The 72089-nt window shown below is 40.1% G+C and overlaps 2 protein-coding genes across 3 annotated transcripts; one reads left to right on the plus strand and one right to left on the minus strand.

Moving 5' to 3' along the window:
* The first annotated feature begins 5561 nt into the window (after positions 1-5561).
* Positions 5562-15890, plus strand: atic (5-aminoimidazole-4-carboxamide ribonucleotide formyltransferase/IMP cyclohydrolase). Its single transcript, XM_057830916.1, has 13 exons — positions 5562-5758; positions 5935-6205; positions 6511-6599; positions 6684-6835; positions 6905-7061; positions 7137-7262; positions 7344-7451; positions 12181-12266; positions 12349-12438; positions 12547-12672; positions 13274-13549; positions 15386-15541; positions 15614-15890. The coding sequence occupies exons 1-13, from the start codon at positions 5740-5742 to the stop codon at positions 15731-15733; spliced, it is 1776 nt and encodes a 591-aa protein (XP_057686899.1). The 5' UTR covers positions 5562-5739; the 3' UTR covers positions 15734-15890.
* Positions 15880-58876, minus strand: fn1b (fibronectin 1b). 2 transcript variants are annotated; one of them, XM_057830896.1, is made up of 46 exons: positions 58621-58876; positions 55111-55236; positions 54873-55010; positions 54684-54815; positions 54373-54510; positions 49432-49578; positions 49170-49352; positions 48903-49085; positions 48648-48824; positions 48347-48502; positions 48139-48267; positions 46671-46814; positions 46055-46176; positions 45597-45765; positions 45320-45496; positions 45115-45243; positions 44953-45042; positions 42177-42371; positions 38814-39092; positions 38463-38726; positions 38291-38385; positions 33999-34167; positions 33835-33921; positions 33508-33699; positions 30171-30449; positions 25307-25498; positions 25137-25226; positions 24783-25049; positions 24591-24707; positions 24340-24501; positions 24112-24267; positions 23717-23833; positions 23348-23617; positions 23082-23269; positions 22830-22917; positions 22571-22750; positions 22404-22493; positions 22056-22244; positions 21884-21973; positions 21376-21803; positions 21163-21301; positions 20923-21081; positions 20713-20838; positions 20528-20634; positions 16564-16659; positions 15880-16489 (listed from the first exon to the last, which is right to left on the minus strand). In XM_057830896.1, exons 1-46 carry the CDS (start codon positions 58760-58762, stop codon positions 16412-16414), a joined length of 7371 nt encoding a protein of 2456 aa, XP_057686879.1. In that variant the 5' UTR covers positions 58763-58876; the 3' UTR covers positions 15880-16411. The 2 variants fall into 2 exon arrangements, with proteins under 2 accessions (XP_057686879.1, XP_057686887.1); XM_057830904.1 differs by lacking the exon at positions 30171-30449.
* Between the last annotated feature and the right edge of the window lie 13213 nt (positions 58877-72089).

Consider the following 72089-nt stretch of genomic DNA (forward strand, 5'->3'; position numbering starts at 1 on the left):
TCCACCATGATTTGCAAATAATTTTTTAAAAAAATCAAACAATGTGATTTTCTGGTTTTTTTTCCCACATTCTGTCTCTCATGGTTGAGGTTTACCCATGTTGACAATTACAGGCCTCTCTAATATTTTCAAGTGGGAGAACTTGCACAATTAGTGGTTGACTAAATACATATTTGCCCCACTGTATGTCCCTATTGGAAAAAGTTTTGGTTCAATATTTATAGTCATTTTCTATTACATTATTTTACTCACCGCTTATCCTGACAAGAGTCACGGGGACACTGGAGCCTATCCCAGCTAACTGCAGGCTGTAGGCAGGATACATCCTGAATTGGTTGCCAGCCAATCGCTGGGCACAATGGGACAAACAACGATTCACGCACACACTCATGCCTACGAACAATGTGGAGTGTTTCATCAGCCTATCGTGCATATTTTGGGAATGTTGGAGGAAACCGAAGTACCTGGAGAAAACCTATGCGGGCATGGGGAGAACATGCACACTCCACACAGGAAGGCCACAGCCTGGGCTTGACATTAAATGTTTTTGTTTTTTTTCTTACAGTCCTTATTTGTTTTAGCGAGAGACTGATTATATTTGGGTCATTTTTATAGGGTGCCATTTGTGTTCCCAGTAGAAGCTGTATTTTCACTAAAGTTGGACAAATACTCATTCAATTAATTTTTTTGTGTGTATTATCAATTGCCGTTTATTGTGAATTTAACGGTACAGGCTGCAAATTTTTTTTAAATTTCATTTCCTTCTGGTAAACATTTGTTATGGAATTTTGCAATGTGTCCCAATGTGTTTAATTCAAATTCATTTGATAAAATAACTAATATAAGTAGAAAAAAAAATACAAAATAATTGTTATGATTGTATTGTCCTGGTTAACTATCTTTAATCGTGTGTTGTTTTCAAATCAAAATATTATCATATAATATTAATTCATTTATTTTATTTTAAAAACCTCAATTTATTAATGACATCTCTCTTCTACGATAAAATCACACAGATGGTAGGAAATTCAATTGCGGTAACCAGTTTTCATTTTTGGGGGGTAATTTTAAACTGATTTCAAATCAGTTTTTGCAGTTTTATGAAGTACATTCATTGATCATTACTTGTCCACTCTGTTAAAGATATACATCAATGAAATCAATTGAATTAAATAATTTCAAACGCTTTATTTGTAAAATTATAGATTTCTGATCAAGTACCCAAAGTCATGTTTGCTATTATGCTAGCAAAATTACGCTGATAGCGAACTTTAGCACAAAATGTCTCCTCTGCTAGTATCCACTCTGTTACGTCCAAATAGCACTGACCCACTTAACGTCAACACAGTGTTGAAATTACCTGGAATTAGAACTGACTAACATTTTGACAACATTGTTTTATTGATATTGGAGTAATCAGAATTGACGTATGTTTCCATCTTTGGAATTGACGGATAAAGCCATCATTGGACTTGAAGGATAATTTTGTCTATGCAATTGAGGAATATAGCTGTTTTGGGAATTGATGGATATTTCTCTATTGGAATTCATTGATATTGGCGTCTTTGGAATTACCTTAAACCTAGGTCTAAACCTAACCCTGAGGGAAAGATGTAGGCATGCGCTGGTATGAGATTCTGACGGTATAATAACCGTAAGCAAAAATTTCACGGTTTCACGGTATTGCAATTAAAGGTCTAAAATGTGTTACATTGAGATATCTGGGTTTAAAAAAACTTTTTTCCCATTGAACAGGAAATATTCTTCAAAACATATTAGCAAATTGGAACAATAGGTTAAAATAAATTCCATAAAAATACCAAAAAAAAAAAATTTTTTTTTAAATAAATGCAGTCCTTTCGGTTAGCCTAAACCCACATTCACCGCTCAACATTATTACCATCAGAAGAAAAATAATTGAATTATTTTCCGTAAAAAGCACTTGTGTATGACTCGTATCATGTTTACAGTATACACACATTCTCTTTCTCAACACAAACAGTTGACAGAGAGAAAAAAAACGTTTTACCACAGCTAGACACACTAACCACGCTGGAGTTAACTCTCGTAGCTGGTGAGAAACGTTCATGACGGTTTTTACTAACCTTTAATTTTGTATAAATGCAAAATCATATTGGAAGTATTTCCTCCTCGGCAGCCACCCTCCGCAAACATGTTTTACATGTCGGTTGGCCCTCCTCTAAGCCACGGCCGTCTGTAACTCTTCTGTAGCCGATGTATTCCCATATCAGCGATTTCGTTTTCTTCAATGGGGGAAAAAGTTCAGGAGTTTCACCTCCTCCAGCCATAGTGTAACACTGCTGACTTACTGACAATGAGCAACAACCGGAGGGCAGGGTTGAGCCTTGCAGCTGCAAGCGAGGGATTTCTCCATGCATTTTTGGGACATAAAAATAACTAATGCCTTAGGGATGGAATACAAATTTTTTTTGCGATTTTGAAACCTTTACATTTTCATCCCACAATCAGTGCATGCCAAATGTGAAACATGTATTCGAATAACTCAGTGGGATTTAGTAGAAAGTTTTTAAACAAAAACAGTGACCACCAATGGCTATTGATTTTAGATCACTGTCAATGGGACCCAATGAGGATTTGTTTGTCGGTTGGAGTTCAATTTAAAAGGTGGCAAATGTGAGGTTTTTGTGGGTCGAAAAATTTTAGCTCATAATGATATTGACCGGACACCTTCCCCAGGCACTGCGCCACGCCTTCAAGTAGAGGGCTGTCACACACTCCGCTTCAGTCAGTCGCAGTTTTTCCTCAAACACATGCAGCGATCCAACGCCGGAGTTAGGTTGAAAAAGTAAGAAAGCTGTACCGCATTCAAACAGGAAGGATTGTCTCAGGAGTGATTTGTTTGAGGATTCAAGGTAATTATTATATTTTTCGTACCATGCGTGCATTTTGAAATGTAATGAAAAAAATCAATGGGAGGAAGTAAAGTAACCATTACGGCATTGGCGTCATAATTCCCAATTTTTACGTTAAATAAATGCTAACTGCCCGTTTTTTTTTTGTTTGTTTTTGTTTTTGTTTTTTTTTACCAAGAATCGAGACTGTTTTACGTCCATATCGATAAAGAATTCAGCGTTTTAAGCATTTATTCACAAGAATTTTCAACATAAAAAGCTCTTTGTGGTGATAAGGCTAGCAGCACATTCGACATATTTACGTAAAATAAATGCTAACAGCCCAGTTCTTTGCTCTTTTAACAAAGAATCGAGACTGTTTTACGTCCATATCTATAGAGAATTCAGGGATTTACGCATTTATTCACAAGAATTTTTAACGTAAAAAGCTCTTTGTGGTGATAAGGCGGCGCCACAGTGGCATAAAGACTAGCAGCACATTCGACATATTCAGGTAAAATAAATGCTAACTTCCCGTTTTTTTTTTTTTTTTTTTTTTGCTTTTAACCAAGAAATGAGGCAGTTTTACGTCCATATCTATATCGAATTCAGGGATTTAAGCATTTTCACAAGAATTTTCAATGTAAAAAGCTCTTTGTCTGTGTTTCCACTCGGTCAGCTTTGACCGAGATGGACCCCCGATTAATCTGCCCGGCGCCCCTTGTCCCGTCAATATATTATTAAGTCTATTCTCGCAGTCGGCGTGATGTCACGATGACATTATCTCGCATAGCAACGTGTCGCCATTTTGAGAGGGGGGAAACGCACAGGTAAACATCCGTAGACAAACGTCTGAAATTCATATATTTCAGCTGTGTTTTGCGTCTTTTTTTCATAAAAACGTCTTAAACATGACTTATTATTATCACGAGTCACTGCCGACAGACGCGAGGAGGCGATACAAATTAAAATTAGCGTGTATTGGCCTGCAAATCTGCCCATACAAAGTCGCAGCTGATAGCTGGATAAACAATCCAAAGGAATTGCCTGCAGTGGAGTTCGGAAACATCTACAACTACCGCATAAAGTCACCCAGTAAATTGACCTTTATCAATTACGTGGAATATGTACTGTGTAAAACTAAGAAAACTGGTAGCATATACGGAGTGATTATTTCTGCCGTAACCGGTAATTCACCTCTAAGCGTTATTTAGCCGTGAACACGTCAAGGCAAAATAACCAATTCCAACCAGGCCAATAATATACCGATTGACCGATCAGAGCAGTTCACGGCAAAAGAAAAATAACGCTTTGCGAGTTGTCGGTTCCGGTAATAATAACCACTGCCTTGTCTATTGAATCCTAGCAGCTAATTGGGGGGAAAAAAATCAATTCAAGTTTACTCACCAAGTTTACTCACCCACCACTCACGGTGCTGGGTGATGGCTGCCAGTCGGGAACCTGGCAGCCACAGTAATAGGGTGGTAGGTGGGTCCCACACTTTTTCTATATGGCGTGGCTCCCGGGGTGTGGCCTCCCCTCTGCCTCGGCTGCCGGCCGCGGGAGTGGGTTGGGGGGTCGCGTCTCCGATCTTGCATCGCCCCGTGGCAGTTCCTGGGCGTTCTCCTGCCTCCGCCTTCCCCTCTCTTCTCTGGCTGGGCATCCGCCCTGCGCTCCATCACGGGTCGCTGGCTGGGCGCCGGTGTATCAGCGGGGTGTCGCCTGCACCGGCGGGGGACCCTGCCTTGCCTGGGGCTTGGTGGACTTCTGGGGGTCCCATGGCGTGCCGTGCCGGTTGGGGGGCTGTGGCTGTGGCTCGTGGCCCGGGTGGGCGGGCGGGGGTGGGTGTAGGCGTGGGGTTGGTGATGCGTCCCCTCCTGCCATCCCTGAAGGCCGGTTGATGGGCACGCGGGTGGCCCGGGGGAACACCCTGGGTCCCGGGGGGGGGGGGGGGGGTGGCTCCTTTGCTGCGCGGCGGGAGGAGGGATGGGCTGCGCATGGCCCCCCCCCACCCCCGGGTCTCTGTGTCAAACAGCTGAACAGGACAGGTTTAAAAAAAAAAAAAAAAAAAAAGTTTACTCACCAGTAATAAAATGTCGGCTGCAAACGTAAATGTGCCTGCTCCACGGAACCGTCTTCTTTTACTGTTCCTCGATTTATTAATTTCAGCCAATTGCTTGTCATTTTCTACTCACGACGAAAAATGAAGAACTCCGAACTCTTCCTTGTGTTACAAACCGCAACAAGGCAACTTTTAGTCATTCCCACGTAAAAAAAGACCGCAGATAAGGCAAAAGTTCAATGCGTTTGTACTACAATGCACGACAGAGCAACTGCTTGTGACTCGTGTTTTGCCCCCATTTCAATATGGCGACGCTTTGTTGTGGCTGTTGACGCCATCAATGCCCGGATGTCCGACTGCGAGAATGGTTTAATTATGGAGTCAAATTACTCCAAAGGGGTCTAATTCAAACTTTTTGGTGGAACTTTCACCCATTTTTTTCATAAGGAGCGAGCAAAACATTTTGAAAACGGTTGAAAACTTTAGGTGTGGGTTCTCCTGGTGTTTCAGAAAATCCTTGATCAAAAAGATGTGATTTGTAGGTTCACCAACGCTTGGATGTAATAATGACACCAACCACATGAGGACGCTAGTGTGGAGAGCCAGTGCTGGCCTACGTCACAAGACGATGGGCGGGAATATTTGTGGAAGCATGTGATGAGTGTAAAGCATTTGAAAAGCACTTTAGAGAAATTGGAGGCTTGGAAGCAGCATTTCTGCACCGTCCCTTCAATATTGAAGTCTGGAGTGTCACTTTATTTCGCTAACATTCGTGCTAACCGCAAACTGATACCGTGACTAAAAATGGCGTCCTTGGAACTCGGTGAGGTTTCTTTCTCTTCCGAAATGCACATTTTTTTCAACTTTTTCGCTCTGTATTATGTGTGGTGAGATGCTAACTTTGCTAACATCAGCCCTCGTGGTGCGTTCAGGAATCGCTAGAAATTATGCCCCGCGAGAATGTAAAACTTTTTCTGTGGTTTTGTGTGTGTAACGCAGCACTTTTGAGCGTGTCCGATAAAAGTGGACTTTTGGAGTTTGCCAAAAGGCTGGTGAACGTCGGCTTGGGTCTGGTAGCATCAGGTGGGACGGCCAAAGCCTTGCGGGATGCTGGACTGACGGTCAGGGACGTGTCTGAGCTGACAGGACACCCAGAAATGCTGGGGGGGCGCGTCAAGACTCTCCATCCTGCAGTCCACGCTGGCATTCTAGCCAGAAAGACTGATGGCGACGCAGCAGACATGGACAAGCTTGGCTACAGTCTGGTTAGGTGAGAAGGAGCAAAGTCTTGGAAATTGTGTGAAGGCTTGAAACAGGAAGCGCGTGTGTTTAATTTGAGCAGCATGTTAATTGGAAATGTGTGCTGCCACAAGCTAGTCTTGTGACTAATGACATCGGACTTGTTTAAAGTTAACAATGTGATTAGTAACGCTGATAAGTTATTGATTGACCCCATGATTTGTTCACTTAACTGCCCTTTGACTTGTATTTAATTCGTTGACTGCCGACGTCTATCGCCGTCAATGGCAGCCAGTAAGTTAAGGTGGGACTAGATGATAAATTGCTCTTTTCCAGGGTGGTTGTGTGCAACCTGTACCCTTTTGTCAAAACAGTCTCCAAACCGGATGTCAAAGTGGAAGACGCTGTAGAGCAGATTGACATTGGTGAGTGTCTGACCCCCTGTAAGGTTAAACTTTTTAATTTTTTTTTTTTTTTAATAATGCTGTTTATTTTTTCGGTTTAACCAGGTGGTGTGACTTTACTAAGAGCGGCAGCGAAGAATCACGCTCGTGTCACAATTGTGTGCAACCCTGCTGATTACACACTGGTTGCCACGGAGATGGAGAACTCTGAAGACAGGGATACTACTCTGGAAACGCGAAGAACTCTTGCTCTTAAAGTAAAAAAAAAAAAAAAAGGATAAAATACAGTAGAAAATAGGAAAACAAGTAACGTTCTTGTTCTTCAGGCTTTCACGCACACGGCCCAATACGATGACGCCATCTCCGACTATTTTCGTGGGCAGTACGGCCGTGGGGTTTCCCAGCTGCCCCTGCGTTACGGCATGAACCCGCACCAAGCGCCCGCTCAGCTCTACACGTTACACTCTGCTCTTCCCCTTAAAGGTGATGCCCGTTTTACAACCACTTCAGCTCCCTCGAAACTGAAACATTCGTTCATTCAGTTCTTTGTTCTTTCAGTCGTCAACGGTTCACCCGGTTTCATCAACTTGTGTGACGCCCTAAATGCGTGGCAGCTGGTTCGGGAGATGAAGAACGCCCTGGGCTTGCCATCCGCCGCGTCATTTAAGCATGTCAGCCCTGCTGGTAAAATCAAAAGACTCTTAACAGTGTTAAACTCATTTTCCAATTCATTTGAACTGCCTTAATGCTTTCACTCTTCTGAAGGCGCTGCAGTCGGAGTTCCTCTGAGCGAAGAGGAAGCTAAGGTGTGCATGGTGCATGACATGTTGAAAGATCTCAGCCAGTTGGCCACCGCCTACGCCAGGGCAAGAGGTTTGAACTGTACTTCACAATATTCCTCATCCAGTGTTGTTGATTTTCAAGACGTTTATGAAACTCCCTAACTCTAAAAGCAAGCACACAAGACAAAATACTGTATACGTTATTGAACAACACTTTACGATATGATATATAGCGCTAAGGCTGCAACAACTAATCGATTAAATTGATTAATTAATTTGGTTGCCAATTAATTTAATAATCAATTTCTGTAGGTAGCTATGAGTTGTCCCGTTTGGGTCCTTGTTTGTGTAATGTGAGGCTCCACGCGCGCGCCAGTGATTAGAGCGGGAGAAAGAGTTCACTGCTACACTCGGATTGGGTTTCTGAATCAATATTACAAAGTGTCGAGAGTTAGTTTTGTGTTGTTGGATCTAGTGTGCCTCTGTCAGAAGTGAGTAAATGAAACCAATTGTATTGTTTGTATACTTTATTGATGAGACATTACTACTTAGCACCGAGTGCTAAACTAGTTAAAGATTATGCTAATCAGTGTCTTAAGTTTGTGTTTGTATTGGAGAATCATATTGGCCCTTGAGACATTTTAGATAGTAAAGTTGTTTAATTTTTATAAACCTATTCATATTACAGCTTTCTACACAAACTCCCATTCAAACTGTAAAATGTCATACAATCAGAGGCGTCTTGTCCCATTAAGCAAACTAGGCAATTGCCCAGGGCCTTTAGCCAGCAGGGGTCCCTAGAGGGCCAATAGATTTTTACTGCACTGCTACAGCAACAAGTGTAGGGAGTGATTCAAAACCATGGAATCATTTGGCTGATTATCTAATGGTTCTGTTATCAAACCCAATCAGCACTAACTATGTCATGTAGATTTTACATATATCAGAAAGTCCAATCATCTATTAATACCATATGATTGTTTATTGAGTGACTTACTAAGTACTCTCTGTTAAGTCCTTGCTGACCTGTTTTATGTTGATTTTCACGGGCCACCTCATTATTCATGTGACTACTTAAAGAAATGGTGATTTTTCCAAAAAAGTCTATTAATGGGTCTATCGTATTCCTCGTCGAATACTCTATAAGAAAATATAACATCTATGCATCTAAAATAATCCTAAACAATTTTATTAGCAAATTTAATACTCATTTCAGTTGGTAGTCCACCAATCAGTGGTTTCTACGGAATAATTTGAATTTGGTGGGTCGTAGGGCCAATCAGACTACTGATTTCACTCAAAGGTATATAGCTCCTCATCCGATGGTGGTATTTTTGTGTTGCTACTCTTTCTTCTATTGCTCCAAGTCCAACTGTCCCCCTTACTTGCACATGCTCGAAGGACCCCATGTTGCCTGGGGCCCCCAGGGATCCTTGCTACGCCTCTGTATACAATAATGTGCTTTGAAAGTGGTTTGGATTGTATTTATGAACAACTTTTTGATAAAGAAAACTGATTCATTACAGTCTACCTCCACCTTATTAGATTTTGTAGTTTTAGTTTGTTTAAAGAAAATAAATGACTCATTGACACAATTTATATCAGCACTTTGACATTTTTTTTTTTCTTGTGGGCAATCAGCAGCACTTTGTTCAAAATTTGAATGAACAGGTCTTTGGTCTGATTTGTGTACTGAGAAATTCTTTGTTTTATACTCGGAAGCTTTATTAAAAACGAAAAAAAGTTACGTTTTACGTACTTAAAGGGTATGACAACACCTGGGGAAATGCTAATATTCCATTTGTTATCCATAAACGCATGTCTTTTGTATTCAAATCATGCCACTTCGTGTAATTACACACATCGCAACACCTGAAAATGATAGAAATTTGGAGCGATTGTCAAGCTAAGAGGACCGCTCCCCCGAGATCCCGGAAATCTAGCATATTGTGTGCGTGACGTCAAAAGAAGGAAACAACCGGCTCAGTGCTTAGTACTGAATAGCGACGATGATGGCGGACAATTTTGTTTCTAGTTGCAGTGACGAATCCGACGTAACGAACGTTCTTCTAATGGTGACGAGGAGAGTTATGAACCTTTCTTTGGTGTTTTGGGTTATCAATTTGAGCCCAAACGAAAGCCAATGCAGCCTAATAAAAGGGTTATTGAGGGGAGCAATCACTGATGAAACCCCGGCAACAGTTCGTGTGGGAAACACCAAATGGTATGTTTTGCATTTCTTTTTGTGAAGCTGATACACCGTGACCGCAAAATAAAGTAATGTATAGAATAATTATCATTTATTGTGCTATCATAGGTTTTCGTTCTGCCAACAGACACAAATATGAATGGGATTAAAGGATTTGTTGTATATATTTTACGAGCGGTAATTTATGCATAGATGTGTCCAGTCCTATATCCAATGCGTGATATGTTTTTTATTATATAAGAGTACTCACTCTGGCCATTTCAAGCTTAGCAGCTAGCGTTCTTTGCTTTGCCTGGGGCGGTGGGGTGGTGTCATCAGTGCCAGGCGTCGTCCTCTTTCTTGATATCTCGGGACATTTATGTGGCTGCGCGTGTATGGTGCGCACCGCATCTGCTTTCGGCAGCAGTTTTTTAGCAAAACCTGATTTAATTTGTCCACAGTTCGAACAGCTTTCAGGTGTAAAATGCGCACCACACAAAACCGTGCCAGAGGCTGGGTCTGCAAAATTAGCCCTCTTAGCACGGACGAACTTTACTCATTGTCTGCGTAGTCCAGCTCTTTTTCTCGCGTTCGGGAACTCGTGAGTACTACATTGCGACAAATGGCTATTTGTACACCACATAGCATGACAGGTTTGAACGATTTTAGCGATTTTTTTTTTTTAATCAAACCCGAACGCAACTCTCTCGTCGATAAACAACGATGGAACCTGCCTCGACCTTTTGTTTCCTTGCTATGACGTCTCCGCCCCTTTTGGCTGTTTCCGGAATACTTTCGGAAATGTTCGTAATTTTCGATCTATTTTTGATAATTGCTCATTAATGTGATTAATTTTTTTGTTAACTTTATTCATATTTGTTATCTTGCCACATAACGGTTCTACTGAGACCTCACAGCCCCTTAGCATTATAATACCCTTTATAACAGTACAGCTGTAGACTACGATTAAGTCAAGAAGCTGTAATAAAATATTACTTTCGAAGGAAATACTCATCCATTTTGTCTTCATTGTTACTTACAACGTGCCTAAAACAACTTCAAGTTAAATTGTGAAGGTAATTAAAAAAAGTGATATATATCTGATTAAGCGAATACTCATTTAACTAATCGTCCCATTTATCGATTATAAAAATAATCGGTTGTTGCAACCCTCTATAGCGCTAACGCGTTCTTCACACATTTTACCAGTTTATCGGCATAAATAGGACTGAACCGGACTTACATTTCGGTGTACTGTTACACACCCACCATTTCATTGCCTCAATTCAATGCTTAATGAATGTTTGCACACTAAAGCCTCAGGAACATTCACAGACAAGAAATATCTTGTCTGTATTAGTACATACTCACAAGAATATAGTTTTTGCATGCTGACAAAAATAAGGAATAGAAGCCCAGATATATTGAACAAAATACTGTATTTGGACTTCCACAACTTTCTTCTGCTATTGTATGGTACGGTTATTGCTCCCCCAGTGACCAAGGTACGTATGCAATCAGGGCCATTGACTCATTAGCCACGTTTACATGCTGACTTTTATTCATACCGATTCAAATCATTCCGAATGGAAATTTCACATCAGCTGTTTACATGTCACTTCATCTATTCCGATCCAGCGTTTACATGTGTCTGCCTTTATTCCGAAAGGACGTTTGACAACTGCCGTCAGACATGCGCAGATTAATCAAAACAAAGCGTCACGTTGCAAAACATGGAGATCGATCGTCAGATCAGCTGCTGTTTTAACTTTTCGAGTGGAAACAAAACTTCAGAATGACACGCCGTTCATTTAAAAAGTTGTGTGGGTGCGCTGTGCGTGTGCTTGGAAGCCATGTTGCAAGTGACGTTACCTACGTCACAAAGTCACGTCACCACGTTAGTACGGAGCATGCGCAGAAAGAACGCAACCAGACACCATTCCGCTTCCCTGTTTACATGATATAATTTTACTTCTAATCGGTTTGGGAAAAGGAATATTCCACCCCTGTGAATCGGAATGAAATTCCATTCGGTTTGGGCCTGTTCATTCCGAATGAGGTGTTTATATGGAACACATTTATTCGGTTTGAACAAATATTCCGATTGTAATTGGAATATTTGGCTCCATGTAAACGTGGCAATTGTCTGCCATTGACAATGATAGTTGTCCAATTCAATTAATCTGGAAGGATTGTCTTTCAGTACTCATCTTTCAGAATCATTGACGGTGATCGGCGTCCAATCCCGTTTACTTGAAAGGAATACATTTCTACAATCCAGTGTGTCTTTAATATCCATGAAGCAGCAATTTTAATATATTTTTTTAAAATTTTGTATACGCCCAAAAAAGACATTTTTGGGCCTTTAATAGAGTTATTGTTTGTTATTTTGGGTCTGCTGTTTCAAATATTGACCATGTGAAGTGTTGTTTGCGAGAGGCAGGCTAATTCTATGTTAATATTTACTTCATATGTGGAGGAAAAAAAATATTGAACTACTTCCAGTTTATTTTTTCATTGCAGATTCTACCAGTTAAACAGGAACAATAGAAAAATCCAGAATCGACAATGGAGAGGGGAAAAAGGCCCTAGTTAAGAATATTTACAATGTATATATTTTTTTTCTTTTTAGGTTCTGACCGCATGTCGTCTTTTGGAGACTTTATCGCAGTGTCTGACATGTGTGACGTTCCCACTGCCAAGATTATATCAAGAGAGGTAAAAACCTCAAAGTCTCCCTCGGAGGGTTAAAACATATTTACTGATTTGCTCATTAGAATATTGTGTGAGCCTCTTTCAGGTGTCTGATGGGATAATTGCACCTGGTTATGATGACGAAGCACTCAAGATCCTGTCGAAAAAGAAAAATGGAAACTACTGCGTCCTTCAGGTGACTGATTTTTTTTTTTTTTTTTTTTTTTCAAGTGTTCAATTAAATGTCAACCATTGTACCTAAACATTTGACCTTTTTTTTAATTTTATTTTTTTGGGACTGAAGATGGACCCCGACTACGAGCCTGACGACAATGAAGTGCGAGTGTTGTTTGGCCTTCATTTGAAACAAAAAAGGAACAACGCGCTTATAAATAAGGACTTTTTCAGCAACGTTGTATCCAAGGGTTCGGTGCGTCCAGATACTTCTGTTTTTCAATCTTACTAACATACTTGAGAACCTTTCAGTCAAGTGCTGTGCCATCTACTATGTAGACCTTTAACCCTTTATAGGCCAAGTGACAATTTCAGGTCATTAAAAAAAAAAAAAACAACTTATATGGTACATAATTGCTACGATTTAAGTTTTTTTAAGTCATGACTTGAATTGAGCATAAACTTGTCCAGCAGTATTTACTCTCGGTATTTACTCCCACAGTATTGTTATGGGAAAGTGCCGCTTGACACACGACCATTTCGACCAACAAACCAGGCCCTGGAACGAATTCAATTCAGGCGGAAAAGCGCTATATAAGTATAACACCATAACCATAACCATACGTAGTTGCCACTGTAAATGGAATCCCATCAATGTACCATAGTCAGCGCAAATTGGGCGCCATCTGCTGGCCAAAATGTGCATTTTCAGCCTGCAATTTGCAGGAACAGGTCTATTTTGGCGATAATGACAATAGAGATGTAAAATGTCCATAAAAGGTTTTCTATTGTTTGGCAATGTATAGCATCCTATCATACAGCATTATTCAAGTCTATTCTTTTCAAAATGTTAACAGCTGTCCGAAGCGGCCGTGCGTGACCTGACCGTGGCCACCATCGCCGTCAAGTACACGCAATCCAACTCTGTGTGCTACGCCAAAGACGGACAGGTGATCGGGATCGGCGCTGGCCAGCAGTCTCGGATCCACTGCACCAGACTGGCTGGTGACAAAGCTGACAACTGGTGGCTGAGACATCATCCTCGTGTGCTGAACATGAAGTTCCGAGGCGGCGTCAAGCGGGCAGAGATGGCAAACGCCATTGATCAGTATGTTAGCAACACCATTGGAGAGGTATGGCACTATTGTGTTGCAAACTTTACCGTATTTTCTGGACTGTTGGTCGCTCCGGAATACAAGTTTAACTGAAGGGTTGAATATTTTGTTGAATAGTTACCAAAACCACAGCATTGACAGGCACAAATAACAGTGCTAGTGAAGCACAGATGGACATTTTATCTTGGCGAACAACAATGTTGCAACACTACAGCTCAACAACAGCTACTTCGTGAGCTTTCTTCCAACTTTCGTAGCATGCACATGTCCTTTTACTCACAATTATGCCTAATACTCTGCTCCTCCGGCAGTCCTGTTTGCTGAGTTTAGCTATAACAGCTTCCCATTCTCTGTATTAGCTCCCAGCATCGGTTACTAGCTTCCATTGACCAAGTTGCTGTCTAGGTAGCTTCCAAAATGTTCTGTGTATCTTCCGTTCTCCATTCAGGCCACATTTTGCCCTCCACGTAGCTTCAGAGACAAGACTGTCCAGATTTCTGTAGCGACTTTGTGTAGTTAAAAGTCACTCTGAACGCTTCTCAAAAACGGACAGGATGACTACAACTCCAGTTTGCTTATTTTTCCATTCGAAATATCGTTTGCTATTGTTAGAAATAAGTGTAAGAATGCATGAGAAATGCACTTATACAGTGCAGTAGGAAGAACTACTCAGGTATGTATAATCAACGAGTTAAAATGAAAAAGTACATAGAACTTCATGAATTAATTCTAACCGCTCCAAATGGATAATCTTTTGTAATTATTATTATACTGGTTTGGTTAGATATAAATTTAGTCAATACTGTAAGAGCACCAGAAGTGGGTAGTAATGAGTTAGATGTACTCCGTTACATTTAGTTGAGTAACGTTTTGTGAAAAGTGTACTTCTCAGAGTAGTATTACTAAGCTATTCTTTTTACTTGAGTGGATTTGTGGGAGAAAAAAAAACGCTACTCTTACTCCGCTACTTTGGGCTACACAAGAGTTGTTACATTTTTCCTTTTTATTCTACATATTAATTTATTTATTTTAATTAATTAATTTATTTGTTTTTACCAGCGATGCCAAGAGTAGAGACGTGCCTGGTGTATTACCGGGGTAGCTCTACAGATTTCACCAACGAGACGTCGCAACAATAATCACATGACTCCATTATCAGACTCAATCCAATCAGACGCTTCTATCTTCACACCAGCCTTTTCAATCATATGGTGTCTTTACAGCACCTTAAAAAATGAAGTATTTGATATATAGCACTGCCCTCAACATGACTCAAACGTGCGGATTTAAACCTCTTTCCCGGTTTTTATTTGGCACCGATTGACCACGGAAAACCGGAGATATGATTCTTTTTTTAAATTTCAATTATAAAGGAACTCTTCTCTATTCCAACTAGGAACTATTTTCTCCACCAGAGGGCAGTAATGCATTTGGTGTTATGACAGTCATATGATGCTGCTGTCAAATAGTGTTACTGGTTAATATCTTTTGGTGTAAATATCCCGTAATACAGTGAGGACAGCTGTGGCTCATAGTCCATTGCGGCTTATCGATATACAAATGCAGTTTTTGTGCCGAATTTGGTGGGTGGCGGCTTATAGTCATGTGCGCCTTATAGTGCGGAAATTATGGTTATATTATTTTGAAAGTAACGCTACTCTTGAGTAAAATTTTTGGGTACTCTACCCACGTCTGACGAGCACTAACATCTCCTCGCTTCTTAATCGCAAGCTAAGAGTGCCTTCTGGCGGCTTGTTTTGGTTGTTTACTTCATTTTTTTTTTAGAAGATGTCAGATTCTTTTAACATAGACTTAAACTAAACTGAACTGAACTGAACTGTCTTGTGTCGTCAGGGTCCAGATTTAGCCGTGTGGAAATCCATGTACGACGAGGTTCCTGAGTTTCTGTCTGAGACTGAAAGGAAAAACTGGATCAGCTCCCTGCAGGCGGTGGCAGTCAGCTCTGATGCTTTCTTCCCCTTCAGAGATAACATCGATCGAGCCAAACGGGTAAATACGCGCAACGTTAGCACGTAATCCGCCATCCTTGACGTGCGTCTTTATCGACGCGTTTCATTGCAGAGTGGCGTCGAGTACATCGCGGCTCCGTCGGGTTCCGCCGCTGACCAGGTCGTGATCGCCGCCTGCGACGAGCTGGGCATCACTATGGTGCATACCGATCGCCGATTGTTTCACCACTGAGAACGTCGATGCTTCAACTCGACTGCGTTCAAGAGGCACCTTTTGTCTATCACTGAAGATATTGGAAACATTCCATGGTTGTAACTGAAAGGTCAACGTCTTTGTACGTCAATGATAAATCAGTGTGAAATAAACTCTTGAGATCATTCTGTTATGTCAGTCTTTATTAACACATTGACGGCAATAGACACTCAATCCATTTGAAATCCACTTAAAATGGATTGGACATCTTGTGAAACCAAACACTAAAAGACTTAAAGCTGCTGTTATAAATGAAGGTATAATTCTGGCTTTTCCAACTTTATTACAATAAAAGACTTCCTGTCAAGTAGAAACAACTTTGGCACATACAAGATACAAAAACATCAGATAAATTCCACTCGTATTCACACCCAGAAATGAAAAGGATAAATTAGTAAAAGACAGCAGTAACAGAACAACTTGAAAAAGAAACAAACTCAACTGAGTGCGTTTCAAGAGTTACAAAAAAATACAGGAATGGCTTTTATCCAAAAAGCCAAGGTAGAGAAGGGATCGAGTCGATCAGGCAGAAGTGCAGTTTAACATCTTCGGATGAACGCGCGTCAGAAAACGACGCTGCGACATCTCTGGGTTCAGGCAGTGCAGTAATCGGACAGTGAGGGAGCGAAGCGGCTAGCCCGAAGGATGATCGGGTCCTCACTCCCGAGGATCCGCGACCGCCAACGCGTCTGCTAGAAGGCCGGGTCGCAGGCACTCGATGGGGCAGTGGATGTTCTGTAAGGAAAAAAACTGCTAAAACATTTGCTCACAAAGCAAAACCTGTTTTCATTGGTATCGCCTTCGCTTACAGGTTTACGAAGAGTATTGTCTCCATATCGAGTGGGCTGCATCACGGCGGCGTCTGTGTCCGATGCCGGTCGGCGGCAGTTCTCGCATCGCCAGCCCTGTCCCGACGAAATGCCAACAATCATACGTTTGTTTAATCCGCGTATTAGAACATTGTGCTCTGACAAAAGTTCTTTATTGTTTAAAGGTTCCGTGTTTGGAACACACCTCACGAATAAAATGTGTTCATTTTTTATAGATTAAATTTTTGTAATAAATTAATTGTGACACATGCATTCAAGTCCCACCCTACACACACACAACTGAATTGGACGTCTATCATTGTTAGTGGCAGGCAATGAATTGAATATATAAAATTCTTAAATTCAGACTTATTGGGGGGCATAACAAGAATGTTTTTGTTTTTATTCAATTAAAATGTATTTTGATTAACATTTTATTCATTCATAATTTCATCTTCATTTACAGTGAGGCAAATAAGTATTTAGTCAACCACTAATTGTGCAAGTTCTCCGACTTGAAAATATTAGAGAGGCCTGTAATTGTCAACATGGGTAAACCTCAACCATGAGAGACATAATGTGAAAAAAAAAAAAAAAAAAAAAAAACATTGTTTGATTTTTAAAGAATTTATTTGCAAATCATGGTGGAAAACAAGTATTTGGTCAATACCAAAAGTTGATCTCAATTCTTTGTTATGTACCCTTTGTTGGCAATAACGGAGGACAAACGTTTTCTGTAACTCTTCACAAGCTTTTCACACACTGTTATTTTGGCCCATTCTTCCATGCAGATCTCTAGAGCAGTGATGTTTTGGGGCTGTCGTTGGGCAACACGGACTTTCAACTCCCTCCACAGATTTTCTATGGGGTTGAGATTTGGAGACTGGCTAGGCCACTCCAGGACCTTGAAATGCTTCTTACGAAGCCACTCCTTTGTTGCCCTGGCTGTGTGTTTGGGATCATTGTCATGCTGAAAGACCCAGCCACGTCTCATCTTCTATGCCCTTGCTGATTGAAGGAGATTTACACTCAAAATATCTCGATACATGGCCCCATTCATTCTTTCCTTTACACAGATCAGTCGTCCTGGTCCCTCTGCAGAAAAACAGCCCCAAAGCATGAAGTTTCCACCCATATGCTTCACAGTGGGTATGGTGTTCTTCGGATGCAATTCAGTATTCTTTCTCCTCCAAACACGAGAACCTGTGTTTCAACCCAAAAGTTCTACTTTGGTTTCATCTGGCCAAAACACATTCTCCCAGTCCTCTTCTGGATCATCCAAATGCTCTCTAGCGAACCGCAGACGGGCCTGGACGTGTACTTTCTTCAGCAGGGGGACACGTCTGGCAGTGCAGGATTTGAGTCCCTGGCGGCGCATTGTATTACTGATAGTAGCCTTTGTTACTGTGGTTCCAGCTCTCTGTAGGTCATTCACTAGGTCCCCCGTGTGGTTCTGGGATTTTTGCTCACCGTTCTTACTATCATTTTGACACCACGGGGTGAGATCTTGCATGGAGCCCCAGATCGAGGGAGATTATCAGTGGTCTTGTATGTCTTCCATTTTCTAATAATTGCTCCCACAGTTGATTTCTTTCTTCTTCCCAGCCTGGTGCAGTTCTACAATTTTGTCTCTGGTGTCCTTCGACAGCTCTTTGGTCTTGGCCATAGTGGAGTTTGGAGTGTGACTGACTGAGGTTGTGGACAGGTGTCCTTTATACCGATAATAAGTTGAAACAGGTGCCATTAATACAGGTAAAAAGTGGAGCCTCGTTAGACCTCGTTAGAAGAAGTTAGACCTCTTTGACAGCCAGAAATCTTGCTTGTTTGTAGGTGACCAAATACTTATTTTCTTTGGTCTTGGCCATAGTGGAGTTTGGAGTGTGACTGACTGAGCTTGTGGACAGGTGTCATTTATACCGATAATGTTAAAACAAGTGCCATTAATACAGGTAACGAGTGGAGCCTCGTTAGAAGAAGTTAGACCTCTTTGACATCCAGAAATCTTGCTTGTTTGTAGGTGACCAAATAGTTATTTTCCACTTTAATTTGGAAATAAATTTGCCGCACTGTATTAGGATTCTTCTCTGGCATTCTCCCATCCGAGTACAAACGCCAGATTCTGATTAGGTGTTTTTCAGGGTAGGATGGCTGTAATATACGAGGTCCATCCATATCCATACGAGGATATATGAGGCACCCCTGTACACAAGCTACAGCCATCAACTGACTGACGGATGGACCCGCTAAACTCAGACCCACTGCAAACCAGGCTGTGCTCCAGTCTTTCTTGTTTTGTAACACATGGTAAGATTGGTTTCTTGGCACAATAGCACACTTGTTGGAATTTGTATTAATATTAACATGTTGATTTTATTTCTTGCAGGCACTGGATGCACAAAAATTCAATCCAATAGAGTGGCATTTTTCCCAGCCAGTGCCAATGGGTCGTGTCACTAATGTGAGATGTGCTGCGCCTCTCCCTCACTCTCCTCACCGGAATTTAGGATGTGTTTCAAGCTAGGCTGCGCTCCATCTTGCTTGTTTGGAAACACAGTAAGATTTGATTTCTTATCTTGGCAAGAGAGAATATTCAATGTTGCTTTAGCCTTTAAAGGTCTGTGCTGAGTGATCATCACACACTGTAACTTGTTGCGTTTGCATTAGCATCGACTTAAGCGTGGCGAGCATCCTCTTAAACGTTTTTTTTTCCTGTTTTTGTTTTTTACATACAGTTCAGTACAATGTACAGTTTTCCTGCTGAATGTGTATTATTGGCACAAAGCTAGCTTAACAATATGTGCTCGTCTGTCTATGTTCATTCGAAATTGTTGGAAAACATTATTTTTGGACTAAAACATTTGAATTTTACAGACAAATGAGTCACTGTCGACTAGTACTGCAATAATTAATCTCGAGTATTCAATTAGAAGGAAAAAAATTCAAATTAAATTTTGCTGCTTTAAGTATTCGTTGATTTAAAGTGGTGTTGTAATGGTTTGTTTTGAAAGGGTTTGCATTTCGTTTTACTGATTTGGGTGGATACACTGCCCTCTAGTCTGCCTCATTTCCCATGGCTGAATCCCGCTGCTCCCTGTTAAGACTAACATAAGCTAAGTTTTTGTTTGAGCTAATGTTTTTTTTTTAATGCATTTGTAATTTAGTTTAAAGGTATATTTAGCCGTTTTTTGTGGGAATACGCGTTTGAACTATTTGTTAAGAGCATTGTAAAAAAAAGACGTTGGCATTTTATAGCATTTAAACTGGCGGACTTTTGCTATATTAGTTAGCCAGTTGTTCTTTTGTTGTACAAAAATCCTTTATATATATATATATATATATATACTGTGTGAGGCTCAGGTCAGGTATTTTAATTTTTTATGTTCCTTATCCGATTACTCGATTATTCGAACTAACTAGTTCATCGATTAATCGACTACTAAAATAATCGTTAGCTGCAGGCCTACTGTTGACTAAAACTAGACGAAATTTGTATGAGATTTCGTCGACTAAAAGTAGATGAAAACGAACGCATTTTGAAATAACGAAAATATAACTAAGAATAATACTTATTTTCGTCCAAAAGACTAAGACAACAAATAAAAGGGCTACCCACAACAACACTGTTACTATAATTGGTTGTGTATGTGCTTACCTGGAATTCAATAAATAGTTGGAATTCTATGGGTGTGTAATTTCTAATCAAAATGCTTTGGGGAAAAAAACTATATCGGCTTACAAAACCGGCTGCAGTATCTACATCAGCCTTTGAAAAGCCAATATAAGAAATTATTATGATTGAGACCAGGCAAAATTAACATTTGGCATACAAGTGTGCGCTGCATGACCCAAAATATGACATCCATATATGCGAGTGCCATGTCTTTATGGATTTAAATTTTCTTTTAATTACCAAAATTAGTCATTTGGCCTTATAAGGGTTAAACAAAGGAGTTCCGCTTGGTACCTGCTGTCCGCCGTAGCAAGTGCAGGTGCAGATGGCGCCTAGGTAATCTTTCTGCCACTGGTTGCCCACCTGGAATGTTTTCCCTTCATCGTAGCACACAGATTCATCTGCCAACAAATGTAGTCACTTCAGTACAGTGTTCTTATGCATACTATTGGCAGAAAATTAATGTGTTAAATCCTTACGTGGTTCACACTTAAACTCTCCTTTGCCATTTCCCAAGCAGGTGCAGCTCATCAAGTGACCGTTCTCTGCTTGGCGGTCCCATTTGTCGCCCACGCGATAGTTTTTGCCGCTGTCGTGGCACCACTCTAATGGACCGCATCAGAAAAGAATCATGTGTAATATCCCCTCTTTTTTGGATTTGCTATTATCTTGTAAAGGATGGAGCTTACTGGACGAGTCGCATCTAAAGTGGCCCCTTCCCAGACCGAGACATGTGCACCACAGCTTGAAGCCCGTCTCGGACATGCGTTCCCACTGAGCACCAACGTCGTGGTACGTGGCGGTGAACGTGTCGTAGCAGCTGTCATCGGTTGAAGGAATCTCTTGGACTGACGGTAGACAAGATGTTATCATGAATATACATGCTTAAAGGCTTTCCTCGTGTGTGTCCGAAGGAGTTGGGGACTTACTTGTGTTGCCAGCGGTGACGAGCTGCTCCAGCACCTTGTGTTTAAGCGCTCCCTTCAGCGCCTCCACAATCACATTGTAGTCGGCCCCTGGAGTGAGGCCTATCAATGTGGCGGTGGTGGTTGTGCCTGGCAACCGCACCTAAATATACAATATAATAAAATGTTACACCAGTATCCAAAAGACCAGTACATGTGGGAAGTCAGTTTCATTACCTGGAACATCTGCTCATCCAATTGCGTTACTGGATTGCAGGTCACCAAGTACGCGTTGCTCTGACCATGCGGCTTCCAGGAAATGGCGGTCCTAGTTTGAGCCTCCTGTGGGAGATTTGTCTCATTGGCAAACACGGCGCCAAAGGGCACGTTGAGCTTGACGTAGGGCTTCCGTCGACCGTCAGAGTCAGGTAGGGGGACGAAGACCAAGGGCTCTTGAACGCGATCGTAAGGTGATTGTGGGGTGACCCCATTGTTGTTGTTGAACTCGGTATACTCCACGTGTTGACTTTGACCGCCGAGTCCATCCTGGCCATTGGTGCCCACCAGCTGGACTCGGTTGTCCAAGTCGGTATCAGGCACGTCCAGCCTATCGGTGACACCTCCGGGGTAGTGGGGGAGCGGGACAGGAAGCAAGGAGTCTGGTTCTAGGAACAAGATATGATGTTCCGTCATGAGCGATACCAGTCAATACTGTATTTGCATGGAATGTTAATGAAATACTTACGAGTCCTGATTCTGCCCACAAGAGGAGTGCTTCTCTGTGTGTTCTGGATGGCAACAATCTTGATGATATACTCAGTGGCTGGTTTCAAGCCTGATCATACACAATAAGTACAGTAACATCTTAACTGCCGTTCTGTTCATTAGCAACCATTCCAGTTTGTTTGCACACTGACCCGATATGGTTGCGTAGTTCTGTCCGGCATGGGGCCGAGGCTTGAGCTCCGTGGGAGTCGCTCTGGGCTCGGCGTAGGTGATGTAGTAGCCCGTGATTGGTGTGGCTGGTGGTTGCCAAGTGAATGAGATGTAGGTGGGTGTCAGAGACGTCACCTGGAGGTTGGTGGGTGCTTGGACTGCCGGTTTTGCTACAGAGAAAATGTCATGTTAAGCCTCAGGGATGCAGGGTGTTTAATCCATTTTAAATGGGAGGCTTTGAATTTTGCAACCCAGTTAAGATTGCGATTACACATACTGCTAGTCAACCAGACATGTTGGTGCATGCGTGTACAAACACTAACACTTACCTGTTTGAACAGTCAGAGATACGGGAGTACTCCTTGTGTTGCCGTTCAGGGTGTACATTTTGACAGAATAGGTGGTGCCAGGCTTTAGACCTTCCAAAACACATGAACGCACAGTGAGACAACAGTAACTTGTTTCAGAACATATTTCAGTTTTTTCCCAAGCGAACCTGTGACAGTGTAACTGTATACATCTGCTGGGATGGTTTTGGTGATCGTGGGACGCGAGCTGCCTTGGGGCGTGGCTTCGATAAGGAAACCAGTTATGGTTTCTACCTTGGCGCGCCAGTTGAGGGTGAAAGAGTCGTCCTTCACATCCATGATACGCACACGGCGGGGTGGACTTACATCTGTACGGCAGAGGATGGCCATTTTCGCAATAATATTTGACACGTACCCCAACAACAATTGGGAAAACCCCTCCAATACCTTCCAGTGTGGTTGCCTCGCCCTCCAGTGGTCTGCTGGTGACAGAGTTCTTAAGTGCATAGACATGGATCAGGTATCTGGTGGCCACCTGAGGTACAAGTTGAGACATTCATAAGTAGAATACTTTTTTAAGCTATTAATTTAAAAAAGACAAAATCAGTAAAGTCAACTGCAGTTGTGATCTATATTGTTTGAACTCTTTGGGTCTTGTCCTTTCCTGTCTATAGTTTAAAACAAGAAATTTATCATTACCATGAGTCCAGGAACGACCACACGTGTAGTGTCAGGAGCTACGTTGAGCTCCTTGGCGGGGCTGTTGACGTTCTCGGGATTAACGACCACACGGTACCCTGATAGTCGCGCGTTGGGTGCTTGCCACGACACAGCAAAGGAGGTGGGCGCCACCTCTGAGATGACCATATTTGTTGGAGCGGGTATGACTGAGAGGGATGGACATGTGGGTCAAATGTGTGAAATTGGAGCCTATCCTGACAGCATTTCTAGTAAGTGTTTTCTACCTGTGGCCTGCGTTCCCACTAATGGTGGGCTGGGTGTGCGGCCGTTAAGGGCAATGACCTTGACAGTGTACTCCGTCCCGGCTCGAAGGCCTTTTATGGCCACGCTGTCCTGATTGCCTCTGGGTGCAGGACGCAGCTCCCTCTCGCCATCTTCGGGGCTGGAGTAGAGAACGCGGTACGATGTCACGGTACCCTCGGGACTGTCCCAAGCGATGCGCATGGAGTTGGCGTCGATGTCGGAAAAGGTCAGGTCTTTAGGACGATCCATTGCTGTGAGAAAATGTAGAAGAGAATTGAGGATCAATCTGTAAACAAAGTTCAAGTTGTCTTTGAAATCTTTTAGTTGAAATAGATGTGAACGGTGCAGACCTGTGATGGCATTTTCCACCACTGGAGAGGAGGGCTGGCCATCGGTACCCAGGGCAGAGACGCTCACAACATACTCAACAGTGGGCATCAGGCCTGTGAGGGTCATCTCCGTTTGAGCTGGAAAGAAAAACAATACGACTTTTTAAAAAACTGTAAAATTGGTAGTGTTGTTCATAGGACTACAATGGAGACCTGACCAGGACTTGCCAAAAATCATGAATCACTGAGAATAAGTCAAGATCAAGATTTAAGGTACACAAGACTAAGACCGCTACAGAGAAGGATACTGAGACCAGGATGGAGTCTTTTAAAAATCCAGTCCAAGGCCAGACAAAGACCTTCAGAACTTGTCTAGGACCAACAAGATTTTACTGTAAGTACAGGGCATTCCTTACCAGGAGAGACATCCTTGGAGTAGGAGGGTCCCAGGCCATTTTTAGGGGCGCCTGTGACTCTATAGCCTGTGATGGGCCCCCGAGCAGGGGACCAGCGTACCGTGATGGCATTGTCGCTCACATCAGTTACATCCATGTTACTGGGTGGCTCAATATCTAAAGAAAAAAATAGATATCAATTCTTATCGTCCAGTTTAAAGAAGCTGTGCTCCTTTCAATTCACTTTACCAGTCTTATGTGTGATGTAGACCGGAGTGTTGGATGTGGGGTTATCGCCTCTTCCGGTAACGGCGTAAACCGTGATGGTATAGTCGCTACCTGGCTGCAGACCAGTGATGGTAGCTGTAGTCTGAGTGCCTGGGATGGTGAACTCTTGAGGAGCCACCCCACCTGGAAATTGAAATTGACAAAACAACCAAATCTTTGAAAAATGATAGAGGAAAAAAGACGTAATACAGTTGTTTCAGAAGAAAGCAGACCTGTGCCTTCATAAGTGATTCGGTATTGATTGACAGAAACAGAGGGGGCGTCCCAGCGAATAGTGATGCTTGTTGGAGAAGACGACACCACTTCCAGATCAGTGGGCGCATCCGAAACTGCAGATGTGGGGAAGATTCATCATGTTTCAAGAACTGAAGGACAGAAATACTCAACTTTCTCATTCCACTTACTCGTGGCTTGTGTGCCAGTCACTGGTTGACTCTCCTGGTTGCCCTTGACCGCGTACAAAGCGACCTGATATTCGGTCTCCGGAGTCAGTCCTGTCAAAATGTAGTGAGTCCTGCTAGGTGGAACTCTCTCATCCTTGGTGCGACCACCACTCGTCCTCTGATGGCGGATTCGGTAGCCCGTGATCTTTGAGGTGGGGGCCCGCCAATTGATGGTAAAGGAGTTGGTTTTTATGTCAGAAAATTCCAGAGCGGTCGGAGAATCCAGCGCTGGAAGAGCATTAAGGGTTATACCGTATGGTTAAGTCACTGATTGAATCTGTTTCAATGTCGTGATTTTTAACTGCTTGTACTTACTTGTTTTTTGTGTTCCTATGGCCGGATTGCTCTCTCGCTCTCCGTACATATACACCACGCTGATACGATATTCAGTGTCAGGAAGCAAATCTGAAGGTAATGGAAGGGTAACATGTTAGGAATCTACAGTTTCTCCTAAATGCAAAAATGTTTTTGAGTTGTGGCCTTACTTTCCAGCAAGAAGGTGTTGGAAGCACCGCCGACATTGACCTCCTTAAAATCACGGTCATCAGTCACAGGTGCGTAACGGATGACGAAGTTGGAGATGTCGCTCGGGGTGGCAACGTGGGGGACGGTCCATGTGACCCGGATGTGGTCGGGACCTACGCCTCCAAATTGCAAGTTGGTAGGAGCTGGAATCACTGAGGACGAGGGAATATCAGCTTGAGCTCATGTAGAAAATCACTTCTGCTTTGAAACGTCCGACAGTGGTACCCTGACTTACGAACAAAGCAACTTACAAGTTCTTCAAGTTACGAATAATCTGTCAGTGGAATTCGGGGGCAAAAATTTCACATAAGAGTGAGTTTCACTGGCACTCCACTGCTAAATGGCAGCAGCCAACTTTACAACATAGTGTGAAGGTACAGACAAATGTTGGGTAATGTATTTTTTTTTTTTTTTAAGATATTTTGCCAACTAATTTTTCCCTGAATCTTGCATTCTAAGCAAGTGAGTGCTGAAAAGTTTTTCACCAGCATGTGCACTGAACTTGCTTTAAGCTGTTTATTACCACTCAAACTTGAATTTTAATTAGAAAGCCATATAAAACATGTTTGTTTTGTGTTATTAGTGTATTTTGATTTGTAAAATATCGTACTATATTTTATCTTTTAGGTGTTTTTGGTGGGCTACAACACTTAATTGGCATTTTAATTTTTTTTTTGAAACTTGATTCGACATCTCTTTAGCCTATTACCATGATTATCATAAGTCATATTTTGACCAAATTGTGATATCTGCCTAACGCCACTCTCCTAATATTGCTGCATCATCCTGCCTTATTGCATTTGTAACCTGACTAGAAGAACATTATACATAGTATTATCATTATGATTAAAGGTGCACCAGGCGGGTGGGGCAAATTTGAACAAATTTTGGTTGATTGGTGATTAGTCAATCACAAAAAATATATAACCGATCTCGACCGTCGACTGCGTCTTGAGCCGGTTTGTAACATTAACCCCTTCCGACCCGCATTTTTTCTGCTGGGCAAAAAAAAACAAAAATCTGCGCTAATTTTTACTCTACTCAAACACCAGAACAAAGTGCAATTTTTTGGTCGGGGATATTTCATAATTTTATTGTTTAATTTAAATGTTAACGTTAGTGTGTATTTAATGAGAAATGAGCACTCTACGTTATTCTTTTTTAAGTTGCATTTGGTCAGCCATTTTCAAAGAGCCAAAAATAGCAAAGACGGCGTGCCAAACCTCATGGTTTGATTTCGATAGGTAAAGTTTCATCCAATAATCTCCCAGAAGTGGCAATAACAACTAAATTCAGTGTATTCATTGGTTGAGAGACGCGAACGCGTCATGTCCATCAGCAGTATGCTGAAGTCTGAATTATAATTATTATCAGCATACAAATGCAGTTGTTGGGTAGTTTCATACTTTCGTGACACTAACATGTTGTTTGCGATTGTAATGTCTGCTACTTTTTGCTACGTTCATGTCGGAAGGATTGAAATTTTTATCGACGTTCCAGATACTCACTGTGTGGTAAAATGCTCAGTTGGCTCACATTCAAACTATGCCAACATGTAAAGGCATTATGATGCCAAAAAGTAGTTAGTAGTTCTGTCCTCCAGGGAAATATTAATTTCCTTAAACCTTCACATTTTCTTTTTGTTAAGTAAAATACTACAGCATTTTATTTTTTGGCAAAGAATGCTAAAATTAAATTGATTATTTTAGTAGTTTGGAAATAAACATTTGCAGTTCAAGCTTTTAAAAACTCGGTGATCCACCACAAAATTGATCAGTACACCTATACTTTATTATGTTCTTGTTGTTTTTATTTGTTGTAAACTTGTTCACACACCTGAATGAACTTCCAGTTAGGATTCTAGTAAAATACTTATGAGCTAGCTGAAAAATGTGTTTTCCTCTCTTCTGATTCTTTTAATAAGACTCAGGCAATTTTGCTATTAGGCTAACGATATGAGTAATTTCAATTACGAGTGTGCTCGTAGAACAAATTCATCTTGTAAATCACGGTACCACTGTTCAATAAGTGAGTCATTCCAGAGCTGGGGTACATTCTCTGAAATTTCGAACAATCCACGCCCAAAACAGAGAAACAGGCACTTTGTTGTGTAAATTGTCGCTGTGGAGTAAAAAAAAAAAAAAAACATTTCCTAAATCTTATTTTAATGATCAAATAGCTCTTGAAAACCATTTAAAGGTACTGTACGAAATTTTAATGTTAATTTAAAATACTTTTCAACTTAATGCATGCTTCACCAATGCCCTGATGAGTACACAGAGTCCTGAGATTTTAATTGGGACTGCCCCCCAAAAAAGGCCTTTTTCCCCCCAATGGGGCGCCATTTGTAAAGCAGCACATGCTGAAAATTACGACATTTTCTCACATTTAGCGCCACAGAGTGTTGAAAACGTGGTGTGAAATTTTTAGAGTCACTTTTTTTTGCACATTTACAACATTATTTAGTAACCTAATTATTCATTTTTGAATAAGACGTTTTGGACCTGAATGTTTAAATCCAGAAATAAATATTTAATTTAAATCTTAAATTTATATCCTAAATGCTAAATCTTGAAACGGTTGGAACTAGATATTTAGCTTAATACGCAAATTCACATGACTGGAGACTGGAAGTAACAAAATAAAAGCTGAGGCACACAAAATATTCTTTAAATAGTTTCTCCTAAATATGTATTTTACCTATATATTGTTATTATCACAATGACTCATGTCCAAGAGCAGACTGCCACCGTTGAGTAGGTTTTATTCATTTTCAAGCAACGTAAACAGACAGTCTGAGCTGCTCCACCAGCTTTTATTTTGTTACTTCCGGTCTCCAGTCATGCGAATTTACATATTAAGCTAAATATATAGTTCCGACCGTTTCCTGATTTAACATTTGGGATATAAATTTAAGATTTAAATTAAATATTTAGTTCTGGATTTAAACAATCAGGTCCAAAACTTCTTATTCAAAAAATAAATATTTAAGTTGCTAAATAATGTTGTAAATGTGCAAAAAAAGTGGCTCTAAAAATTTCACACCATTTTAAACACTGTGTGGCGCTAAATGTGAGAAAATGTTGTCGTCATTTTAAGCATGTGCTGCTTTACAAACGGCGCCCCATATCCCCCACCTTCAGTAGAGGTTACAGTGCCTAACTGTGCCATGGAAAATCATCCACTTTCACATAATTGATGTGAAAAAGTTTTTTGAAAATGAATCCACAAACGTGCCGATGATAAGGTGTCAGTGCTGTCCGATGGTCTGTAAATCATGCAATACCCTTCCATATCAGTAGGTGTCAATAGGAAGCTAATTACAGGTAGTCCCCAGGTTACGACGTACCCGACTTACGTTTTTTTTTTTTTTTTTAAATTCATGTACTTTTATTTTGTGATGCATGCCTTTATTTTGGCACAGAGAGCATAGAGCAGGTTGTACTTCCATAAGCAAGAGCATTTAGACACTGCCCATCCCACAAATGGCATGAACATATGAAGAAGACCGCAGCCGAGTGAAGAGGTGACAGCCTGCGCGCACATTTGTTGCTCGTGAAGCATCCAGAGGCGACGATTGTATATAACCCCTTTTGTACTGTTTATTGTACGTTTTAATTGTGGTCAAATACTTGGGGCGAGTTTATGTGATTGTTTTAGGTGATGTGCGGATGCTAACTGATACACGCTAATCGTTTGTTATTGCTGTATCAGCAGCTACTTGTAGATACAAATTTGAATTGCTCTTATTGATGATGAGACTGATATAGGTTCATTTTATTTTAGTTTCAGTCTGCAAGTGTTGATGTCATGAGCATCTGAATAAAGTCAGCAAACCACAAGGACGTCTGACATCGTCATTTCGGAGCTTAGCTCACTGTCTAGCTAGGACCTATCTCCAACGTCTTGGCGATGAGAGTACAATGACGTATTATACATGTTTTTCGATATACTGTATATATTTTTTATATTTAGAAGGTGTTTAGAGGTGTTCAAAGGGTAAATTCCGACTTAAGCGGAAATCCGGGTTACATCGCCAGCGCAAGAACGGAACTCGTTCGTAAACCGGGGACTACCTGTACTTTGTTAAGTGTATGAGGTTTGAGTGGCGTTGTGGTTAGTGGTAACGGCATGGTGAACTAGCTAGCGAAACTATAACGGTGAAAAAGTTTCTTAATAGGAAAAATGCTAACTCAGAACTGGACACTAGACAAAAGTCATTGAATGGCGGTAAAAAGAAAGCAAAGACTGTTTCCTCTTTGAGTCTATGTTGTGAGGCAATAAGCAAAAACCTATCTTTCATTGGGATTTACACTACACTGTAAAGAACCAAACATAGTAGGCTAATAAAAGGTTGAAAAACATTGCAATAGAGAGTGTTCGTGTCAACATTTTGGGGAAACGTGCATGTTCACCTCCCCGCGAATGCAATGCTGTTTCACCGAGCCTCGCCTAGTCTCTGCTTGGCAAAAACACTTTCTTAACCCACTTAAGACTTGCTGCTAACAGTAAGCAATCACGTTTGCCGTTTTTACGTTGCTGATGCCGATTTGATGGGCCAAACGTTTGTTGCTTTAGGCTGGAGGTTGCAGTCGCGAGTAAAAAAGTGACAAATTCCATATAGCATTTTTTAAACCTAATTTTTAAATGTAACGGATAATTTGGAGTTTTAAATCTGCATATGTTGGTGCCAAAATGTACCACCAATTCTGGAATGAACTACGTAAAATACAAGAAAGATGTCATTGTCAAAAAGTGCTTTTAGAAAATCAATGTCATCGAAGCTCCGTCCTCTTCATACATAAAGTGAAATATTAAAATCACCCGCTTGCGTTTGCTTTGTGTGTGTGGTCGGCTCGCTTTCCCCCTCTTCCGTAACCGTGACGATACTGATGTCATAGTCCACGCCAGGCTCCAAACCGCGAAGCGTGTAATACCCGGCCGATGCGTCCACCATGTCTTGAAAAATTGGCAGGCTCTCGCCCGCCGTCGCGACCGTTATCCGGTAACCCGTTAGGGTGGAATAGTTCAGAGGGATCCAGCGCAGGCCAATGGTGGTGTCAGTAATGTCGACAAAGTGAATATGTCTCGGTGGGCGTATGTCTGCAAGGGTTAGGCCAGGGTGCAAAGCGCAAGCGACATTAGGAGGACACAAAGACTTCCATTAATTAAAACATTCAGTGCCAGGACAAATACATTCAACACATTTGACAGAAAATCAACAGATGCAGCCATGCTTCAATTATTTGACGATCACACACAAGATCTTCATGCAAAAAAGTGAGACAAAGACCCCAGTAAATGCAGGTTATCGTGGAAAAAGCTCGATTGAACAACACGTAAGCTGTGTTAAATTATATTAAACAATGGTATAATGTCACACACAATGATAAAACAGACAATTGCATTGTATTGATTCATGGGCAGCAGAAAGTGAAGCTTTATAGGGTTAATAATGTGATTTAAACAGCCGTATAATAGGTGTTATGTTTATGATATCATGAGGTCTAAACTGTATAGCGAGTTACATTTAACGCGTTATTGGGCATTTATTTTATTTTTGTATTTTATTGTTTATTGTCATCATCATCGGTATCTTTGACAGTTACAAGATAGCATTGTGATAAGATTAATTAACCCGAAGAAAAGACAAGGGCTAACGGGAGAATCCTGGACTTATTTAACTCACTGGCTACCATTGACGGTGCTAGATGTCCAATACATTTCGACCCCATTCTAAAATCGATTGGACGTCTAGCTATCAGTGGCTTTAAAAGATGAGCATTCGCAGCCAATCCTCCTAGTTTTAATGAATTGGGATGTTTACAATTGTCAATGGAAAGCTCTGAGTTAAAGGGCAGATGAAGAGTTTTTCGGATTTCAGTGTAATTTGACGAATTTAAACTTCGGACGTGTTCGACTACGGTAATTTTCGGACTATAGGACCTGACTATAAGCCGCACCCCACAAATTTAACACGAAAACATTTGTGCATGGATAAGCCGCACTGGACTGTCAGCCGCACCTACCAAATTTGACAAGAAAAGTATTTGTTCATGTACAGTGGGGCAAATTAGTATTTAGTCAATCACTAATTGTGCAAGTTCTCCCACTTGAAAATATTAGGCCTTTAATTGTCAACATGGGTAAACCTCAACCATGAGAGACAATGTGGAAAAAAAAAACTGAAAATCACATTGTTTGATTTTTAAAAAATTTATTTGCAAATCATGGTGGAAAATAAGTATTTGGTCAAAACCAAAAGTTCATCTAAATACTTTCTTATGTACCCTTTGTTGGCAATAACGGAGGCCAAACGTTTTCTGTAACTCTTCACAATTTTTTCACACACTGTTGCTGGTATTTTGGCCCATTCCTCCATGCAGATCTCCTCTAGAGCAGTGATGTTTTGGGGCTGTCGTTGGGCAACACGGACTTTCAACTCCTTCCACAGATTTTCTATGGGGTTGAGATCTGAAGACTGGCTAGGCCACTCCAGCACCTTGAAATGCTTCTTACGAAGCCACTCCTTTGTTGCCCTGGCTGTGTGTTTGGGATCATTGTCATGCTGAAAGACCCAGCCACGTCTCATCTTCAATGCCCTTGCTGATGGAAGGAGATTTTCACTCAAAATCTCTCGATACATGGCCCCATTCATTCTTTCCTTTACACAGATCAGTCGTCCTGGTCCCTTTGCAGAAAAACAGCCAGAAAGCATGATGTTTCCAACCCCATGCTTCACAGTGGGTATGGTGTTCGTTAGATGCAATTCAGTATTCTTCCTCCTCCAAACACGAGAACCTGTGTTTCTACCAAAAACTTCTATTTTGGTTTCATCTGACCATAACACATTTTCCCAGTCCTCTTCTGGATCATCCAAATGCTCTCTAGCGAACCGCAGACGGGCCTGGACGTGTACTGGCTTCAGCAGGGAGACACGTCTGGCAGTGCAGGATTTTAGTCCCTGGCGGCGCATTGTGTTACTTATAGTAGCCTTTGTTACTGTGGTCCCAGCTCTCTTTAGGTCATTCACTAGGTCCCCCCATGTGTTTCTGGTATTTTTGCTCACCGTTCTTGTTATCATTTTGACGCCACGGGGTGAGATCTTGCATGGAGCCCCAGATCGAGGGAGATTATCAGAGGTCTTGTATGTCTTCCATTTTCTAATAATTGCTCCCACAGTTGATTTCTTTACACCAAGCCTTTTACCTATTGCAGATTCAGTCTTCCCAGCCTGGTGCAGGTCTACAATTTTGTCTCTGGTGTCCTTCGACAGCTCTTTGGTCTTGGCCATAGTGGAGTTTGGAGTGTGACTGACTGAGCTTGTGGATAGGTGTCTTTTATACCGATAATGAGTTAAAACAGGTGCCATTAATACAGGTAACGAGTGGAACCTCGTTAGACCTCGTTAGAAGAAGTTAGATCTCTTTGACAGGCAGAAATCTTGCTTGTTTGTAGGTGACCAAATACTTATTTTTCACTCTAATTTGGAAATAAATTCTTTAAAAATCAAACAATGTGATTTTCTGTTTTTTTTTCCCCACATTCTGTCTCTCATGGTTAAGGTTTACCCATGTTGACAATTACAGGCCTCTCTAATCTTTTCAAGTAGGAGAACTTGCACAATTGGTGGTTGACTAAATACTTATTTGCCCCACTGTATAAGGATACATAAAAGTTTTTTTTTATTATACTTTGGAGAAAAAAGTTAAAAAAAAAAAAACATGTCCTATAAGTATCTCTTTTCAAGGATAAATCTAAATAAATACATTGAACACACACACACTATTACTTTTTATTTTTTTACTACTGCTACTTCGCGGTTTTTCACTTATCGCGGCGGGTTCTGATCCCCATTAATGGCGAAAAACAAGTGATCATTGTATATCTTCTCTCCATTTCTGACTACAGTTCTGTGTTGATGATGACTACTTGGGCCTTTAAAAAAAAGCATGGTATAACTACACAATTGGCACTGGCCGATACCACACAGAGGGTATCAAAATCTGTATCGGCAGCAAAAAATGGTATCGGTGCAACACTAGTTATAATCACACGGTAAATTTCCTCTGATCTCACCCAGCTGTTTTTTTCATCTCTCACTCAAGAAACACACTTTGTACGAAGCATGTCAAAAGACTTTTCTTGTAGTAGCACCTACCTGTGGTGATAATGGTCGACACAGGCAGACTTTCCAAATGGTCCTTGACGGCAAACACGCTGATGTTGTACTCTACCCCGAGATTCAGGTTCTCCAGCACGCATGAGGTTTGATCGGCCCTCACAAACTCCTCAATGCTGTTTCCTTTCTGCCCGCTGGTCGGCGTGCTGGACACTCGGTATCCTGTGATATCTGAAAAGCGAACGGTTGGAAAAAATGACGTCAAATTTTGCTTATTTGTGAGTTACTGTAAGAAGTTGAAAAGATGTACGGGAAGAGGTCAAAGTCTAGACTCGGTGGGCTCCGGGCAGCCCGGTCAATATTTACCTGGTGTTTTGGAGGCTGTCCAGAGGACGGCCAGATCTCCTGTGTCAGAGTTGGACTGGACTCTCAGGTCAGTTGGAGGAGACAAGGCTGCACGCAAACCACAACACAATCATTGAGCCGGTGGAAAAGATTGATCCCTAGAAGATTGCTGAAAATCGACTCACAAGTGACAATGTTTCGGGTAATGGGGTTTCCACGGGGGCGTCCGTTAAAAATGGGCTGGACGCTGTATGTGTACTGAGTTCCGGGAATCAGACCGGTTACAAGAAGGCGCCCGGTGTCGGAGGTTCTGTGTCTCGGAGACTCTCCCTGCTGGCTGGGGAGAACAGACAGCTGGAAAGAAGATCAGATCAGAAAATGAGAAAAGCACACATTACTGGAGACGGCAAAGACATGACATAATAATGTTAAGACACTCGAACATCCACGCGAGCACTTTTGAACTACAGTTGACCTTTTGAAACTTTTTAACCCTTTATAGGGCACTCGTTGCACTCATCTGACAGGCACTGACAAATGAGCAAGAACAGCACTCCCAGTTTAAAGCTTTCAGGGACAATGGTCAATACAGTGGACATCTATTCAAAAGTTATCATTCGCTTACCTTATTCAGTGACAGCCTAGGTTACAGAGTATGTGTTTTGGTAGTTGGTAAAAGAGAGAAATTTGCTATTGAAAACTCTTGATTATGTAGTTTTTTTTTTTAATTGTCTATTGCAAATGCTAAAATGTCAAATGGGTGCCACAAAATTTTGTCCCAAAGGCCGCAATTGGCCCAAGGACCACAAATTTGATACCCTTGCATTATCAAACGATTGCTGCAAGCCCTCCAAATCAAAATGGCTCTATCGCCGTCAAAGGCAGCCAATGAGCTAATACACGAAAGTAATAATAGTGTAATTTTTTCTACTATAAGTCGTTTTTCATAGTTTAGCTGCAATTTAAACAGACAGACAGCAGCGACATTTATATGTTGTATTGTTTAGGCTATAGTTATCTGAAAAACTTAAATGTTTTAACAGTTCACTATTTATCCTGTTGTTCTCCATTTCATTGTTATGCTTGTTCTTAAATTTCAGGTAAATCAAACAATTGCCATCCAAAAATGCGACTTACAATAGTTCAGTGCGACTTACCGTAATTTTCAGACTAGAAGCCGCTACTTTTTTCCCTCATTTTGAATCCTGCGCGTTACAGTCCAGTCCGGCTTATTTTTTGATTTATTTGAGTTAATAGGTAACACCTTATTTGACAGCGACGTCATATGACTGCCATAAGACCGTCATAATTATGAAATGACACTATAATGGGCATTAGTGAATACTTATGACTGATGTCATTAAGTGTCATCCGGCAAATTATGTCTCTAACTCCATTTATGTCGAGCTTGGATCTTTTACAAAAGTGAGACAATTAGCCGGATGACACAAAATGATATCTGTCATTTGCATTTACTGGCATGGCAGTCTCATGTCATAATTATGAGCGTCTTATGACAGTCTTATGGCGCCACTTGTTACCAAATATCACAATTAGCAATTAATGAAACAACTGGAACAGTAAATGAAGAAATAATTAGCACAGAACATAAATTTGATTGTTATTTACATTTGTAGCGCTGCCATGCATGCTAGGAGGCATGTTGGAAGACAACAGTCTCGACAGCAGGTGGCAGCAAAGGTTGACTGTCTCCCTCAAAGGAGAAGTGATGGCCAAATGAAGCTTTTCAGCCAATTGGTTCAATGCTTTATGGTGGTTCATTTGTTCTTATGACAGTCTTATGATGCCGATGTCAAAGTGTTACCGGTTAATATCTGTTAGTGTGAATATCCCACAATACAGTGAGGACAGCTGCGGCTTATAGTCCACTGTGGTCTATGATCTATGAAAAAATGCCGTTTTTCTGTCAAATTTGGTGGGTGGCGGCCAGTGTAGTTAATAACGGCGTTAGAATATAACGGCGTTACTAACGGCGTTATTTTTTTTCAGTAGTGAGTAATCTCATTAATTACTTTTCTCATCTTGGCAACACCGTTACCGTTACTGAGGATGGAAAGGCGTGCGTTAATATGCGTTGCTATATTGGTTGAATGACGCGATAAAAGTCTGAGGGAGACGGACTCACCGAGACGACGGAGCAGAGCAGGAGTGGGGAGGAGGCAAAAAAGTTGTGACGCCGAGTAAACGCGATGCTTGGTGGCTCCAATAATACCTGACTGTAGCCGATAGCCTACAAACTAGGCCCACATGATATGGTAGACATGGTAGATGTCACATATATATTGAACTAGATGCGAAATGACAGACATGGGGGCGTTAGCAACATGTACAGTGTAGGAACTAGATGCGTTAGTAAACAGCCGCCATCTTAAAGCTGTAGACTTCTTAGGAAGGCTCTGTTGTAGAGAACCTTCCTAGAACCTAACTTTTTATCTAAAATACTCCTAAATCGGCAAAATCTTGACTTGAATCTATCTTTAAATGGTGAAACGGTTTTAAAACTTCCACATGTCAAAAGTAGACAGAAGGGAACTAACTCAATAATGGGAGCAATTTTAACAACTTTTAACGGTTTAACAGTTTTTTTTTTTTTTTTTTTTTTTTTTTTTTTTGAGGGAAAAACAAAACAAAACATGAAAATTATCACGAGTTACTTAGCCAAGTAACTAATTGCTCTTACATTGAGGTAACTGAGTTACTAACGCAATTACTTTTGGGGAGAAGTAATTTATAACTATAATTAATTACTTTTTTAAAGTAAGATTAACAACACTGGTGGCGGTTTATAGTCAGGTGTACCTTATAGTCCGAAAATGACGATGTCTTTTTTTTTTTTTTTTTACTATTCATTAGAGGAGTTCCAAAAAATCGATTATTACATGCATCGCGATTCGACACGTGACGATTCGATTACGATTCATAAAGGTTAAAAAACGATTATTTTCACTCCTAACAACGCTCGTAGCGAAACGAAATTCAAGACACGTCTGCGGCCCGGACACCGTTAACGGACGCACACACAACGTTATGATGGATGCTCCCAGTTACTGGAAGATAGATTTACTCCTTTTTAAAAGACTGGAAAATAAATTTGTGTATATGGCAGGCAGGACCAGAAGCCGGTCGCGCTTTTGTGCGCATTTTTAGAGCGAGAGGGGAAGAGAGATAGTTCTTTGCTCGTTGCTCCTTGCCTTTCAGATGACCAGCTGTAGTTTTAAGGCATTTCAATTAAAAAAAATATCCTGAGTGTGTTGCTAAGACCCGTGTGCATCTATAAGAGGTGAGTACAAGAACCCTCTTGTACTGTTTAGCCTTTATTGTTGTTGTTTTTGAGATGTTAATAGTTAGCGCCGAGCGCTAAGCTAATGAGCTAATTCGCTAACGTGTATTTCATATGCAGAACTTGTAAAACCATGATAAAGTACAGTGGTAACACTACAAACATGCGAAATAGAAAGAGAAGAAAGTGCGCGCGCTGTAATGAGTGTGAGTGTAGCAGTGTCAAGACCAGTTGAGATTTCCACCTGTTACTCCAAGAGGTAACACTGTGAAAACAAAGTATATTGGTTAAAAGAAGTCTTATTTCTAAAGATACTTTGTTTGTGTACAGAAAATGTCGAATTCATTCCACCAGTGTAAATTTCATTGCATTGTTGAGAGAAATGAGTACTCCCTTTAAAATAGTTAAGCATTTTGCACTTTCTTGTAAAACGAAATAAATAAAAAAGCAGCTTAAGGGCAGCTTTTTGTTGTATGGGCATTATTCCATCTTTCCTGTTGAATCATAAGGATATTTTAAATAAATAATGGACATAAATTTGCTTGGCTGCTTTAGTAATCAGTGCTGCACGATGCATCGATAATCGTGATAACCGCGATAACCGCGATCATAGACGATATCGCGATAATCGATTGAATATCGAATCGTGGCGTCCTGAATCGCAATCGAATCGAATCGTGGGGTGCCTAAGATGGCACACCCCTACTATTCATTGTGCATTCTTTGGCTGGTGCGACTTATACTCAGGTGCAACTTTTAGACTGAAAAAGTAGATAAATCTTTTTTTAACAACGATCTTTTTTTTTTAATTTTTTATTTTTTTACTCGAGTCCGATACTCTATTCAACAAATGAAAGTGGAAGGGTTAATTTCAAGTTGGCTGTTGTAGCTAGTGATTTTTTTCTGAAAGCAGTCTGAGGAAGGAAATGTTAGTTCTGTCCTGTCCTACACAAAATGTAAATATTGTGGTTTACATAAAAACACAAATTTTCATGTCTACATATGTGAATACCAGGAGATTATTAGGTTATTTTTTTCTTAATTACCAAGAACAGACACTTGTCCTATACAGGGTTAGCATCCAATTGTTCAGCCGAATTCAGAATAAAACCAAAAGCTTAAAAAAAAAAAAAACATTGATGAACTGCAAAACTGGACGAAGCCAGCAAGGCTTACCTTGTAGCTAAATCTGCGGACAGGTATCCAGGTGATGATGATGGAGGTATCAGTAACCTCTGTGTTGAAAGCCGGTGCATTTCCCATCTGGGGTGCTAGAAAACCGAATGCGAGAAAAATGTAACAAACCAGCAGTTTATTCAATGAAAGCTATTTTGTTTCTCGCACTGACCTGTTGTGAAATACATGGTAACCGGCTCACTAAGTACGCTATCCAGCTCTGAGTGCAGAACAGCAGTATAATCGGTTTCGGGACGCAGATTCCTCAGAGCGTATTGGGTGACACCGCCGGGGATTCTCTTCTCGATGGGGCTGGAGCCCTGGATGCTCAGTAAGAGACGATAGCCAGACACCACGGCGCGAGGAGCTTCCCAAATCACCAGAGCGCTGTCTGGACCGATGTCAGTGAACTGTACGTTGGTGGGAGCGTCCGGTTCTGGAGAAGGTTAGAAAGTCATTTGGCTGATTTAGATGATGTGCGAGTCTTTAAATGTTTGTGTTTGTTCATCAGGACAACACTTACTGGTAACCATCTCCCCCATGAGCGGCTCGCTCTCCACACCCCCGTTAATGGCGTAGACGTAGAAGCGGTAAAGCGTGCCAGGCTGCAGGTGGGTGATGTCAGCGTATGCGTTGGGCGAGACCGGCAGCTGGAGAGGTCGGATCTCGCTGCCGTCGGGCCCAATGGGAGAGAAGGTGACCCTGTAACCCGTCACTTCACTGGGTGGCCCGTTCCACGTGATGGTGATCTTTACATCTGTGACCTCGTAGAACTGCAAGTCGGTGGGCGCTGCCACTTCCTCTGTCACACAAAATCAATGGAGAAAACTGATAAAAAAGACAGCAAAGTTAATGCCAAAAACTGAAGTGTACGTCATTTTCTGGAAACGTTTAAATTAAACAGCATTCATAAGGTAAAAAGTTGAGCTCAGCCTTGCAGATTAATCAATTCTTGCATGAATTATGTTTTTTTTTTTTTTTTAAACCCATACAGGCCACTTATTTAACTGACTGACTGCCATTGACGTCTAGAGCCATCAATGGCCCGGAAATACGACCAATCACGGCCAGTCTTCTCAGTTCCCGCCAAATTGGGCTATTTTCAAAGAGTCGGGGCGGTTTAGGAAAAAAATTAAGCTGGTTGATCAAATTTGGGCTTTTTATGACAAAATTCGGCATGAACTGGCATTTTAGTGCCTCATAGCGAGTGATGTGTGAAGTGCATGTAATTTTGATTTGTATGTACATAGTCATATTCAACAAAATACTTTAAATTACATAACATTAATACATTTGTTGGACTAAAGAAATGTTGATTTGTTGTGTATTTGCATTTGCTTTTGACACCAATATCAAAATAAATATTTTACCCAGAATGCACTTTGATTCCACTCTAGAAAAAAATTGACGAAGTTGGACTTTGACAGTGATTTCTATCGACAAACATGTATTTTTGACGTTTAATAATGAAAAAAATTATTAAACAGCGTTAATTACCGTTAATTATCAATTATTGCGTTTATTGAAATGAAAATATACAACAGGTTTAACCTTCTCTAAGAAGAACTACATCTCCCATAATGCTTATCAGTGAAACAGCAATGTGTCCAGTACAATTTATCGCCCAGTTTAGATTTTTTTTTTTCTGGTTATAATTTTAAAATATGGATTGAGTTGTATAAGTGAAACATGTTATCTTGAATAGGAGGTTGTAATTTGGGCTGGTGTTTATTGAACTAGGCGGGTTTTATGGTGTGACTGGGCTGGAGACAGCCTTTCCTACCTGGCAACCCTGTTTATAATCATAAAAGAAAAAAGTATGGGGGAAAACACTCGGCGACAGGCGACTTTCCGCTCTGAGACCCCCAATTTAGCCAAATTTCAAAATTGATCTATATGCATGCGTGATACATCATTGGAAAGTTTAAAATCTCAATTTTCTGGGGGAAGAAAATTTTTGAACAGGGGGCATTTAAAAAAAAAAAAAAAATTACACCCCTAACCCTAACTCGAGGTGAGAGCATGAGAGAGAAAAGACATCATGATTTTAACGAGATATTATGGCAAACTTACTGTACCTTATTTCGATCCAAAAACTCAGTGTAGCATGTATCAACGAGTGTCAAGACACAGCGGTGAATGGCCACAGCCGGACTTTTGGGGGATTTTATGGGTGAAACACGGTAATATAACAAAGGTCGCGATGCAGAAATCGAAGACATCAAGGAGTGGTCGAGATTTTCTTCAAATATTTACCCTTTTAAACTTTTTTTTTTTTCTTTCTTTCTTTGGATCGATTATTCATCATCTAAAATATCAAGGAAAATGCAACAGTAAAAAAAAAAAAAAAAATACAATTAAGCGATAGTTATGAGGTAGATATCTATGACCTATTTACAGACACTATTTTTTTCATTGTGACGTAATTTGTTTAAAAGTTTAAAATATGTGAGGGAATAATTTTTTTAAATCTTTTTTTTTTTGTTTTTTAAACTAAATATTAGACATCAATTAATGATTCTAAGCTAAAAATGATAGACATTTTGAATAATAAATATAATTACATACCTACTTTTTATGGCTGGTATGTTTGTGTCCATAAACGGGGGTCTCCAGGGTAAAACGGACAAATTAAAAATAGTTCGGGGGCTTAATGCGCCACGAAACTGCTATGGCAGCATATAGACATATTGTTCTATCAAACACAACAGTTCTTTTGGCTTAAAATACAGCAGCTTATTTTAAAGAGGGGTGCAAGAGCAGAAACTGCTTTTTCAGCCTTGTCTGTGTTTTCCGCCATATATAAAAATACTAGGGCTGTCAAACGATTGAAATTTTTAATTGAGTTAATCACAGCTTAAAAATTAATTAATCGCAATTCAAACCATCTATAAAATATGCCATATTTTTCTGTAAATTATTGTTGGAATGGAAAGATAAGACACAAGACGAATATATACATTCAACATACTGTACATAAGTACTGTATTTGTTTATTATAACAATAAATCAACAAGATGGCATCAACATGAACATTCTGTTAAACCGATCCATGGATAGAAAGACTTGTAGTTCTTAAAAGATAAATGTTAGTACAAGTTATAGAAATTTTATATTAAAACCTCTCCTAGTGTTTTCGTTTTAATAAAATTTGTAAAATTTTCAATCAAAAAATAAACTAGTAGGTCGCCATTGTTGATGTCAATAATTACACAATTCTCATGGTCATAAAATCAGTCGCACCCAAGCGCCAGCAGAGGGCGACAAAACTCCAAAAAACACACGTAACAAGTGCACATGACCCTTTGCTGTCATTTTAATCTGTTTGAGTGGGGCATGTGCGTTAATTGCGTCAAATATATTAACGTGATTAATTTAAAAAGTTAATTACCGCCCGTTAACGCAATAATTTTGACAGCCCTAAAAAATACAATAATGATTAATATTTTTTTTAAAAAATAGAATAATAATTGCTAATATTTAGGTTTTTATAAATGACCAGAAATAGTCACTTGCCCTTAAGTGATTTTATTCATAAAGGTAAAAGTGACTTGTGAATAGTTGTCCACTGTACTGGCCAATGTCCCGAAATGGTTAAATTGACGATAAAAGAGAAATTTTCTTCAACAAAACCATTCCCTTCAGCATCTGGTTTTACTTTTGAAAGACTGATAAACAGTGTTTTTTTTCGCCTGACAATTCAATAATCCAGCTGCTGATGTGATAAGAACTGAAAGAGTGTATTTCTTTGTGTTTGTTGATTGTGTGCACATTCTTTTCTGTTTCCAAGAACACCGCAAGAAAGAGAGAGGTCATTCCGGGGCCACGATGTTCTCAGGTCGTAAAAAACATCTCTACTGTTTGCGTATTTATTCTTCAAAAGTACCTGGTTTAGAGGATCCGGTGGTTTGGACCTGGACAAAAACAGGCTCGCTCTCCAGGTTCTCTTCCACAGCAAAGATGCTGATGTTGTACAGCACACCCGGGTGAAGGTCAACCAGGGTCACGGAGGTCTCCGAGTCTGGCAGGTTCAGCTCGGTGCTGCTGCCCTCTAATGAAGGCGTGTATACTACGCGGTAACCTGATGGAGCACATAGACAGACAGTCATCAAACTCCTCAACTGTGTTGTTTTCGTCAACGATGACGATAACGAAAATATTTCTGCAACAAACAATTTTTTCATGATGATGACGAAATGATAGTGAGCTAAAAAACGTATTTTGGGGGACTAAAACATAATGAGACAAATGACAGTTTTCGTCTGACGAGATGAAAATTCACAATAGTTTCCGTGACACGTTAACATTTTGTGACATTTTATGTGTCGTTAGCCTGCCTCGTAGCAGCGTCTGGTTGTGTCAGTCGTGACGTGCTGCAGCTTTCCAGGCTTCCACGCATGGTAAGATTTGTTTTCTATCTTTGACAGAGAGAATATGCAATGTTGCTCTGGCATTTAAAGGTCTGCGCTGATTGATCATCACACACTAAAGCCCTTTTCACACACATATCCAGGGAAATTCCCATGTAAATTGACAGGGGATTTACTCGCGTCGTTGCTTTCACACATGTAGAGATATCCCGAGAATGACGCGTGTTGCCCACTGGCGCTCTCTGTGAAGGGAGGGCTGCTGGCGCGATTTTATTAGCTGGACATTACATCATTTTTGGTCGGCATCGTCTGTCACAGTGTTGGTCAAATCATGTTTTGTTCCGGAGGAAGCATTCCCGAAGTCGTAACTGCAGCCAATTCAAGCTCATCAAGACTGTATTTAAGCCCAGGCGATCCAAGAGCAGGGTGGAAGGAAGAATCTCGCTGGCTTGGGAAGGAAGAATCCCGCTGGCTTTGTTTTGTTGTCTTATTGGCTCTCTGCCTACCGCTTAGGTTAGTATTTTATTGATCCCCGTCGACCTACTGTCACGGACCCATTGTGTTTTTCCCCCTTCTCCATAATCACGTGTATTTTTGTATTTAATAAACCCTTGAACGGATCCCTCTGTTGTTTTCTGCTTTGAAGTACAACCTTGTTTCGGCAATAGCGGACCCTAACATCGGCAACAAAATATACCACACATTTCCAAAGATGGACAATGGACTCTCTTCCTCGGTTCTACTTTCACGGACGCATTGTGTAATTCCCCCTTTTCAGCGATCGCGTTTATTTTTGTATTTAGAACATCTGGGACAAATCCCATCAAGCACCTTAACTTTGTCTTGACAAGTCTAACATTCAGTTGTCAAGGGTCACAGTTTATTATGGTGAAGCACACAATGACCAAAGAACTTTCCACAGCATCTCAAATAGCTGTTTTGCCACAGCAAACACAAGCTTCAGTATACAGTATTTACTGTAAAATGGTTGTCCGCCTGATTGCCTGCCTGACTGGTCCACTGTCCGACAAAGCCAAGGCAGGCCTGCCCTGCAAACACTCAAGATGCTAATTGGAGCAATCCAACCCTGTGGTTTTGCGAGTGTGAATATGAAAGACTAATGAGGACCTCAATGCTCACAAGAGATATGCTTATTAGAGTCAGATGACCCTTCTCTGGTAACAAAAGTGATTTGTATCAGCTGATCCACCCTTAGTAGTTCTAGTGTTAATAAACCCTTGAACGCATACCTCTGTTGTTTTGTGCTTTGAAGTACAACTTTTCTTTCCGCAGTAGCGGACCCTAACATCAGCAACAACAACAAAACCACACACTTCCAAAGACGGACGATACACTTTCTTCCTTGGCTCTACAATCACGTAGCAATTTAATTAGTTATTTTTTCAGTTTTAATTTCGCTATTTCCAGCTTGGTATGCTGATAATTGCGATGCTTGTTCACCGCTTTCCGTCTAACTGCAAAGAGGGAGGAAGTGACAATCAGCCCGCCATGATATTTACGAGATCAGCCTTCATGCTGTGACCCGAGAATTTAACTCCTGCTTTCACGCGCACCGCTTCACGGGAAAGTACCGGACATTATACTAAGACGGGACCCGTGAAATGTCCGCGTAATCTCCGTGTCAGTCGACCCGGGAAATTGTTTTCACATACAACTGCTGCACGGTTAAATTCCCCAATATTCCTGGCGTTTCGGAGCGTGTGAAAGGGGCTTAAATGTAACTCATAGCGTTAGCACAGTATTCGAGTTTGAGTTAGCATTCGGCTAAGGCTAATGGCAGGTTTCCTCTAAACTCTCCGACAACTTTTTTTTACATGCACCTCGTGGCGTCCACGTGGATATAATTAATTGAAAATAATGTACCCGTTTTATTGCCTATTGTGTATTATCAGGAAGTTGGCGTTGCTCTTGTAGACACTACAATATGTGCTCGTCTGTCAATGTTCATTCGAAATAGTTAGTAAACATATTTAGTTTTGGAATATTTTTTTTACTTAACTTTGCAGACGAAAACATTTTTAGTAAACGTCGACTAAAACAAGAGGAAATTAGTCTAGAGTGTTTATCAACAAAAACTATACGAAAACAAACACATTTTGCAATGACTAAAATATGACTGAGACTAATCAGTATTATTGTCCAAAAGACTTTGACTGAAGTGAAAATTAAAAGGGCTGGCAAAAACAACACTGCTTCTTCAGGAATTTACCAGAAACATTACAGGAATGTGCTTGCAAGCCTGCGAAAGATATAAAATGAGAAGTGGTTTACCAGTAATAGGAGCTTGAGGTCTGGACCATCTGATGCGGATTGATGTCTCGCCAACGTCATCGATAGTGTGACGAGCAGGAGTGTCAGGAGCTGTGAAGAAATGAAAAGGACTTTTCTATCACTTACTTTCACAATGCGCAGTCAGAAATGTTTTAACTCTACCTGTTGTCTGGGTTGTGGACAGGATGAGAGTGGCGTCTCCGTCATCTGGAAGCTCGTAAACATTCACGTTGTATCGGCGCCCTGGCAGAAGGTCGCCGATGGTGACAGAGGTGGTCGTTCGAGGAAGGTCTGAAACACGACGTGTAAAGTTGAACGCATCCGCAGTTGAGTGCCACGTTTGGACAACGTCGTTCTTTCTATTTACCCAAGACTTGGCGTTGTGCTCCCTGTTCACTAAGCTCGTACTCAACCCTGAAACCGGAAATGGTGGACGACGCTGACGTCCAAGACACCACGAAGCTGTTTGACGTGATTTCAGTCACGGATTCGGAGGTGTCCACCAGCGGGGGAGGTTTGTTCGTCTCTCCTTCAGATGTTTCCACTTGAGACAAAAATGGATATACCATATTGCTTACTTCAATTGCCTTACATTCAGCGGATATTCGTCTTTTATTCCTTGGAAACTTGTCAGGTTTACTCACAAGAACCGTGGGTGGTGGTGAAATCGAAACGCGTGACCTCGCGTTGTCCATAGCGTAACATGCTAATCAGTTGACCCTCGTAGGTGACCCCAGGACGCAGACCGGAGATGGTGTAGGAGTTGAGGTGGCCGGGAACGACGACCTCTTTCCAGGGGTTACGGGAATTTTTCTAGCAACGGAGAAGAGATCAATGATGACTACTTTTATTTGAAGCTATCACAACATCAGACTGTCCTGCAATAGTGACATTTGTAGGTAGTGTTTTACACCTAAGGTCTAGATTCTTAGCTAATTTTGACGGTCTTTTTCTGGTCTGAGACTTGATTCTAGAAAGACTCAGTCTTGGTCTTGATTTGGTCGTAGTCTTGACAATCAAAAGTTTTGATCTTGACTAAACCTTGTTTATTCCTGATATTAAAAAAAGAAATCATAATTCAAGGATAAAACGGTTAACTCACAATCTTCCATTTAAGGATGTACTGCGTGATCTGAACAGATGAGGGAGGGTTCCACTGTATCGGGTGCGAGTCAGGCTGCTTGCCCGCCTCTGTGATGATGACCTGAACTGGCCTGTGACCACCTGGAAAGTTGCGGTGAGACTGGATGAGAGGGAGAAGCTGGAAGCAACATTCAGTATGTTAACAAGGCAGTGTTAGTGTGGGTGAAAGATGGCTTTTGTGACACTTTGGCACAACCGAACAACCAACACACAAACTCTCTCACAGTGTGACATAACACTTGAGTCCTATGCTCGCCATTATTTACTGTGTCTGCCTAACTCTTTTGGCGTCATTTTTTGGGACTTCTACAAAGATTTTTTGGTATGTTGCAACTAGTAACATACGAAAGCACGACACTAAGTTGAATAGGCACAGAGATTGTTTTTTTTCTTCTGGTTGTTGGTCCCGTCCTACGGTTTTAAAAGTGTTTAAAAAAAACAACAACAAAAAAGCACAGTACCGACATCGGTATCGGGAGCCCAAAAATGTTGCTGCGGGTACAGTACAAAATTTGACATTATGTAAATGGGTAAGAAGAAGAAGGAAATGTTCTTGAGATTTAATTGGTTCCTACCTTGGTAATCCTGCTGGGGCTCACACCTCATTTCTCCAATGCCGTTGCCATAGCAATAACAGCGATAGTGGATGCCGTGGATGACTTTGTCCCATGACTCGCCGATTTGATAGAACGCCCTTGTCTGTGGCTCCTGACACTGATCTGTAGCAGATGAGAATGACATATGGTTATGCGTTTTTTTTTTTTCAACAACACATTGGCAGAAATTCTGTAGTAGGCATGTGCCGGTATGATATTCTGACAGTATGATAACGTTAAGCCAAAATATCACGGTATCACGGTATTGCAATTACAGCTCCAAAATGTGTTACTTTGAGATATCTGGGTTTAAAAATAAATATATATATACAGTGCCCTCCATAATTATTGGCACCCCTGGTTAAGATGTGTTTTTTAGCTTCTAATATATATATATTTTTTTTTAATTCAAATAATATGGGACCTTAATGGAAAAAAAGAGAAAAATCCAACCTTCAATACAAGTGCATTTATTCAGTGGGGAAAAAATCCCACATAAAGAAATAATTATTTGACATCAAATAATGTGTGTCACCATTATTAGCACCCCTGGTGTTAATACTTTGTACAACCCCCTTTTGCCAACAAAACAAGGTCTGGGGACTGAGATGGCCATGGGAGGAGCTTGATTTTGTGTCTGCTGAACCATTTCTGTGTAGATTTGGCCATATGTTTAGGGTCACTGACCCACCCCTATACTTCACAGTGGGTATGAGGTGCTTTTCAGCATGCGCATCTTTCGTGGCACGCCAGACCCACTTAGAGTGTTTGTTGCCAAAAAGCTCAATCTTGGTCTCATCTGACCGAAGCACACGGTCCCAGTTGAAGCCCCAATAGCGCTTGGTGAACTCCAGACGTTTGTGTTTATGATTGTTAGTGAGGAAAGGTTTTCTCCGTGCATGACTCCCAAACAGAGTGTTGGCGTGTAGACAGCACCTCATACCCACTGTGAAGTATGAGTGATGCTGTGGGGCTGTTTCGCTTCCAAAGGCCCTGGGAACCTTGTTAGGGTGCATGGCATGTCATCTGACCAAAGCACACGGTCCCAGGCTTCAACTGGGACCGTGTGCTTTGCTGAAAAGCACCTCATACCCACTGTGAAGTATGGGGGTGGGTCAGTGATGCTGTGGGGCTGTTTCGCTTCCAAAGGCCCTGGGAACCTTGTTAGGGTGCATGGCATCATGAATGCTTTGAAATACCAGGACATTTTAAATCAAAATCTGTTGCCCTCTGCCCGAAAGCTGAAGATGGGTCGTCACCTCCTCGGCAGCCACCCTTTTGCCATGCATTTTTGGGACATAAAAAAAGCTACTACCTTAGGGACGGTATGATGGAAAATCTTTGCGGTTTTTAAAACCTTCACGTTTTCATACCACGGTATACCTTGAAACCGGTAATCGGCACATGTCTAGTCTGTAGTACGAGTCATAAAAGTTTACTCTTTTACCAATAGCGTCACACTTCCAACGTCCCCGACCCTGTCCATAACAGGTACAGTTCATCATGTAGCCCTCATCGTGGCGCTTGGAGAACTCCTGGTTGACATCATAGGTCAAACCCTCCACAATACACTGATCTGCAGACGCAAAGGTAAGAGATGAACACACCCTGTTGACACATGAGCTGTTTCCTGACATCTAGCGGCCAGATTTCACCTCGCAGCTGTGAGTAAGCGATGCAATTCCACTCCCCACGACCGTTGCCGAGGCACGTGCACTCCATCATGTGACCCATGACGTCATGGCGTTTGTCCCATTTGTCTCCCACGCGGTACATGACTCCCTCGTTGGTTGTGCACACCTCTTCGTGGGCTGTGAACACAGGCAATAAGGACAAACACATGACTCATGTGTGTATTGATTTGTTTCTGTATGAGTTCAACTTTGTCCAGCAATGTGGATGCCAGTTACCCAGTAAAACACAAACATACTTCACGTCAGATACCAGAAAACTCACCAGCCATTGGGCAGAATCCAAAGTGTTGATCAGCATCGTAGTTATACGTAGTTCCGCACCACTTCATGTTATCGCGACGGCCGTCCGAGGTGCAATCGGTGTAGTTTCGGCCGCTGTAAAGGTAGGGGAAGTGGCAAAGGGCGCCGTTGGAGTTGCCTCCTCGTGTAGCCACGATGGCTGTTTGATCCAATAGTGCAAAATGAGAAATTATTTCGCAAAAACATGGTTGCAGTCACCATCATAAATTATTCTTACCGTTCTTCTCAGTACAATAAGAGTACTGTTCGTCCCGCTCATAGTCTGAAGTGGTCGAGCACCATAGTTGGCCATCCGAGCGACCGTCGGTAGTGCAGGAGTAGTAGGTCTTCCCCATGAAAACAAACGGGAAGACACATGGCTGGCCGTTGGAATTGCCGCTGTACACCTGATTTCGAGCCTCTGAACATTAGGAATTGCGAAATTTTGTGTTTACTGACAAGTCATTACAAATCCCAGGAAGAAAAGCAATATCGTTTCACTCACCCCACTCTTGACAGCTGACACCATTACCCAGACAAGTACAAAGCATCTGCTTGCTGCCCTGGTTCCTGATCCAACGCTGTCCATCGTAGTACGTGGCTCCGGAGTCAGTGCGACAGGTCCCTTCAATAGTGAGCTCCGGTTGCACCTGAGGGGTGAGAGGGCTCACCACTACCGTACCGGTTCCTGTTGAAGATCCAAGTAATAGAAGTTGTAACCAGCTGGTATGACGGATGACATAAGGGTCCTAGGTTTCTTTTCTCACCTTGTCCCGCATTGTGGCGCTCACACTTCCATTCCCCACGACCGTTTCCCAAACATAAGCATTGCAGCGTGTTCCCGTTGGCGTCATTCTTGGACCAGGTGTCTCCAATGCGGTAGGAAGTTCTGGTGTCCTGGTCATTGCAGCGGTCTGCTCAGAAAGCGAGGAAAGTCAGAATCAGCTACACTCAAAATGACTTGGCAGAACTTAAAGGAGAAGTTAAGAATTTTTAGACATTATGCTTAATAAAGTGCATGTGACACGAAAAAGCATGTTTATTTCATAATACACGCGGTATTTTATGCTCCTGAATGATATGGACCCCTTGGATGTGTGTGGAAGCGATCGCTATATTTATTTAGTTTTTTTAATCCCGCGCCATGAAAATGAGTGACTTCCGGCTTCGGTCTCGCATTGAGGAGGAGGGCGCTGTTACGTGTACGGGAGAAGGAGTCCTATCCACTATACAGCCGTACTGTTGTATGAAAATGACTAAGGATTCGTCTGATTTTGTGGATTAATACGTTTATTCTTCGCATCATGCCAGCCAAACGGCTGCAGAAAAATCTTGCTGTATGAGGGAGAGGCGTGTACTCCTTTTTGGAGTTTCAAAAGGTTTCCATTCACCATGGATATTGGCCAAAACAAGCCCTACTACTGTGGGAACATTGGACTTACGAGGAAGTGAGTAAACATCTTGTTTTGTGTTATGGCAAATACGAATACAGCGACGACAAAGTAAACACTACAAACTTTCTTTAAATAAAGGACTAGTTATGTTTGATCATTGATAGGCATGTAAAAAGCTCTCCTCACGCACATTAGCTGCACGTTAGCTGCACAACAGCTGCAGCCGCCCTCCTCCGGGGAACGAGCTGTAAATTGCTCTCCGGCGAAGACAATCGACAACCTAGTCGTCATGTCAAAACATCCGGGCTAGTTATGTGTGATTTTCCGCTTCGAAGACTTTGAAACATCATACGGTTCGGGTTAGCATGTCGGCTAGCTGTCACGCCTCTTGGTTTGTTTACATTCTCAGAAGCCGGGGAAGGGAAATGACATATGTCCGATTTAGGTGTCATAAAATATCATTCGGGAGGTGCGACAGTAATGGTGAAGTCGACAGTTTTGACAATTATGGAGTAATTTTGCCATGTCGTCCTGAATAACTGAATTTTTATTATTTCATATTCCATTTAGCACAAGACTGTTATTTGTCATGACTCATGACCATGCCATTTATTTAGCTATTGAGGAAAATACTTGGATAAAAAGAATATCCTGTAAAAATATTGAAGTAAAGAGACAGAAACAATGACATTTTGCAGCTCTCTTCACCGCGTTTTCCTCGTTGTGAATAGTTCCCCCGCAACGGGCTGACTGCTCCTTCTCAAGCCATTTATTTAGCTATTGGGGAAAAATACTTGGATGAAAAGAATATCCTGTAAAAATATTGGAGTAGAGAGACTGAAACAATGACATTGTACGGCTTTCTTCGTCGCGTTTTCCTCGTTCTGAATAATTCCCCCCCAATGGGTTGAATAGTAAATCTGATGAGCCCAGTCTCCCGCTGACGTCATCCACCTGTTGGGGACGCTAGAGCCCTATAATGGTAGGCGTGGCTAACCGGCAGATTAAAAGACTAATTTCTCGTCATCTGCGCTTTGCTAAATTGTTGTATATAGTCGAATCGTCTCAAAATATGATTCTAATTCACATAATAATGCTATTTAAGAATTTTTTTCTCTTGTCGTATGCTCTTTAATCTTCAAGTTAGCGGGGTTTAATTCATTGGTGAAGTAGATTTCAAAATTCCGTGCAGTTCGTCAGTTATTTGTTAGTTTCAGGTCTCCGGAGTGGCTAAGCTAGCGCGAGTCAATGGTGCCTGCCAAAATTCAGACATAAATCTTTTATAAAGCATGAAAATGCTTCAGAACATGTAGCAAATACACGCATAAGCGGAGTTTAAGGGGCCAGGCCCCCCGGTGGCCGAAAAGTGTAATTGCATGTAATTGACTTTCCTATATATAATATATATAAAAAAAGGTTGTAAAGCATTAAAGCAAACAACAAAATGAATGAAATGAACAAAAAAAGATATGTTTATAATGGGTCAAAATTATTTTTCGAACAGATCATGTGACAAGCACCTTAGACGGTCATTTGCTTTGCATATTATTTACACACACAAAAAATTAGGAGAGGGGAATTTTATTTTTCAAATGATTTTTTTCTTTATTTGAAAATATATTTTTTGATTGAAGCAATTTTTGGGGGGATTGAATGATTTAGGCACAAAAGTCCTACCCATAATATGACCCAAACACAAAAAGGATTTCTAAAATCAAACTTTTTTATTTAAAAATTAAGTGTTCAAATGCAAATATTTGAGTCTCAAATATTTTTTCGCATTCAAAAACTTTTTTTCTATGATATAGTTTTTTTTGTTTGTTTGTTTGTTTTTTTTTTTGATTGAAATGATTTTTCGTTTGAAAATATATATTTTTTGTTTGAAGCAACTTATTTTTTGATTGAATAATTAATGCACAAATGTCCTAGCCAAAATGTGGCCCGAATGCAAAAAAAAAAAAACATTACTTCAATCAAAAAAGTTGCTTCATTCAACAAAAAAATTGAGTGCAATCAAAAAAAAAAAAAGCTCTCAACAGTTTTTTAAAAAAATTTATTTTTGCATTCATACACATTTTTTTTAATCGAATAATGAAGACACAAATCTCCCTCCATATGGCTCCGCCCAGGGGATACAATTTTTGACTGGGGTAACTACATTGGCACGACACCGGCAGGCGTACCATATTCAATGGATGACGATCTTGGCGAGTATAGCTGTCCCAAGCAGCCTGATTTAGAATTCCCCTCAAGAATGATCGGAAACAAAAAAACGCTCATTTTCAACTTATTATTATAAATATTCTTGTCAGTTAACTTTATTGCTGACACTGCGTTATGGGGTCATCAACATGTTGTGCCCCCCCAGCCCAGAAGTCAAACGCCACCATTAATACATGTTACAATTAAATAATTGCACAGTAAACATAAAATGAGAGTTGTGCATTATGTAATTTCTTAATGATGCAAATCAAAAAGACAAATAAAGTCTGTCTAAGTCATGTAAAAAATAAAGAATAGAGTCAAGAATAAAAGTTAATACACTCACAAAAAGCTCATTGCCTGAGGGCCGAATAAAGAAGATGCTAGGATACATACATACACATACAGTAGAGGTCGCTCTTAGCCAAATGGAAGCCAGGAAGATGCTAAACAATAACCAAATGGCAGAGCAGCTATAAGTACTGTATGTTGCGTTCAGTAATCTCTGGAAGCTGCGAGTAGCAGCCCATACTATATTTTTGCCTTTCTTATCCTGAAATGTATTTAGTAACAAGAGGCGATATTTTCCCATTAGGGCATGTTGTAATCTGAAAATTCTGTATGTAGAGACGTTCGTAAGTAGAGGTACTACTGTACTCAGATATCTAAGCATGATCCAAAAACTTGATAATAAGTTACTTATGAGAACTAAAAAAATTTAGTTATGTACGTCTATTTAAATGCTTACCGTAATTATCGGACAATACGGCGCAACTGACTTTAAGCCGCCACCCACCAAATTTGACCAAGAGATATTAACCGGTTACACGCTATTTGACCGGCATAATAAGTTTACATGGCTACTCTGCGACACGAAGACGCAATGACTGTGTTGCAGAGTGGCCTCGCGTTCGTATAGTGTCGGCAAAGACCAAAGGCAAAGACGCAAACCTTGGAATCCTGTCTCCAATCTGGAAGAATTCGATTGCGGGGGCTTGAAGGTGGCTTGCATATCAAAAGCTCCCGCGGCGCATGACCCCGCCAATAACGTCAGCACTCGTACACGTCACATTGGGCGTGCGCAGCGGTGCTACTAAACATTAAAAACAGCAAATATGGCGGAACATCGGTTTTAATTTACTGTTTTTATAATATTTTTAATTTAAATATGTTGAATGTTTCCATTTTTGTGTCTTTGAGAACAAAAGAAAATGCCATTGCTTGAAGTTGGCGGGCATGTTGTCTTCCGGGCTGAAGAGGTCAAAGTGCATAATTCGCTGTCACCTTGTAAATCTGCATGAATACTACATTGTTTTCATGCGGAATTGCGACATTTTACGAATGGAGACGGAACCATATAAATGCAACATGAAATTTTTCGTCTTCTCGGACAGTCACCATGTAAACGGCCCCTAAGACTGTCATAATTTGCTGCAAAGCTTCATTGCTTCAAGAAGCTTCATTTGGCTATCACTGCCCCCTTGGAGGAGACAGTTAACCTCTGCTGCCTCGTCCTGTCAACACTGTTTTCGTCCAACATGCCTCCTAGCATGCACTGCAGCGCAACAGATGTATATAACAATCAAAATTCATGTTCTGTGCTAATTATTGCTTCAGTTATTGTTCCAGTTATTTTATTAATTGCTAGTTATGGTAATTAGTAACACTTTTTTTGACAGTAGCGCCATAAGACTGTCATAAGACCATCGTATTTATGACATAACACTGCCATGAGCATTCATGAATGCTTATGACAGATGTCATTTTGTGCCATCTGGCAAATTATATCACTTTTGAATAGATGTAAAAGATCCGACCTGGACATAAATGGAGTTAGTGACATAATATACCGAATGACACTTAATGATATCTTTCATAAGCATTCATTAATGCCCATGATCTTTTGACGCTGCTGTCAAAGTGTTACCTATTAACCCAAATAAATCAACAAATAAACCACACTGGACTATAAGCCGCAGGATTAAAAATTATGGAAAAAAGTAGGGGTTTATAGCCCGAAAATTACGGTAAACTAACATGACTATGGGAATTTTTTTTATTTTTAACTGTGTATGAGCAAACAAAAGTGTATCTGCACTTGTTTTTACTTACTCCTTGAAGTACACGTGATACGTCCGTTCCCCTCGCCTAGACATGTACAGTCCAGCATCATCCAACCTTGGTAGGGTTTCTCCCAGGTCTCGCCCACCACGTACGATGAGGCAGCATTGTTATCGTAACACCGCTCAGCTGAGGAAAACAGCTTTATTATCTCATTCATGCCATGGACTGGTAATAGACGTCAATCCATTTTGACTGGGAGAGGCGAATGAACATTCGTTCATTCGCCTCTCCCAGTCAAAATGGATTGGACGTCTATAGAAAATGAGTAAATCATATTAAGTTAATGTACTGTTACTTACCCACAGGCTTGCAAGTCCACTCTCCTTTGCCATTTCCAAGACAAACACATTCCAACATGTAGTCAGCTGTGTCATGAGGCCTCTGCCAGGTGTCTCCGATTTTGTAAGACCTTCCACCTTCATGGCAACGATCTACGCGGAGCAAATTTTAGCACCACATAGACATGCAATCCATTTCCGCTAACTCACTTCCGATGGTGCAGCTGATCTTGCCCCGACCAGATCCGATGCAAGTGCAGTCCCACAACAATCCGTCCTTTGGTCTCTCATACGTTTCACCAACCCGGTATGTCCGGTCGTTGTACTTATCATAACAAGATTCCTCCACTAATAAAAGTAGACAGGAAGCAACGTATAATAACAGTACGGGAGTTTGTAAGGGTGCAAAAAATGGAAATAATAATACAAAAAAATAACTCTAACTGACCTTCAGGTTTGGTTTTACATTTAATGCCTTGTGCTCCGTTGCAGGTACACAACAACGTGCTGCCACGGTAAGGTTTCTCCCATTGCTCGTTCACTCTGAACGAGCGCCCGTTCTCCTCGCAGCCAACTACAGTGCACATTATCATGGCGCATATTAGTAAATACACCTTTATAACCATGTTATTACAGTATATGACTCAGACTGTTGTACATGAGGTGCACATTATCATGGCGCATATTAGTAAATACACCTTTATAACCATGTTATTACAGTATATGACTCAGACTGTTCTACATGAGGAATCAAATCATAATCAATCACAATCAATTTCATAATTTTCATTTTAATTTTCTCAAAAAATCGAATATTAATACTCCAGGACATGCATAAGCACTTTTACTTATTCATTCATACATTCAATTTCCGAGCCGTTTATCCTCACAAGGGTCACGGGGGTGCTGGAGCCAATCCCAGCTAACAATGGGGAATAGACGGGGTACACCCTGAATTTTTATTTTTTTATTGTTTAATATCACAATATAAAAAATAAAAGAAGAAATACCTATTTTGACATTATTTTTGCCCAACACTCTATTGATATCAAGTGAGTATTTATTTGAGTTCTTGTGAGAATTATGCTACATTATTTGAACAAAGGTGTGTAGACTCCAATCCATTTTGACTGGGAGAAACTGGCAGTGAATAAATAAAATAAATACAAATTTTCAGTTTTTTTATTCAAACAATTAAAAAAATTTTTTTTAATATACGTAAAAAGAAAATAAATAAATGAAGCTACTGTTATTTTTCATTTTTGCGTCTTTTATCTAAATATTTTTAATTTAAAAAATACATTTTTAAAAAGAATATCTTGATTAAAACATGTTAAATATACATTGCGGAAAACACAGACAAGGCTGAAAATAAACTGCTGTATTTTAAGCCCAAAAAAATGTTTTTGATAGAACAATATGTCTATATGCTGCCATAGCAGTTTCATGGCGCATTAAGCCCCCAGACTATTTGTAATTTGTCCGTTTTACCCTGGAGACCTCTGTTTACAGACACCGCGCAAACACTTTTGTTTCAACCCAGCCATAAAAAGAAGATGGGTAATTATATTTATTATTTGAAATGTCTCATTTTTAGCTTAAAATCATTAATTGATTTCTAATATTTAGTTTACAAAAAATAAAAAAATAAAATAAAATTATTCACTCACATATTTTAAACTTTTAAACAAATTACATCACAATGAAAATAATAGTGTCTGTAAATAGGTCACGGATATCTACTTCATAACTATGGTTTAATTGTATGTTTTTTGTTACTTCCCAGATATTTTAGATGATAATAATAGATCCAAACATAGAAAAGGAAAAAAAAAACATTTAAAAGTATAAATATTTGAAAAAGAAAACCCCGACCACTCCTTGATGTCTGCGATTTCTGCATTGCGACCCTTGTTATATTACCGTGTTTCACCCATAAAATCCCGTAAAAAACGGCTGTGGCCATTCACAGCTGTGTCTTAACACTCGGTCAGATATGCTACATGGAGTTTTGGGATCGAAACAAGGTAAGTACGTGATAATATCTCGTTAAAATCATGGTGTCTTTAATTATGCTCTCTCATGCTCTCACCTTAGGGTTAGGGTTTGGGGTTTAATTTTTTTTTTTTTTTTTTTTAAATGCCCTGCTGTTTGATTTTTTTTTACCCAAGAAAATTGAGATTTTAAGCTTTCCAATGACGTATCACACATGCATATCGGACAATTTTGAAATTACTATTATTATTGAGATTTCTATTAACTCATTGGCTACCATTGATGGCACAAGTAGACATCCAATCCATTTTGACTGGGAGGGGGGAATGAGTCGTTCGTTCATTCGCCCCTCCCAGTCAAAATGGATTGGACATCTAGCACTGTCAATGGCGCTGAAAGATGAGTATTCACAGCCAGTCCCCCTAGTTTAGATGAATTGGACATCTATTGTTGTCAATAGCAGGCAAAGAATTTATGGTAAATGTACTCTTATTTACATGTTTTCATAATTTATTAAAAAAAAAAGAAAAAAGATTTAAACATTTTTAGATACAAAAGAAAACAGTCAATATTCTCTTATTTATTTTAATTTGTTTCATTTAAAAATAGCTTAAATTAAAAGATAATATAAAAATCTTGCCGGTAATATATTTTTTTAATTTATTGATCAACTTTAGTGTTGTTTCGGGTCATAAACAGAGTGAATCTCTCTCTTTATTCACTTTAATTTTGCTTTTATAACTATAATTGAGACCTGACATCCACCCAGAGGTTGCGCTAGACTTTTTCGTTGTCTGTCATTTTGACTGACAGTGTCATAAAAATCCGGTCATAATCTATTTTTACCCGTCACTTACATTTTTAAAATCATAATAATGACATATTCAATAGTATTTAGTTTTCATTCATTTTTAATTAATATTCTGTCCGAACAAGCTTAACAAGAGGCAAACAGACAGCGGAGTGCACCAATCAGCGACGGGCAGACGTACCGTTAGCAAAGCGACGAGGGCAGGACGAGGGACTTGCGCGCGGAAGTAAACATACGAGGAGAACGGAGTTTATTCAACATGGCGAGCGCGAGACAGACTGTTGTCAATGTCTCGTGTCGATGTGTTTTAGCTCATTTAAAACTGAATTTACCGCCGATTGCAACATATTCTCGGCTCTCCCGCCATCCGTGTTGTTGTAGAGACGACTTTCGGCGCGCAAGAGTGACGTTGCTCGTGAAGAACAAGTCACGCAAATAAACAAATCTGATTTGTCGATTGATTTTGTACCCACTCTGTGTCCCAGACTTTTCTCTCAGTGTTTGAAAAATACAGGGAGAACAGTCTGGCCGTGCCAGACAAACACTCAGTTGCCTTGACATTTTTCCGAGTAAGGCCAACGACGTCATGCATCAAGAGAGACAATAGCTAATTAATATGCTCACTTGCCACCCTGTGGTCTGGGGTGTGAATTGCAACCTGTCAAAATGACGGATGGACTTCAGTTTTTTCCGTCACCGTTTTAAAAAACCGGTCAACGACGGAAAATATTCGGTTAACGCGACCCCTGCATCCACCTATGTGGACTTGCACTATACCAAATATTAATATTGTTGCTTAGATGACCCAAAATATGATATATATGTTTATACTTAATCAACATATTGTTGTTGTGATGTGCAGAAATGTCATACAGTATTGAAAAATCTATTACTCGACCTTACCTGGAAATGAAAGATATGGAATAAAAGCTGGTTTGAGAATAATAACAATAATAAATATGTATTGTCAAACAAAGTTTCCCCATTTGACACTTTCACTTGAACGTGAGCGTTACTATAGTTGTAAAGGCAGGACATAGAAATGCTTAGCCCATATTGAATTAAAAGAATGCTCATCATCATTTTCAATATTAACAAAAAGAACCCAAAATCAAAACTGACAAATGAAAGTTGAAAAATGCATTCACCAACCTGGACTGAGAGCTTCCGTGTCATGGAAATCAGGGAACACCTGATACTGTCCACTCTGTCTTTTGTTCTTGGGGACCCCGAGGACCACTGCGCTGCACACGCACGCCGCCACCAGAAGCTTTGCGAGCGGGTTTCCGGACATCTTAAGTATAAAAACAAAACAAACAAAAAAGTAGGGGGGGAGAAAAAAAGTGGAATTCAAGCCGAGATTGTCTTCAGTGGGTGTTGTTGTACCCACAGTGCAAGGCTGAGCAGACTGAAGCGCAGAGCTTATAAAGGCTGTGCGCTGCATGGGTGGGATGCAACCTGCTGGTCAACAAGGGGAGGAGGGATTGGGGAAGGAGGCAGGGGAGGGGGCTTCAATTGGGGTAGCTGTCGACGCTCCCTTTTCTAGAAAACAAAGAGGATGAACTACACTTCTTGCACTTAAGTAATTATTGCCATTACCAACTCTAGAAATATAAATACAAATTTTTATTTTTACTATGAAAATTTAAAAAAACAAGCATTTGAGGGCTGGGAAAAGATTACTATATTTTTCGAACAATAAACTGCACTTGAGTATAGACCCTACCCACGTGACGTCACAACTCCGCTCTCCTGACTGGTGCCGCCCACTTGTCCGTCAACACATCGTGTTGACCTGTTACGACTACGTACATTCCTCCTATTTACGGCGTGTTTTTCTGCTCGTTAACATTAATAATCAAAATGGTGAAGGCGTGTGTGGCGGTCGGTTGCAATAACAGAGAAGATAGACGGAGAGACTTGAAGTTCTACCGGATTCCGAGAGACACGGAGAGGAGAGAGCGAGATGGGCTGCTGCAATTCGACGAGAAAACTGGGCTCCAAACGATTACCACAGATTATGTAGTAGTCATTTTATATCTGGTAAAATGCATTTAATATATATTTAGAGGGTTTTGGGCTGACAACCACAATTAAGATCATTGCTAGGCTAATCGCCGACAACATACACGTATATATGTAGTCAGAGTGCTATCGCTGAACCATATAAACATTAAAAGCCCTAGCTCCATTGACAAATGACATGAAATACATTAGACTTGACAGTGGATGTTAGCAAGAACAAAAGATTTTGAATTGAAAATTTCGTAACTCTCCTTCCGAGCACAAGATTCCTGCCGAATTTTCGTGTACGAGGACCTGTTTCACCCAACCAGCAACGTAGCATTTATAAGCCTCCAAGCTCTTAAAGTTTTTCAAACTTTCGTGAGAATAGGCTGATTTTGTGTGGACAAGATAGTTGTAAATATCAGGGTCAGGCAGAGACGGCGAAGGCAGCTGGTCAAAAATCATCGATTTAGGTATCAAATATGGATCTGGCGACTGTATAGAACGAAGCTTTTCCACATAACGCCTTTTATGCAACACATCCAGTGAGTTTACGGCATCAGAAAGCACCGGGTCTTCCATGAAATGCATTTTAAATTCCTCGATCAATTGAAACCAATGCTAATACAGAGACAAAATGACGGACAAGTGGGCGGAACCATACAGCGAGCACGTGGTTTTATGACGTCGGTGGGTAGGGTCTATAAGTCGCTCCAGCCAAATCTCCATAAATGGATTCTGCACGACGTAGAGGAGACGTAGATGAGATCGTGCGATTATTATTATCACTTTGTTGATCATTCATGGACAAGATTATAACTACCTGCCAGCCTGTGTTGACGTGAGGTATAGATTGATACGCCGGCCACTTGAGTGACCAAAATTAGGTGAAATTACAAATTATATTGCATTTGCCTGATGCAGAAGGGCTGACATGGATTTTGTTGTTACAAGAAAATCCTACAAGTTATATACATATAAACCAAAATATTGTAGTATGTCAATCATTTTTGTAATTGCAGATATTGATATTGGACAACTTGATTCAATTTCTCCTTTCTTCTTGTAGTTGCATTTTTGGGTTTCGATTTTTAATTTATCAGAAACCAAGAATAAACATTATTTGTTAAAGTGATTATAGTAAAATGGAGAACAACAGGCTAAATCAATGTAACATATTAACAGTTTTTCAGATAACTATATGCTCAAAAAACAGAACATAACAGGCTATTGGGTCAGAGTGTAAAGAAAAAAAACCATATACAGTGGTACCTCGACATACGATCACTTCGACATACTTTGGACATCCGGCGTAAAATTTGACTCCTCATTTGTCCTGACATATGACGACACGCTTGAAATACAGTCCATGACGAAAGTCTTGTCGCTTATCCATTTTGTAGAAACAATTGCTAATAACCTGACTTTTAATTATTCAATTGGTTTCAGAAATGGCTCATATGAAAGCGAAGACCCTCCCAAATGATAAAAATATATTTGCTTCACTGAAATTTAATGACATTTAATGAAGACATAAAGGACAAATTTTGGCAAGACACAAGGTTTGTCGCCTACAGAAAGTAGTGTGAAAATTGAACAAAATATGTACTTCAAATACAAAAATATGTTACATAACATAAGCGAATTAAGTAGTGGTGCTGTGAGATCCAAATTTAATATTTTGTATGACTTCCATGGGCTTGAAGGACTGCATCCATGCGGTTCGGCAAGGACTCATGCAATTTATTGATGAAGTCATCAGGAACATCAAAGAAAGCAACTTGCATGCCTCCCAGAGTTCATCAACATTCTTGGGTTTCGTCTTCCATGCCTCCTCTTTCATCCTGTTCATATCTGGTGACTGGGCTGGCCAGTCCTGGAGAATCTTGATCTTCTTTGCCTTGAGGAACTTTGAGGTAGAGATTGAAGTATGCGATGGAGCACCATCCAAATTTGTCCCTTTTTATGGTTAGGAATGTAAGAGGCAGCTAAGATTTGCTGATATTTCAGACTATTTATGTTGCCTTCCACCCTGCAGATATCTCAGGGTGCAGACAATTAAAAAACCGTGTGGCATTTGCCAAGGCTCACAGCCCGTCAGAAGGATGGACGCTGGAAAAGTGGCAAAAGGTGGATTTTTCAGATAAAACTTCCATTTAATTACACCACAGTCACCGCAAAAATTGCAGGAGACCTACTGGAGCCCGCATGGAGCCGAGATTCACTCAGAAAACAGTGAAGTTTGGTGGTGGCAAAATCATGGTCTGGAGTTATATCCAGTATGGGGGTGTGCGAGAGATCTGCAGGGTGGAAGGCAACATAAATAGTTTCTAGTATCTTTTATCTCCATTTTTCGTGCTTTTCTAAAAAAAAAAAAAATATATATATATATATATATATATATATATATATATATATATATATATATATATATATATATATATATATATATATATATATATATATATATATATATATGTTTTTTTTGTTTGTTTGTTTTTGGGGTTATGGGTGGATATTTTTTGCATTGATTTTAGGGAACTTCTGGATCACGTTCTGTTGATTTTGGGCCACTGGAAATAAATGGGGATGTTTTTTTCAAATTTTGGAAGAACCTTACATTTTTGGCCGATTTTTCTGCAGTTTTACTATTATTTTGCTCTGCAGGTTTGCAGTTTTGTGGTTTTTCAGTTTTTCGCTTTTTTGCAGGGTTTTTGTTTTATTTTATATCTCGGTTTTTCGTGTTTTCTAAAAAAAACTGTTTTACTTTTTTTTTTTTTTTTTGTCGGTTGATGTTTTTTTGCATTGATTTTAGGGAACTTCTGGGTCTCTTCCTGTTGATTTTGGGCAATTTTAGGTCACTTACAATTAATCTCGGGTCATATTTTTTCCAAAAGGATATGAATTGGGACATTGGAAATAAACGGGGAAGTTTTTGTCAAATTTTGGTGGAACCTTACATTTTTGACCGATTTTTCTGCAGTTTTACTATTATTTTGTTCAGCAGGTTTGCAGTTTGTGGTTTTTCAGTTGTTTTTTGGGGGGGTTTATTTTTGCAGGGTTTTCTTTTATCTTTTATCTCGTTTTTTTTTTTGTGCTTTTATAAAGAAAAAAAAAGATTCATGGGTTGTTGTTTTTTTCAGTATAGGTGGATATTTTTGTATTGATTTTGAATGAATGAATGCTTTATTTGGACATGAGGGGAAAAAAAATAGATTAGATAGATAATTTTAGGGAACTTCTGGATCACTTCCTGTTGATTTTTGGCATACTCAGGTCACTTACTGTTGATGTCAGGTCATTTTTTTCCCAAATGGATATGAAATGGGCCATTGGAAATAAATGGGGATGTTTTTGTCAAATTTTGGTGGAACCTTACATTTTGGGCTGATTTTTTTCCTGCAGTTTTACTGTTATTTTGTTCCGCAGGTTTGAAGTTTTGTGATTTTTCAGTTTTTCGCTTTTTTGCAGGGTTTTTGTTTTATCTTATATCTCGGTTTTTCATGTTTTATTAAAAAACTTTTACATTTTTTTCTTTTTGTGGTTTGATGTTTTTTGCATTGATTTTAGGGAACTTCTGGATCACTTCCTGTTGATTTTTGGCATTTTGAGGTCACTTACTGTTAATGTCAAGTCATATTTTTTTCAAATGGATATCAATTGGGCCATTGGAAATAAACGGGGATGTTTTTGTCAAATTTTGGAAGAACCTTACATTTCTGGCCGATTTTTCTGCAGTTTTACTATTATTTTGTTCTGCAGGTTTGCAGTTATGTGGTTTTTCAGTTTTTCGCTATTTTGCAGGGTTTTTGTTTTATCTTTTATCTCGGTTTTTCGTGTTTTTCTAAAAAAAAAAAAAACTGTTTTACATTTTATATTTTTTGTTGAGGGTGGATGTTTTTTGCATTGATTTTAGGGAACTTCTGGGTCACTTCCTGTTGATTTTGGGCAATTTCAGGTCACTTACTGTTAATCTCGGGTCATATTTTTTCCAAATGTATATGAATGGAACATTGGAAATAAACGGGGATGTTTTTGTCAAATTTTGGTGGAACCTTACATTTTTGGCCTATTTTTCTGCAGTTTTACTATTATTTTTTTCAGCAGGTTTGCAGTATGTGGTTTTTTGTTTTTTTTGGGGGGGGGTATTTTTGCAGGGTTTTGTTTTATCATTTATCTCGTTTTTTTCGTGCTTTTATAAAGAAAAAAAAAAGATTCATGGGGGGGTTTCGGTTATAGGTGGATATTTTTTGCATTGATTTTAGGGAATTTCTGGATCACTTCCTGTTGATTTTTGGCATTTTTAGGTCACTTACTGTTAATGTCAGGTCATATTTTTTCCAACCGGATATGAATTGGGCCATTGGAAATAAATGGGGATGTTTTTTGTCAAATTTTGGTGGAACTTTCCATTTTTGGCTGATTTTTCTCTGCAGTTTTACTATTATTTTGTTCCGCAGGTTTGCAGTTTTGTAGTTTTTCAGTTTCTTGCTTTTTTGCAGGGTTTTTATCTTGGATTTTCATGTTTTTCTGAAAAAAAAAAAAATGTTTTACATATTTTATTTTTGGTTGTGGGTGGATGTTTCTTGCATTGATTTTAGCGAAATTATGGGTCATTTCGTGTTGATTTTGGGCAATTTTAGGTCACTTACTGTTAATCTCAGGTCATATTTTTTCTAAATGGACATGAATTGGGACATTGGAAATAAACTGGGATGTTTTTGTCAAATTTTGGCGGAACCTTACATTTTTGGCCGATTTTTCTGCAGTTTTACTATTATTTTGTTCAGCAGGTTTGCAGTTTGTGGTTTTTCAGTTTGTTTGTTTTTGGGGGGCAGGGTTATATTGTTGCATGGTTTTAGTTTTATCTTTTATCTGGGTTTTTCATGTTCTTCTAAAAAAGAAAAAAAATGTTTTGGCAAAACTATAAACCTTTTGTGCACCTGGATTTCCTGAAATTTTTTTATATGTAAAGTATGTAACTGGATTTAGAAAAAAATGTTGGACAATATTTTGAAATCGGAAAATTTTAATTGTTTTGCCATTGGAAACAAATTAGGTTCTTTTTTTCCCCAAAACGTGAAACTTATAGGGAGAAAACTTTGCTTGCACTGCCCCACTAGTCACGTCGCTGTCCAAACAGTCAGCGAACAAACAGAAGTTGTCCTAGGACTGCCGATTGACTCATCACCCAGAGCGACTGCTTCCATCATTTCCTCTCAAAAATTGTTTGAACAATACAACATTCAAGACCGCAGCGGTAAAAGTTACTCACTGGCGTTTCGGCTCCACAAACGCACCAGGGTCAAGTTTGGACCATGTCCGCACAAACATGTTGAGCCTGACAATTACACATTTCCCAAAACTTTGTTGAACTCAGCATTTGTGCAGAATCGGAGCGCGACGGGTCTAAAAAGAACATGTAAATATTTGCGCGCAAGTCGACCTGGAGTTCTGGCAAGAATGGTGCATTTGGAGGCATGACTTGAATTCCTGGGCTGGGAAGTGTCAGTATCAGATTTACTATGTGTCTTTTGTTAAAACATGTGGAAGGCTGGCCGCCTGGTCTGTTTCACAGTTCGCTCCAAATGTTTGACGCACCGTTACTCCTAAAACTCGCAGTCAGATGAAAATTATGTTTGTGCCGCTTGATCGGCGAATGATTATATTTCAGTGCAATTGACAGCGATAGATATCCAGTCCATTTAAATAAGGAGGGCTGACAGCCAAGCAATTCTTGAAAACAAGAGTGAGTCCAATTTGGAGTGTAATTTGGAAGATTTGAAAGTGTGAGATCACAGCATACGAGCACCTTGTAAGCGTGATTTTACTGATGTAAAACATGTGTTAGTCTTTTTGTTGGACGCTGGGGAGCAAATGGGCTCTTTAACGCTTTTACGTCCAATCACGTGGCTCTTTTCATGCTTCTGCTGTGAATTGAAACGAGTTTATCACTAGTAGACGTCTAGTCCATTTGAACTGGGAGGGTGGCCAACCCTCCCGCTTCATATGGATTGGACGTCGACCGCTGTGAATGGCAGCCGGTGAGTTAACAGAAAATGAAGCCAATGTTTAGGATGCATAGTAAACTGTAAATTTTCGCAGATTAAACTTGACAAATATGTAAAATATGGGCCTTATTTCTTGCATTAACTGTAATCGTCTCTAAAAAGTAGATGCCTAAAAGCTTCCATTAAAACTAATTCATATGCTTTTTAACTTATTTACTGCCACTGACAGCACATTTTATATTGTCATAGTCTAGTATTACCATGTAATAACATGGTAACAACATTGTAATAACGTTTTATCACAAAACAATAATAGCAGTTTCAGTCATCCGTCATCCAAATAAGTTGAAATGTTTAAAAGTTCAAATGTCGCTATGAAAAAAATGTAGCGCGGTCCCATAATGGTTATGAGGAAACTAAAAGACTTCTTTGCAATTTTCAGGTCAAATGTGCTGTTTGATTGTAACTAGTGGTGGAAGTTTGCAGTAAAACCAGTACAGGAAATAAAAGATAGTTAAATATACAAATATAATTACTAGGGTTGTTCCGACCATGTTTTTTTGCTCCCGATCCGATCCCGATCGTTTTAGTTTGAGTATCTGCCGATCCCGATATTTGCCGATCCGATTGCTTTTTTTTTTTGCTCCCGATTCAATTCCAATAATTCCCGATAATTTTTCCCTATCATATACATTTTGGCAATGCATTAAGAAAAAAATGAATAAAACTCGGACGAAAATATACATTCAACAAACAGTACATAAGTACTGTATTTGTTTATTATGACAATAAATCCTCAAGATGACATTTACATTATTAACATTCTTTCTGTGAGAGGGATCCACGGATAGAAAGACTTGTGACTTTGTATATTGTGACTAAATATTGCCATCTAGTGTATTTGTTGAGCTTTCAGTAAATTATACTGTAGCCATGCCCAAAGGCATGATGGGAAGTGGAACCATGACTGTGCGTAGTGCTACCAATTCGTATATCTTCTCTGCGTTGGGAAATAACATAAGGTGTTAAGAAAAAGATCAATTGCTACCTTGCTTCCCCAGTTTCTCATGATATTTCTAATCGTAGGGAGAAAAAAAGGCTCCAAAGGCTGCCAAAATTCACTCTTCTCATTTTATGCTGCCTTTTATCTCTCTATATAGGTAAAACGGCACCATTACAGATTGAGCGCGACAATGCGTAAGTGGGTCGTGCAGCGCATGCATTAATTGCGTTAAATATTGTAACGTGATACATTTTTTAAAAAATTAATTACCGCCGTTATCGGGATAAATTTGATAACCCTACCTTAAGCCTAAACTAAAGACTCTGGATGAGTGTAACATATTATGTCTGTAACGTTAAATACAATTAGAAAACGATATAATTAAAAAATATATATATATTAAAAAAAGCCATGGCCGATTTTTGCCGATTCCGATACTTTGAAAATGACGTGATCGGACCCGATCGATCGAAATCTCTAATAATTACTGTAATTTTTACACTATAAGGCGCACCTGACTATAAACCGCCACCCACCAAAAGTGACATGAAAACGGCATTTGTTCATAGATAAGCCGCACTGGACTACAAGCCGCAGCTGTATTCACTGTATTATGGGATATTTACACCAAAAGATATTAACTGGTAACACTTTATTTGACAGTGGCATCATATGACTGTCATACGACCAAATGAACCACCATGAAGCCTTGCAGCCAATTGGTTCAAAGCTTCATTGCTTCAAAAGGCTTCATTTGGCCATCACTGCTCCCTTGGGGGAGACAGTCAACCTCTGCTGCCACCTGCTGTCAACACTCTTCCCGTCCAACATGCCTCCTAGCATGCATTGCAGCGCTACGGATGTATATAACACTCACAATTTATGTTCTGTGCTAATTATTTCTTTATTTACTGTTCCAGTTGTTTCATTTATTGCTAGTTATGGTATTTGGTAACACTTTATTTGACAGTGGCGCCATAAGACTGTCATTAGACAATCATAATTATGACGGAGTTAGTAACATAATTTGCTGGATGACACTTAATGACATTAGTCATAAGCATTCAGTAATGCACATGATGTGTCATATCATAATTATGATGGCCTTTTGACACCGCTGTCAAATAAAATGTAACCAAATTCCATAACAAGCAATTAATGTAACAACTGGAATAGTAATTGAATAAATAAGTAGCACAGAACATGAATTTTAATTATTATCTACATCTGTAGCGCTGCGATGCATGCTAGGAGGCATGTGTTGCCTATTAAGCCAAATAAGTCAACAAATAAGCTGTACTGGACTATAAGCGGCAGGATTCAAAAAGAAGGAAAAAAGTAGCGGCTTATAGTCTGAAAATTAGGGTATTCAAAAACAATGATGAATGCAGTGGAATATCGGTATAGATCGGCTGGCCGTTGTGAATAGCAAAAATCTGTGAGTAACTGAGACTTTTTCTCAAAATAAATGAAAATGTCTATATAAGTATAACACCATTTAACACCATTTAATGTAATGCCAAATTTTAAAGAATGATGTAACATTATTTTTGTTGGTAGAGTTACGCAACTTATGCGGCAACAATGCTGATTGGCTGGAAAATTAAATTTATAACATTTCTACAGTTTCACTCAAAATCAAGTTTGTAATTACATTAAATTGCCAAAAGTCAATCTCTCTCAAAACAACTCTCTTTTGCTTCTGGAGCAACATGTCATTTTTAAATCTCTCTTGCATTTGTGTTGCAGACTGATTTTTCCAGGTAGTGCGGGAAACATTAACTATGTCCTGTCACCATTTGTCCAACGTCACTATTACTCACTTGATCCTGTCTAGACGACATCAGCACGTCAACATACCTGGTGTGCTTTACAGGCGGGGCGGGGGTATAGCTGTCTCATCTCAGAGATTCAATGCATTGACTAAGGTTTTTGAAACAGAAGAAAATTTGTCTTTTTACTTCTTTCTTCCTGACTGAAAGTCCAAAGTCATCTTAGGGGGTACTTTCCTGATATAGACAGATTAGATTTCACTGAGCCACAGTCCGTAGTCCATTTTGTTTGCAAAATAAACCAAATAAGCGCCACACATAGGCTTGTTACCAGTTTAAATCTCCCGCTGTTGGCCAGAGTCAGTAACTGAAGTGACGTGTGAAATGGGAGTCTCATCAGTGTAGTTTCAACATTGTGGCAGCTAGCGTTTTAGTTGTTTATTTTTCTAGCAATTTAATGTTGTTGTTTTTTTGTGTGTATTTAGGAAATTGCTCCAACATGTACACTGCGGCATAGACTTCACTATCAGTTGACGAGACAGCCCTTACAGACATTGTGCCATGACTTCCCATAGGGGGCCGAGCCAGGCAGAGCGTTCTGGAAGGTTTCACTGTGATAAACTCAAACACGCGTTGCGTTCTAACGCCGGATTTATTGGGAACAGAACAAAAGTTTTAGTGCGTACAAGCAGAAAGGAGTGTCTCAGGAGTGATTTGGTCAAGGATGTAAGATAATTGTTATATAAAATAGCACAATGCATGCACTTTGAAACGTTGTGAAAAAATTAAATGAATGGAAAAAATTAGCTTAACTTTAGCTTGAAATATTTAAGTAAAAGGACTGCCCGGTTTTTTGCTTTACACCAAGCATGTAGACCAGGGGTGTCCAAACTTTTTGCAAAGGGGGCCAGATTTGGTGTGGTAAAAATGTGGGGGGGCCGACCTTGATTGACGCCCTTTACGTAGAACAATATATTTAAGCAAATTTTAGCAAGCCATTCTGTGTGTCACATTTGCTTTATTAGTTTTTTTAACAACAATCTCGCAACTAGCCTTTGTGGCATTCTCTTTCGATTCTCGGGTTCTTGCGAAATACTGTTGCTGTGAAATTAAACTAGCTTCAAGTTGCTTTAATTTCTCGCTACGTATCTTCCCTGAAATCTTGTCGTACATGTCAGCGTCTCTTGTTTGGTAATATTGCTTCACATTGAACTGTTTCAAAACAGCGACTGTCTCTTTGCAAATGAGGCAGACCCAGTTGTTGTGTATTTTAGTGATAAAATAGCCCAATTTCCACCTATTCCTGAAGCGTCGGCCGTTGCAGTCAACTTTCTTTTTTGTGTTGATTGTCACCATTTTAGAAAATTGGGAGTTAAGGGTCACATGGTGTAATGTTGCTTAGAGTGCTGCTGCCTTTTAGTGGGTAAATGAGGAGCAGCATTTAGTGTGTAAGCTACTTCATATGATGGTAGCAGTACTGCTGACCAATTTATTAAGTCTGTGTGCGGGCCAGACGTTGATTTTATGACAGAGGCTGGTGGCCGGATGAAATTTGACCAGGGTCGCATTTGGACCCCGTGTCGGACTTTGGACATGTCTGATGTAGACTGTTTTACATTCAGATCTACAGAAATTCCGGGATTTACACATTTGCAAAAATTTTTAACTTTAAAAGCTCTTTGTTTTGTGATAGCCGCCATGCTGGATTTTGTATCTATACACAACAGCGTAACATGACATTCAAATAATCACGTAATTTTCCCCCAAATGCATGTTTTTTGTTTTGTTTTGTTTTGCATCAAAATAGTAATTTAGACATTTCTGCTTCCGTACTAGTTTTATTTTATGTAAAATCTCAATCTAAAAATGACGAGGCCCAGATAGCCGGCAAGATGTGCTGAGGCAATAGTGCCGTCGAAATTCAACCTAAATAGGTTGTGATTGTATACAGAAAAATGTCCGTCTACACGCTAACAAGCTGTTTGGGAGGCATGCACATAGAAAACCTTTCCTCACTTACAATCATAAACGCAAACGTCTGGAGTTCGCCAAGCGGTATTGGGGCTTCAACTGGGACCATGTGCTTTGGTCAGACGAGACCAAGATTGAGCTTTTTGGCAACAAACACTGTAAGTGGGTCTGGCCTGCCACGAAAGATGCGCATGCTGAAAAGCACCTCATACCCACTGTGAAGTATGGGGGTGGGTCAGCGATGCTGTGGGGCTGTTTCGCTTCCAAAGACCCCGTTAAAAAGACCCTGTCCAAAACCTTGTTAGGGTGCATGGCATCATGAATGCTTTGAAATACCAGGACATTCTAAATCAAAATCTGTTGCCCTCTGCCCGAAAGCTGAAGTTGGGTCGTCACTGGGTCTTTCAGCAAGACAATGACCCTAAACCTATGGCCAAATCTACACAGAAATGGTTCACCAGACACAAAATCAAGCTCCTCCCATGGCATTCTCAGTCCCCAGACCTCAACCCCATTGAAAACCTGTGGGGTGAGCTGAAGAGGAGAGTACAGAGGAGAGGACCCAGGTCTCTGGATGATTTAGAGAGATTCTGCAAAGAGGAATGGCTGAAGATCCCTCTTTCTGTCTTTTCCCATCTTGTGAAACATTCTAGGAGAAGATTAGGTGCTGTTTTGTTGGCAAAAGGGGGTTGTACAAAGTATTAACACCAGGGGTGCTAATAATTGTGACACACATTATTTGATGTCAAATAATTATTTCTTTATGTGGGATTTTTTCCCCACTGAATAAATGCAATTGTATTGAAGGTTGGATTTTTCTCTTTTTTTCCATTAAGGTCCCATATTATTTAGGGGGGGAAAAAAATTAGAAGCTAAAAAACACATAATTATTATAAACCCAATAATTATGGAGGGCACTGTATGTCAAAATGGCACTAAATAACAAAAAATTAAGTCGCCATTTCGAGCAAAAACTTAAATGATATGTTAAATATTTCTATTGATCCTGAATTTTTGTGCATCTAGTGTAAAATCTGAGATTTATTTCCATTTTAAGTATTTTTATACTTAAAAAAAATAATCTGGATTTTATTAGGGAACAACGTTGATTTTTTTTTTTATGCCACTGCTCATGGAGACTCATATATGCCTAAAGAAGTGCCTGTTTTGGTTTTAGGTCGCTAGCGGTTTTGGTTTTAAAAATATTAGAATTTTAAGTTTTTGAAAATAGGCCCCCTACGGAGTGGCCCCGCGCCCCGTTTGCTGTTAACTGATACTGAAGTCTCTGACTGCGGCTATAAGCCTCTATAAATTTCCGTCTGACCGAGAGCTGAGTTAGTCAAGGAGAGTATTCTGTTAAACATTTTACTGAAGACTGCTTTGACCAAGTGACAAATGAATTGTTTCCGATGAAGAGTTGTTGACAATGACCTTGGAAATGAAACGACAAGACATTATTGGCCAAAAGTGCAACAGTAAAAACTTCATTTTATACTTTCAAATGATAAATTATTCGTTTTTCAATCACAATGGTTGCTGTTGTGTAGGGTCAAGAGCCATAAATGTAAGCTATTTACCATATAGTAGGCAGTGTTGTCAGTAACGCGTTACTGTAATCTGATTACTTTCTTTCAGTAACGAGCAATCTAACGCGTTCATTTTTCCAGCCCAGTAATCTGATTAAAGTTAGTTTCCTCAGTGCCTGTGTGTTACTATTTTGTTGTTGCTTCATACTGTATATAGAATGAAGAATACTGTAGTCATGTACGAAGAGCATTTGTATAGAAAATACTGCTCTTGAGTTTGGGAGTGACATCACATCTCACGTTTTCTCATCGGGAAAAAAAACGGTCACGT

Source organism: Corythoichthys intestinalis, chromosome 1, assembly GCF_030265065.1.
Source record: "Corythoichthys intestinalis isolate RoL2023-P3 chromosome 1, ASM3026506v1, whole genome shotgun sequence".
NCBI classification, from domain to species: domain Eukaryota; kingdom Metazoa; phylum Chordata; class Actinopteri; order Syngnathiformes; family Syngnathidae; genus Corythoichthys; species Corythoichthys intestinalis.

Bases quoted from the DNA above. Each gene is read 5' to 3' on its own strand.
- atic (XM_057830916.1), top strand. The intron at 12,439-12,546 runs GTGACTGATTTT...TTGGGACTGAAG, and splicing joins GAAACTACTGCGTCCTTCAG to ATGGACCCCGACTACGAGCC. The intron at 15,542-15,613 runs GTAAATACGCGC...GTTTCATTGCAG, and splicing joins ACATCGATCGAGCCAAACGG to AGTGGCGTCGAGTACATCGC.
- fn1b (XM_057830896.1), bottom strand. From the start codon at position 58,762: ATGTCCGGAAACCCGCTCGCAAAGCTTCTGGTGGCGGCGTGCGTGTGC. The intron at 38,727-38,813 runs GTAAGTGTTGTC...AACCTTCTCCAG, and splicing joins CATGGGGGAGATGGTTACCA to AACCGGACGCTCCCACCAAC. The intron at 20,839-20,922 runs GTAAGCTCCATC...GCGGTCCATTAG, and splicing joins CTTTAGATGCGACTCGTCCA to AGTGGTGCCACGACAGCGGC.